Below are 60948 nucleotides of genomic sequence, written 5' to 3' on the forward strand. Positions count from 1 at the left end.
TCATAGCCCCCCCCCCATTCTTTGGGTCACTCCATTGTTCCCTTCCTCCTGGCAACGCCTCCACTGGAGTCTGAAGGAGCTCACTCTAGCCTATATCATTTCACATTTATTTTCTATGTTCTTTTGAATGTCTTGGCTGATTTTTTTGAGTGGGATTGCTCTGAGAAGGGATATTATTTTTAGAATAAATTGAATCAAGGAGATGAAATCTTTTCATAAATTCTTTATATCAAAGAAGGACAGGTTCTCTATCAGTTACAATATCTACTTGAGAGATATAACCCTGCACATCATAAATGAGGTAGAGTGCACATCTATTATTGTGTTTGAATTACTACTGGCCCCAAAAGATGGTCCAGTAAGATATTAATACCTTCTGTCTGTCTTGTTAAAGGTTTCCCATTAGCAGCGACTAAAGTCCCCAAGCTTACACAAGGGGGTTGTTATCCCAACCTGAGTGAACTTTAGGAAAGACAGACTGGTGCACAACTTTTCCCACTTGTGATCCCATTTCACCCAAGAAATTTCTGCGTATTCTCATATTTATGTGTATATAAAACAGGTATATAAATCAAGTGTTTGTTGATTTTATAATAATAAAGTGCTTTGTTTTAAAATAACTCTTTGGTATATATGTAATATTAAAAGCAATGAAACTAATGTGCTTATTTTGACATAAAAATAAAATCTCAGGTGAATACTTGATAGTACAGAATCAATCCTACACATCTTCCATATTTTTCAAAGTCGATCGGTATTTTTATTTCGTGATCAACAAAGCTAAGAATGCTGATTCACATCAGAGCATAATATATGGCACAAGTATGTTTGGAGCCATTTCAGAAATTGGTAGGAAGTCTGTCTTACTCCCTAACCAATGGTGTGACACCAAGAACCAGGGTATCAAAGCAAAGATTGGTGTGTAGGTCAGGCACATGGTGGCAAAATCAAAAAAGCAAATTTCAGTAGGAACAAAATTCTCTATTACCCATAAAGAAAATGCTCCCAAATAAACAAAGATTTTTTTACATTTGAATTTAAAATAAATTTCTTACATCTTTCAGGAAAATTCAGAGATATGAAACACACTATCTCATAAGGTAGATTGCCAATGTGTAGTTCATCACAAATACATTAAGAAATGGGGTATAGTACTTTGAACTTATTTGACCCCCATAAAATCATAGGGAGTGGCACTATTAGGAGGTGTGGCCTTGTGGGAGGAAATGTAGCCTTGATGACTGCAAGATGTAGCACTTTCCACTCGAGCACCATGTCTGCCTGCACACGGCCATGCTCCCCTTCATGATGGTAATGGACTGAACCTCTGGAACTGTAAGCGAGACACCCCCATTAAATGCTTTCTTTGTAAGAGTTGCTGCAGCTATGGCGCCTCTTCACAGCAATAGAACTGTAACTGAAGTGGTGGTTATACTGTCAATGCTTGCGCCTGTGTGTGGGGAGGCCAGAGACTCACCTCAGATGTCTCCGTGGACCACGCCCCACCTCATTTTCTGAGACAGTCTCTCTCTCTGAGTGCAAAGCTCATCAGTTCAGATAGACAGGCAGCCAGCACCCCAGGGTGTCCCTTTGTTAATCTCCCTTCTGCTTTCTGAACAACATGTCATGAAGTTATTCTTCTGAGATTAATTCAAATAGCTTAACACAATCTAAGTTTATTTGATCTTTTTACTGGCTCTTGGAAAAAATACAAGATCATACGACTACATAAATTGCTTCCTTCCCCGCTTGATATGCTATTTTGGTAGAGTGCATTGGTTCTATTTGCTTTGTATCTTCACAGATTTAAAAATCTGTAATTGGGGGCTCATGAGATGGCTCAGTCAGGGAAGTGTCTGCTGTGCAAGCATGATGACCCAAGTTTGAATCCCAGGTACTCAATGAAAGCCAGGCACCCCCAGGGCTGAGGAGGAGTGCAAACAGATAGATCCCTGAAGTTCTTTGGCCAGCCAGATGTCCCAAACCAGTGAGCTCTGGGTACAAGGAGACCCTGTCTCAAAAAATAAGCTGAAGAGAAACTGAGGGAGGTACCCAAAGTCAACCTCCATCCTCCACACACACATATATAAGCACTTGAATAAACATGTGCGCAAATACAGACAAGTGTATACACACACACACACAGACTCTTCTAAATGAAAATAAACTAAAATGACAGAACAACAAATTAAATGTGCATAACATATTTTATTGGATTATGGGTATTGGGGGGAGGCAATTAGGAATGTAAAATATAAGCCACATTGAACATCATTACAGAATTAGTTATTGCATATGAGATAATGACATTATGATTATATAGGTATCTTTAAGAGATACATACAGGAGCACTTAAGAGTAAAACTTCCTGTGTTTAAAATCTTTTAAGCAAAAAAAGAATTTTCAAACATCCTAGAAGTTTACACAGAAATGGGCTGGGGAGGGTGGCAGAAAACTGGCGACAACCACGCTTGTCCTTCAACCTTTGTGCAGGCTTGAAAATGTTTAAATTATGAAGTTTTGTGCAGCAATATAAAAGCAGAAACACAAAACCTACATAAGGGGGAACTCTAATTTCAAATTCCCAAAGAATTCTCTCCTCCACACCACAACCAAGGTGACGACAGAGTTCCCTGTGCTGCCCCCTGAGTAAAGAGCTCTCTCTTGTCACCCCTTCCATGCAAAGTGAGGCTCCCTAAGGCCCCAGCCTTCAGCTGTCTCTCCTACTAGACTCTTCACCCGAAGGAAGCTTTTACACAAATCCCATCAGAAGCAGGAACCCCAGAGTTCTCCTGGCCACCTTCGGGTGCTCATTCACCTCCAGGTCGATGCTTCCAATTTTTACCTGACCTCTACGAAGCCCCTGCTTTTTCACTAGCTAAAGGTTTATTTAATTTCTACCCAAAATGTTTCATTGCTCTTTAAAGATCTTGGATCTCCATGATCTTAAGAGAAAGGCAACAACAACCTTTCCGTTTTTAAATTTTATTGTAGCATGAATTCTTAGCAATAAAAACTCAGTCAGGTATTAGGTGGGGAGAGCTGAAAGATCAGAGAAGCAAATCAGCCAGCCACTAGCTCTTACCTCCACCTCAGATTTAAAGGACTGTCCTGTCTCCATGAATATTCTGCCTACACTATCATGAGCTCCTCCTCTCTCCTCCTGCCTTATATTCCTCTCTTGCCCAGCCATATCACTTCTGTCTCTACCTCCTTAGTGCTGGGTTTAAAGGCGTGTCACCACAAGTGCTGGGATCACCTTTGTGTGAGCTCTGTTTCTCTTTTTAGACTGAATCAGTTTCATGTAGCCCAGGGTGGTCTTGAACTAACAAAGATCTGTCTGCCTCTGTCTCCCTAGTGCTGGGATTAAAGGTGTGTGCCAACACTGCCTGTCCTCCGTGGCTAACCAGTGTGGCTAGCTTTGCACTCTGATCTTCAGGCAAGCTGTGTTTGTTAGATCATAAACAAAATATCGCCACATTTTATTTATTTTGTGTGCCTGTTGGGAGGGTATGTGAGTGCCATAATGTGCAGGTCAGAGGGTCACCTGTGTTTGTTGGTTCTCTCCTTCTACCATGTTGGTCCTGGGGGAAACAGCACTGCTGACAAGCACAGTAAGTCTCTCCTCTTCATGCTTTTACATTTGCCAGGACAGATCCCTGACTCCCATGTCTTTTATGATGCTTTAAATTATCATAAGCTTGAATGCTACCTAGAAGAACATCACACTTCCTTTAGCCAAGCATCTCCGGTAAACCCTTCCCTTGGACAGCTGTTATCAGTGCTTTCCTCCGTTGTACTATTATTCCTTGTTGACAAACAGGAACATGTGATTTTAAAAAACAGGGCTGGGGTATAACTCTACAGTAGAATACTCACCTAGCATGGGCAAAGCTCTGGAACTCATCTTCAGTACCTCAAAAATAAATACAGAAATATAAAAGAAAACAATGTCTGTTCTAGACAGCTGAACACCAGAATCATAGTATTCTGTGAAGTCCCACAGCTTCTGATCATCACAGACTGATTATTCTTAGAATGTCAATCACAGGTTGTACATGGCCATGACCTGAGCCAAGCCCTAGTCTCTGTGTTGCTCCCCTGTGTACCAGACAATGCTTCTAGCTACACATGTACACCCAGTAACTCTGGGTCGAGAGCAGTGTGTTTCTGTCTGCAGTAATGGCCTCCCCTGAGTGTGGAGCTCAGTTGTGCAGTTTTTATTCCACAAAGGCAGTCAAGGGTGATGTATATTTGTGATCGGAGCAGTAATGTTCACTCTAAACCCATGTCCTTCCCTCCTTTTTACAAGAGGGTTGGGTGTCCCTTCCCTAAGAGAACATGTCCCGCTAGGTCAAAGATTGCCCAAGTCCTCATGTTTTATGAGAGGGTTGGGTGCCCTTTCCTCAATGAACACCTTGGTGAGTTTGAAGATTGCCAAGGGAACCCACAGTGTCTCCATTTCCTCTCACTTTAGAGGACTAATTCTAGGTTAATATGATGTATGCTAGATTAGTAAACTTGATCACAAACAAAACATCTGAACCCTACAAAGTTAACAGATATAAAAGAGATAAAGTTGGATGTGATCATGTGGGTTACTCAGAGGTAGAATCTTACAGCACTCTTCCACAGAATGGGAAAAGGATGTGTATATGTTTGCACATAGACAGACATGCACGTACGTGCATGTTAAGTGTGAGCACAAATATATATATATATATATATATATGCATAGAAACCCACCTCAGACGGCTGCATGACTTTCCCTGGGGAGGAATGGACAAATGTCTAACCACCCTGGATCACCACCAACTACAAATGAAGAAGTTGTTTCATTCAAACCTAGCTTGGTGAACCAACAAGTTTACTCGGGGTCACTTATAGGAACACATGACTCCAACACAGCTGCTTTTATGAGGAATTTCACCTCTGTTGTACACTGGGAAGCTGTGTCTTTCCATGGTCAATAGCTAGGCAGGAAGAGGTTAGGTGGGACTTCCAGGCAGAGAGAGAAGAGAAGATGAACCTGGGTGTGGGAGCCACGCCACAGGACATGGAGAAGAAACAGAGGTACAGGATGAAAGAAAGGTAAAAAGTCATGAGGAAAGCATAGATTAATACAAATGGCTTAATTTAAGTTATAAGAGCTAGTGGAACAAGCCTAAGCTATAGGCTGAACTTCCATCATTAATAATAAGTCTCTGTGTGATTGTGTGTGTGTGTGTGTGAGTGTGTGTGTGTGTGTGTGTGTGTGTGTGAGCTGCTGTCTACCTGAGCCCGTGTGATGACTTCCTCAAAGTGGCATCAAAAACAAAAACAAACAAACAACCCCCCCCCTTAACCTACCTCCCACCACCTATGAACTCTAGTACCACGGGAAACGCACATGTGCATCTGGGGTGGAATTACAAACCCTCGGAGACTGAAATCACAGATGAGGGTCCAATATCACACACACACACACACACACACACACACACACACACACACACACTCCAATGCACTCCTCCCACTGGGGATGTTAACGAGTCTATCTCGTAGTGAGTTCAATGTGACAACAGCTTTCTCTGTCATGACAGAGAATATGGAGCATGTCTGCAAGGCCTGGGATTCCAGCTAGTCATGTCTCAGAGACGCACACTGTGAAATGTTCTGCAGCGGCCCTCAGGGAAGCCAGTGCCAAGCTGAAGCCCTGTGAGTGAAGTCAGGAAGCTGTGTTGGGATGAATACCCCCTCCCATCCGGGAGAGCCAAGCTGGGTATGACATGTAAGTGTGCACAGGGTGCACCTTCAGAAAGACAGCTTAAGAAAATCTGTTCTAGATTTCCCAGAAACTGGAGTGCCCCTCCCCCTCCTTCCCACGGCCTCCCTCCCCTTTGTCCCTCTCCAGGGTTCTTGCCTTCAATTATCTTGCTACAGTTTCTCACCCTGGTTGTTTTTCCACTAAAACTCATTAGATTTGCCACATGTGTTTTCCTTCCTGCTGGTCAATTTTTAAAGGCATCAACCAACATAATCACCATAACTCCTCATGATACTCACACTTAGAAGTATTGTGAGAAGGAGTGTGGCAAAACTCTATAAGGATCTCTCTCTGTTTCTGTCTCTGTCTCTGTCTCTTTCTCTGTCGATCTCTATCTCTATCTCTATCTCTATCTCTCTTCCCCTAACTCTCCCCATCTGCCTTAGGGTTTCTATTGCTATGAAAAGACACTATGACCACAGGAGCACTTATAAAGGAAACATTGGGGATTGGGGTAGCTCTCTTACAGTTTCAAGGTTCAGTCCATTATCATCATGACGGGAAGCATGGCAGGATGCAGGAAGACATGGTGCTGGAGGGATAGCTGTGAGTCCTACAACTTGCAGACAATAGGAAGTTGACTGAGGCACTGGGCAGTATCCTGAGTGTAGGAAACCTCAAAGCCCACCCTGACAATGACACACTTCTTCCAACAAGGACGCATCCACTTCAACAAAGCCACACCTCCTAATAGTACAACTCCCTATGGGATCAATTACATTTGAACTACCACACCATCCTAAGTCAAAAAGATAATTTCAACTAATATACATGATGAAATGAATGCTTTATTATTGTTTTAACTTCAGCACAGTGGCTGAACTTAATCTACTGCTATTTCAACCAGCAACTAAGAATCCAAAGTTATTGGCCTGCTTCTCTGACAGCAGCCTGGCTATTCAGGCCACAGCCTGATGGGAATTCTGTTCCTGCAGGCACTAGCTCTACCACTACCACTAAAGGTGGCCTTTTACTAAAACTCTATGATTCTATTTATAAATAAAACTTGGGATTCAAAGGCTGGAGTGAAAACCTGCTAGCTCAGAAATGTTGAGTAGCACCTAGCTAACCTTGTCTCCTTGCTGCTGTCTCCAAAGGACAGTGTCCTTCTGCTCCATCAAACAACAACAACAACAAAATCCCTCCCCACTACTTTTGGTGAATCTCTCTATCTCTTCCAGATGCCCTCTGATGCTGTATGATTACTTTCTACTAACTAGTTGCTAACTCAACCTCCTGATTCAAGGCTAATTTTATTTAAAGAACTCAAATGCAAACTCAGGGTTCACAGGGTGATCAACTATCCCCCCAGCACTTATCTCAATGAATTGTAATGTTCAAGGGAAACAATGATGTGTCATTACAGTTCACATTTCCCAAGGTCCAACAAAGAAATCACACATCAAATACATTTCTCACACTTCCCCGTTGACATGAAGCGGGCCCATTTTAACATTTGCTACCATACTTAGAGAAAAGTGAAGAATTGCAGATTTTAATGATTCATCTGTGGAGCCTGGAAGCAAGATGGTGACCTGAGCCCCATGCCCTTGGCCTGAGGAGAAATATGACAGGACACTGGAACATCAACCACAGGGTCCACTAGCTTTCGAAAAGTCCCCTCCCTCCCTCCCCACGTTCTCTGCTTGGAAATCCAGTCTAGCCTGCAAGGACTCCACAGGCAGTGACACAGCCGCTGAGGAGGTGACCAGTTCTGGCGCCAGGATTCAGGATGAGCCATCATCAGTATGAAAGAAAGATGCTGGGTTTAATTATTCAAAAACTATCACTAGCCAAGCCTGGGGGTTCTCAACTGTAATCCCCACACCCAGGAGCCTGGGCCACATAGTGAGATGTTTAATTTCTACTAAGAATTTCAAGATAGGATTAGAGAGACAGAGGAGAGAGAAAGAAAGAGAGGAGTCCAGTCTAGCATTGATAAACAAGGATTGCCTGTAGAGGAAATGTCTTGGGCTCTTGCAGGCCTACACATTCTCCTACGACTGCTCCTCTTTGTCACCGTGTCAACAAACAACTCTGTACAGAGTCACAGGACTGGGTCCAATCAAACTTTTATTGAAATTCACATAATTTTCACGGTCAGAAATATTACTCTTTTTCCAACCATTTAAAACTATAAAACCCATTCTTGGCATCCTGTCCCTAGAAAAGAAGTGATGACTGTATTTGGCCTATGGACCACACTAAACCCTCTTTAATTAAATGACAGAAATTGAAGCCATTTTTTTCTTTCTGACCTCTAGTTTCCCGTCTTATTTCCTTCTCCATGGTCTCACTCATACCTGATTGACCAGAACACTGTTTGTCTCAAGCCTCACATCTGTGTTTTATGGCACTATAAACCTCCCAGGAAAATAAAGATTCACCTGGAAGTACCCAGCAGTGGCTATGAAGGCTGGGAACCTCTGGTTGACATGTTAACACAGTCTGTTCCCTTCTCCCTTCCCGGTGGACTCCACCTCATATAACAGAGAATATAAACACAGGGGTGTCACTTTCTCCTTTTGTGGAAGGAAAGTCATGAATGTGACTATGAATCACAGCTAGAAAATAAGGCCTTTGGAGTCTGTTGGAATAGTTCTGGGAAGGGAGAGAAGAGAGGAGAGAGAGAATTGTGAGTTGGAGTTGCAGCCTCTATCTTGCAACCCTGAGGAAAGCTCAGCAGCTGATCCTCACCCATGACAATGTGGAATGACTGGAGTATTTTTGAGTCTTCCTCTGGACTTCACAATAAGGGGGATAATGAACCCCCAGTGGGGATTGCTGTAGTGTATTACAGATAATCTTCATTCATGTGAAGTTTACATTGCTAAAGGGATGGCAGGCACCATGATTTTTTTAATTATAAGAAAACAGAAAATACCAAATTTTGTAGGCCACCACATTGAACTTTTAGCACCCTTGACTAAGAGGCATCACGTGTGAGTGACCCCCTCTCTGGACGTCCTCCTCCATCTAAATCAATATCGTCATCTGTCTAGCAGTCACTGCCTGTAGCCTCCTTCCACCTCAAAGGCAAGCCTCTTGGTGGACAGTGGTCCTGGCTGTCCCCACTTCCAAGTCCTTACCCTCTTCTCACACAGCAGATCTCTGCTCCCCGCACATGCCTCACAGTACAGCATCAAACCAACAGAAAAAATAATTCAGTTTTAATTTCTATTTATTGTTTGTTTGTTTGTTTGGTGCTAGGGACAGAACCCAGTGCCTCAAGTGTATTGAGCATACCCTCTGCAACCTAGCTTTACCCCGGCCCCACCCAGAAATATGTTTACTCCATATCATGCTTAACTACTCTGCAGTCCTCCCTAACACCACTTTCCAGATTTTTCTCTCGCAGTTTTTCTCACACTTGCTGCGTCTTTTCTTGCTCTTATAATGTTTGGGGATTCTCAGCGTCCCCCATAATCCTATTCTTGTCTTACACACACATCTTAAGTGATGTCATCTGTACTTACAGCTTTAGTGGCTGACTGTAAATTATTGATGCCCAAGCCTATAGCCTCCATCCTTACTCACAGACCCATGATACTGAACACCTTGGTAGACAGCTCTGCAAAAGCATTGTAAGAATTCCTTAAACCCGACATGGCAAAGCCAAATCACCCCTTTGGCTCAGTGAATGGCACCCAGGTCAGAAACCCAGATATTTTCTGTACATCTCCCTCCATACTCTTTATGTGACAAGCTTTATGTTCTTTGCTTACAAGGGTCTCCTGGAGGATGCATTCTTCAAAGAAAAAGTCAACTCCCCAGCTACAGGTTGCCTTCTTCCTGAACCCCTCCTTGTTTCTTATGGCACACCTCCCATGTAACCTGTGGACTCATCATAACACCTAAATAGTCTGTGAGCTACAGAATGGAAACTGTATTCCATTTATCATTGTATGCTGCCTAACAGCGTCTGGCACATTCTCGAAGAATGACAACAGAAGTCGAATGAATTGCTGGATAGATGCATAGTAATTGTTTGCTGGGTAAATGATTAATAAAAATAAACTAGGATTCCATGTTCAATTGGCAAACATTCATCTGAATACAATATTTTCATCAATTACTGGACAGCAAAATGCATGCAGCTTTCGAATGTAGAATTGGAAAAACTACTTATGTCTTTTAGAGCTGCGAAGGGGTCATTTGTAGTTAGCAGTACCAATCTTTTTTTATTTTTTATTATTTATTTTAAGTTTAAATTTAGATTAGAAACAAGGTTGCTTCACAAGTAGCAGCACCAATCTTCCTGTTGACAATTAACTACCAAAATTTCTCAGGTGTTGAGTTCCTTTAGTTAGACTGAATATGTCCATAAAACTCATGCAATACAACAGGACTTCTACCTAGCTTAGTTGAACATCAACACAGATCAAAACAAATGATCCCACATTCAACTGATGCATATTCGAGCTGAGTGTGGTTACACACACCTGTAATCCCAACACTTGAGAGGTGGGGACAAGAGGACATGGAGTTTAGGAGCATCCTTAGCTACCTAGCAAGCCTGAGGCCATCCTGAGCTACATGATGCTGCTTGAAAGTTTGAGCCAACTATCATTTTATTCTCTACTTACATTAATTGCCACATTTCTTGACAAAAACATTCAGAAACCTGAACTTGGGGCTTCCCTAGTACTATTTATCGTTATCATTAGATACTGCAGAGCTCACCACATGGACAGGTTAATGACGGTCTAATGAAGGAGAGAACTAATTTAAGAAATGCTGGTTGTCAAAACTCTCTGAACTTCGAGTTCAATGAGCATATTTATTAGCTGAATAGATGTGCTCACAGTGGCATCTTAGGCTATTTTTCTAAGGCATTTTACACACAATTTAGTAAAGCATATTAAAGGAGCTTAATGACAAGCTTTTGTACAGAGTCCACAAAGACCCCCAGTGAGATTGAAAATGAGTGATTTTACACTCTTCTGTCCATGTTTCCCTAATCTTCAGTCCTTAATTGCTATAACAAAGCATCTTCTAAATTTTGGAGAAAAAAATCTGTGTTTAATTGCACACTAATCAAAAGCTCCCTCCTTCATTTACTGGACCATTATTTGTGCTAAGTATTTTCTAGAAAAGCTATTTTCTTGTCACTTCATCAAGTCCCCTCCTTTATTATTAACATTCAGCTAAATAGGAGCTTGGCATGCATGTACCCACAATGCTATGTTATAAATGTCAGCACACAGCAGAATGTAAACCATATTAGCTTTATCCATTTTGTGTTAATAACTCCAATTTATAATCCATTCAAGAACTCAAGTAGAAATCTGCATAAGCAATCATAACTTTATACATATATCCATGAGCAAATGTGTGCAAAACATCTACTAAGCTGTGTGAAATGGTGATACATAGTAATTTTCCCCACTTCTGAAGAAGTGTAGCTGTCCTACAGGAGGAGGCTGTCATCCCCATGTCCATGTCAAGGTCAATGCTGATGCCACACAGCTTTGGTTGAGATGTGTGAGGAGCAGAGGAAGTCCTGAGTGAATGCACATTATTGACGAGGACCCCAATGCCTCAGACTCACGAGAACGGGCAAAGCCTTCCTCTGGTCTGTGTTGACAGGATGTACAGAAACTGTCAACCACAGCTTCCACCTCCAGGATGTTTGCAGCCTGAGACTATGCTCCTACAGAGATCTCCTATTGAGATTACATAACCCCTCCTGTGCTGAGGTTCCCAATTGTTACATAACAGGTACCCTCCATCAGATTGATCATGGCCCACACAATCCCAGTCCCTATGCCCCACTGTGTGTGTGTGTGTGTGTGTGTGTGTGTGTGTGTGTGTGTGTGTGTGTGTGTGTGTGTGTGCCCCAGTCATGTTTTCAGGACCAAGCTGTACAGGACACAATGGAAATGTTTATTGCTTGCCTGATGAGGCTCTCAGGAAGAGTAACTTGGGTCCCTTGCTGCTCTAGAAGTTACTTAAGGGGATAGGAAATGGAGAACAGCTGTGGGTTTATTTGATGATGAGGTGAATGATCTTTAGGATGAGTTCCCCTACCAGGGCCTGCACTGTGCACACCTGGAATCTTTATCACTGAAGGGTGGATCACTTTTTTATGGATTTGCCTAGACATGGAACTAAATGAAAGGGAAGTTGTAGAATTGAAAGTTGTCAGCAAACATCAGAAGCTGAGTCATGTTGTACATTAGAACATACTGTGGGAAAGGAAAGAAGTGTACCAGTGATCCATTGCCATGATAGCCATAATATACATTGCCATGGTAGCACTGTATAACAATCTACTCACCGTCGATGGCTGACAGAGATACATGGTTCTTACTCACATGTGAGGTTGCCTAGACAGCTGTGTTGACCCAACCTGAACCCATTCACCTGTCTGAGTCAGCATTCAGCAGATCTTGGCTAGCGCAGCCTACAGTGATACCAGTCTGTGTCCCTCATCCTTTACAAGACTAGGACAGGTAAAAGTAGAGGTGTTGGAGCAAGGAAACACAATCATGACAGCACTCTTTAAACTTCCTGTTGCAGTGCTTTTGCTAACGTCCTGTCGAGCAAGGCAGTCATTTCTCTAAACTGCTGCACACACACACGGATTGCTTGCATCACCCTAGCTGTTATCCAAGGTTACAGTGTTTAGAAACAGAAATCAATGCAAGGAGCTGTCATCATTAAGTATGGGACATTGTAATTGGAACCGGTGCTTTCAAAAATAATGAGATGATCCTCAGGAGCTCAGAGCCTGATGTCGGGAAAATTAAACAAATAAATTTAGAAGCTATTAAAATAATGAGATAAAACTCAGTGTAAGTGCAACCAGAGATTTACACATACACACAATTTTAAATCTAGGTACTGCATGTAAGAGAAAACAAATACTAATTTCCTTTCTGAGTTTAGTGTCTTACATTTAACGTAATAATTTCCAGTTGTATCCATTTTCCTGAATTTCATTTTTTCCTTCTAGATGAGTAAGATCCCATTGTGTATATGTAGCCCATTTTTAAAATTCATTTATCTATTCTTGGGTGTCTAGTCTGGTTCCATTCTGGCTATTGTGAACAGTGCAGCAGCAAACACAGAGGCATAGGCATTCTCCTTCCCCACGGCCTCAGAAGCATTTGTTATCAAGTTTTCCTGATGATAGCCATTCTAGGTGAGATGGAGTCTAAAGACATTTTCATTTGTATTCCTGTGATGATTAAGAATATTAAACACTTCTTCAAGTATCTACTGTCTATTTATGCTTCTTTCAAGTTGTCTGTTCAGTTCATTGGCCCATTTATTGATTGGATGATGATGATGACAATGGTGTGTGTGAGTGAGAGGAAGAATAGGTTTAATTTTAAGAGTTCTCTTTATATCCTAAATATTAACTGCCTGCTGATGTACAGTTGCAAACATTCTCCCCATTTTGTAATCTGTTTCTTCACTCTGGTATCTGTTTCATTTGCTGGGTGGTGACTTTTGAATTCCATGCTATCCCCTCTGTCCATTCTCTGGGCTGTGCTATAGGGTCCTTTTCACTGAATCCCTGCCTGTGCCTGTATCTTGAAGACCTTCCACTGAGGTTCTTCTCTGGCAATTTCCAGCCTTACATTGAGGTCTCCGATCCACATAGGAACCACAAGTATTTTAACAAAGAGACACGGGCATGAAGCTGATTCACTCTTTTGCCTCCTTTACCACAGATTTCTTAATTTAACACGTTTTGTTATAATCAAACTTCCTTTTGATTTTGACGCCATCAAGAGAAACTTCCCAAGACCCCTCAGTGCTTAGCTTCCAGAGATTGCAGACAGGGTCTCTTAAAGCAAACATAGATAATTTTGTTAGGTTGGTCAGAAGTTCTTTCTCTTATTTCTCAATTAACCTTACTAGTCGAGTTCAATCAAAATGATTGTGTGCTCACATGTGCAAGCTATTTTCCTAGAAACTTGCTAGGAATAGATTCCTAAAAGATGGCTAAGCAAACACTTGAAAAAACGTATCAACATTCTAACAACTGACAGTTTAGTCTTACTCACATGGGAAAACAAAGTGCTCTAGATATTTCAAGTGGCACAAACTTAGTTTGTGGAAATGGTTAAGAAAGGAAGAACGGAGATGTCAAACAGGGACAATAGGGCAGTGGCTGGAGAGGAAATAGCCACAGGATACAATCTAGGTCTATGGTGGATCTGATCTCCAAGAACCACACTGGAGGTATAGTCACTGTATCAGAGAGATGGCAATACTCCTGGTTCTACCCCCCACCTTCCTATGACTTCTGCCCTGCCTGTGGAGGAATGGCATTGGATGTGAGAGGAGACAGCATTGTCTAATATGCTGAACAAAAACTCACAGGGAATCTGATCCTTGCTCCTCGTTGGCTCATTTAGGGAGTGGTCTTATTTTGTGTGAGAATAAGCTATGGTGTTGTATGGTATAATAACTGTTCCTTTTGCTTTTTCTGAGGCAGAGTATTTTTATGTAGTCCATGCTAAGCCTTGTCCAGACTGACTTCAAACTTATGATTCTCCTGTCTCAGCTCTCTGAGTCTCTGGGATTACAGGTGTGTCCCATTACAAGCTTTGCTACCTATCATTTGAGTGTCCTGTAGTCACCGTGTGTGTGTGTGTGTGTGTGTGTGTGTGTGTGTGTGTGTGTGTGTGTGTGTGTGAGAGAGAGAGAGAGAGAGAGAGAGAGAGAGAGAGAGAGTAAACCTCCTTGAAGACTCTAATACACTCAACCAGCTAAAAGCGTCCACACTTGTAAATATCCACATGCTTGCTTCTAGGAAGACTCACTCTGAATGCATTGTTTAAGCATTTAAAAACAGAACTGTTTGTTTAAAGCATGGGCTGGAGCCCTGGTTCCCCCCACACACACACAACCTTGAGACACAGTTTGGGGACCTGAAAATCAGGAACACGTGCACACCCCTTTTGTGCATCTTCAAATCTAATTGGCAGGCATAAGGTGACCCATTCCATCTAGTGCCACTAGATGATATGGCATTAAAGAAAGCCCAGATAGGCCTCTATTAGACCCCAAAGAGAAGACTACTGGAGAGCAGACCAGGTCTCCGGGTTATTAGCTGTAAACACAATCAGAAGTGGTGAGGGACTGTTCTGGGAACTTTGGGAATAGAATGGTGGGTTAATCACTCAGCTGGTGGTAGATAGCTTCTGCAAATGGAATTCTTGGAGACAAATGAACTGGGACTAGAAACGCTCTGCAGGGCCCTCTGCATTGGTGGAGATGGTTACATGGGGAATGTCTTTACCTCTGCTTTTCAGATGCGTTTCCCTTTAGTTAATCCACGCCATCCGTGGGTGGAAGAGGGGTTGCTGGACTGTCCCTTCTTTGTCGTCCTACCCCATGTCTTAAGTGGACCTTTAGGGAGTGCTGAGCCGCTGAAGGTGGGTGCAAGCACATCTGCCAACTGGCCTGAAGGAAATCACGCAGGAACCCAAAACCACCATCCTCTGCATAGCTGTCTGCACGGGTGTCTGGAGATTTGTGTATTTCCACACCCCGCCCCCAATTTCCACCTGTCACTCTCTGCGTCTCTAAACTTGATGGGGGGAAAATCCATCATTTCCCAAGTACTCAAGAAAAGCTTGTAGAAATACACAAATCCAACTGTCCCCTGGACCACAGGAAGCAGCACTGTGGGTGATTCAAGGGACAAGATCAGTTGGAAAAGCAATCAGAGACTTTAGACACAAGTCCAAGTGATGTTTCTCTAGAAAACGTAAGAAGTAAGAGAGGAAAGAGTAAAGGTGTTCCAGGCTAGGGAACCAGGGTGCTGACCTCCTCCGTTTTGGCCCTCTCTGCCCACCCGCTTCATCCCCTCCTCTCCTCATCTCTCCCTTTCTCAGCAAGCACCAGTGTCCAGCCACCCCTTCCCACAGTTCACATCACTCCAGTTCCCTCTTTCACCAGCCTTTCCTTCGGTGGCCCCCTCCCGGTCCCCGCCGCCCCCGCTCTTCCCGGCAAATGGGGGATCCTGGCCAAGGGGGCCGCCCTGACTCGTCCTCCCCCGCCCTCCTCCCCCCCTCCCCTGGTGGCTGGACCATAAAGTGAGGGCTGCGGCCAGCAGAGTCCAGCAGTCAGCGCCCCACCGACGGCTGCGTACCGCCCCAGCCGCCACCTGCGCTGCTCGCCTCCAGCCTCCCGAGGCCCACGGACAGCAGCGCCCTACCCCGGCCGAGCCAAACCGCTGTCGCCGGCACAGCCCTCGGGGAGCAGACGAGTCACCATGCCGGCCCCACGCGCGGCCGTCCTCCTCCTGCTGCACCTGGTCCTGCAGCCGTGGCAGCGGGCGAGATCCCAGGCCACCCCCCAGGGTAAGTATCCTCCCCGGATCCCCTCTGCACCTAGCTCCGCCGTCCCGAGATCGCTTAGGGGGGGCCAGTTTGGGAGCGCTGTTGTCTGCCTGAGCTCCAGCGGCATCGCCCAACACCTCTCAGTTCTTCTTGGGCCCCGAATGGAAGTATATCGTGATTGGAAGTGATGATGAAAGTCTAGAATTTTCTCCAATTCCATTACCTAACCACAGGAACAACTAGTTTGGAGGATGCAAACTTATTTTCATCATTTACAGAAGAATGATGGTCCCTGGTCCTCTGGCCGGGGTGGGGGTGGGGTGGAGGATGAGATCCCAGTTGTCTGCAGACCACTGTCTGTCCCGGCAGTCCCTTCTTTCCAGTGAGCCCTGACACTAACTGGCACTCCTGAGGAAAGCAGCACTGGTCCACGCGCCTTCCAGTGCTTATCCTAACTTACACTCAAAGCTAACTTTCCCCCGGGGGTAGTTTGATTTCTTGAGTCTCTTCAGAAATTGATCTTTTTCTATGTAGAGGTAAAAAAAAAATCAGGAATTTGATAGCGGATAGAAATAGCTTTCATGCAGAAAGCACTTAGGTTAAGCACACTTTCTGGTAAAGACCACAAGGAAGAAATTATTCCAGCCAGGAAGGATCTGGGACTCTGACCGGCTAGCCTTCCTCTTGGCACTAGGGGCCGGATTGTTTGACTATATGTGTACCGAGGAAGAGGAAAGCTGGAGGAAACACTCAGGTGTAGTAAAAAGTATCCTTCCCGAAGCAAAGCATGCCTGCGCAGGCAGTCTGCGCTCCCCTCACCCCAGCACAATGGCCACCCATCACCCAATAGTCCAACCAGGATTGTGCTACTATTTTCAGTTTGGGTTGGAATATTGGAATCCTATGGCCTCCATACACATTGTCCCCTGTTTCTAAGAAGATGGGAAAGGATGTTTTTAAAAACACTATACAAAAGTTTTATTTTGAGAAGTTATTTTCTGTTACATAATATTGTTATATAAATTCTTGACACAGGAACACACAACTTTGCATTAGGTACAGATTTTGCTTCTTAGATCTGACAGTTCTGTGGAGACTTGAGCTCAGGTGTTGTGACCTAAATTATCCGACTAACTTAGTTGCTGTAGATGATCTAAGTCAAGTTTCTGATAGATTCTTCTATAGAGTTATCAAGTCGGCAATCATCAGCTCAACTGGATAATTCACTTATCTCTGTTTCCCTCTCAGCTGGGCTGCTAGACCTAAATTAGCACGTTTTCAATTTCCATGCTCATTGGAAGTAGTAATTTCACCTCCAACACTAGAGGCTTATGCTTGCATCCTGGTACTTTTACTGAAGTGTAATCGCACTAATGGGAAATGGTAGCATCTCATTTCCTTCTCGAAACACTCTCTAAAGTCATTACTAACTAACCACAGCTCTGCCTCTGGAGAGCAGCGAAGGGATCAGATGAGCCAGTCAAATCATAGGCCTGATCAAACCGAAACCACCACGGAGCACCCCTCATCTGCTGTCTGCTTTGGGATACAGCTCTCACACTCTGGATATGTGCCTTTCTTGAAGATGCCTTATCTAGAATGGAGTTGTCAGACACAACACTTTATTTCAACCTTACCCCCCATTGGAGGGAATGGTGTTTTCAATTCTTTAGAAATTAAAAACCCTGATTTCCCTTTAGAGATATATAGTCAGCAATTGTATTCATAGTTTGGGGAAGGGGGGTACTAAAAGGACACATTAGATACTTTATTTTTCAACACTGTTATATGTGGGCATCTGGAGGAAAGAAACAGCTAGATCCATCTTGGAAACAAATTATCTATTAAAAAGAATAGACATTCTTTTTTTTTTTTTTTTTTTTTTTGGTTTTTCGAGACAGGGTTTCTCTGTGGCTTTGGAGGCTGTCCTGGAACTCGCTTGGTAGTCCAGGCTGGTCTCGAACTCACAGAGATTCGCCTGCCTCTGCCTCCCGAGTGCTGGGATTAAAGGTGTGTACCACCAAAACTTCATGACTTTTTAAACTATATCATGAACATATTTCTATATCTGCATGAATTTAGTTACATTTCAAAAATACGGACCAAAATTAATTTAGTCAGTTCCATAATATAGGACACCGACATTGTCTCTGGTATTTTGATATTATGCCACTAATTTGGCCTGAAGACCAGCACAGTGATAGCTTGTCTACCATGCATGAGTTTGTGTTTTTATGATTTAAACCTTACTGAGCAGACCATGACCTCTCTCCTACACTGTTAGGTATTACTGCATTCTTAATTTGTCCAATTTGATAGCAAAGTAGTATTGTTTAAATTAGCAATTCCTTCATCATTAAATGAGCACATAGACGCCTATCTGTACACCTGTCAGCCATTTTCAATTCTTTTTCTGTAAATTGCCTATTTCTGTTAGGATGCTTATCATCTTGCAGATTTGTAAGGGCTTTTTATAAGCCATCCATGCAACCTTTTTAGCAATCAGATTATTGCAGCCAAGCAATAGCTGCAGGTGCTGAAGTTCCAGGACAGCCAGGGAATTGTCCAAGCATTATCTGTGCAAACCAACGCGCACTCGGTATGAGTACCAGCAGTGGCCGCCATCAGCTTTGTCGCTCGACATTCAGTGGCTCTGGATATTGTCCTCTCACACTTGAGGGAGTCTTAGGAAGCTTTTCCCAGAAAGTGCTGCCTACTAATGGAAAGCAATTTACAGCTTACAAATGAAGATTTTACTTTTGCAGACCAACTCCATCTCTCTGGATACAATTGAGTCAGATAAACCACACACACACACACACACACACACACACCAGTTTGCTTTGTTTCTTCAATGAGGTTTTGTTTTTTTTTAACAGAAGTAGTAGAGAATTGTGCAGGCTCTCCCCAAAGTGGCAAGTCTACAACCTCATGCATGTGCACCTACCTCATGCATGTGCACCTACCTGCCTCTTTCCCTGCCATCTGTCATGGGCCCAGAAAATGCAGTTGTCCAGCAGGCCCATAAAGGACTCCATGAGTGCATTTCACTGCCTGAGGACATGGGGGAAACACTGGGCTGGTTGCTCTCGTCTGTCCCCTTGTGCTTTAAGCCTTCAGTACTTTTCCTCCTAGTGGGCATTTTCAGAGCCACTTGTTCAGCCAAATCCAATTCTGTGTTTGCAAATCCAGTCTTCTCTTTAGGGATATAGCAAGTCATAAATACTGCGCTACATTTCTTCTGCTCCAAATGCCCAGCCACTACTAAAGACAAGGAAGAATTGGTGAATTTGGCAGTGAGTGGAGGGGGGGGTGGGGGGAGCAGGGGCGGGGCAGCGATCCCTTCATATCATTTTGTAGCTTACTGTCAAATGCTTCCCCCACCAGTCAACATCAATGAGAAGTGTCCGTTCCAAAGTTAGCCTTTGACTGACCGCCTGCGTCCTGCCCTTCTCTCCAGTCTTTGACCTCCTGCCATCCCCCAGTCAGAGGCTGAACCCAGGTGCTCTGCAGCCGGTCCTGACAGATCCCAGCCTGCACGAGATCTACCTGATCTCCACCTTCAAGCTGCAGAGTAAAAGCTCAGCCACCATCTTTGGCCTCTACTCCTCAAGTGACAACAGCAAATACTTTGAATTCACGGTGATGGGACGCTTGAATAAAGGTAAGCTGACTTGCGGGATTTTCATGGCATGCTCCTCCTTCCTACTCCAGGGTTTCGGATCCACTTTCCTTAAGATGGCTCCCGTTTCTCGTTTTTTTTTGTTGTTGTTGTTGTTGTTGTTTTTGTTGTTGTTGTTGTTGTTTTTGATGCCATATTCTTGTGGGACACTTACCTGTATGAAAGTTGTTGAGAGAGAAAAAGGAGGACTTCTTGTGTCCAATGTAGCTCTTCTATTACCACATCACATGGACAGTAGGCCTCAGCACGGCGTTAACATACATGTATGGAGTGTGTTTTCACTGCCATCACCACAGCACGGCCCTCTGTGGTCCCCTCCCAATCCCACACTCCTTTCATCTTTCCAACAAGTCCTCCCTCTGCTTTCATGTTTTGAGAGTTGTTTGTCATTAGCCAGTGCATTTAATTAGGATTAGTTACGGGGGCACGGGTGATGGGGCTATTTAGAGCCGCGTGGGTGCCTTGCCAGTGGCACACCACTGAAGAAGCTGTCTCTCCTCCCCTAGCCACCGTTAGCTCTAACCGCCCATAGATCCTTGGGGAAGTGCTGGATCTTTGTGAAGCCTTCTCCAACCTACAGCAGAGTATTGATAGGCTCAAGCGTGTGCAGATCTCATTAAAGTAGTCACAGCTACTAAGAGTGTAAAAGTGCAGTGATAGGCCATGCCTGGGCTAGCACTCCACTGAGCCCCGCCCCTTCCTCTGACCCCTGCATTATCTATCCTCTTTTTCACTACCAAGATGCCTTCTGACGAGGTTCCATCCTCATGTTGTGCTGAATGTGGTTCAAAAACGGATGAGACCAGGCGTTCCACATGGCGTTTATCATCCCTGGCTACAATTGGTGTGTAGAAGAGATGGCTTTTAAACGTTTACTTCTCGTAGTTCTAGAGCCTGGGAAGCCTGAGGTCAAACTCCTGGCAGGTGAGCTTGTCTTACACAGTCACCTTTTCACTGTAACTTCCCAAGGTGGAGGAAGGGCAAGCCCCCCTGTGTCTCATCTTGTAACTGCGTGAATCCCATAGCGGGTGTCCCACCACCAGGACCTGATCCCACCTTACTAACTCCCCAAGTCTCCACCGCCAAACGCCACCTTATAAGAAATTTAGACCTCAGTGGATAAATGTGAGACCACCTCACTGTTCCTGAGTTCCCTAGGAGGCTGAGGTGGTGCTTTGCTGGCTTCACAGGAGCCCACATACCTCAAGCTACAGGGAAGAATGAACAGTTCTCATCCTGATTGAGCTCAGTGCACACAAGTCTCTCGCCACTGTCTGGCATGTTTAACTGTCAAAGGGAATTTCTATCAGCACTGAGAAATGGCTCCCAAAGGAAGAAGTCATGGATTTTTACCCTCTTCCTTTCCACTCATGCCCTGGGGACAACACCTGTTCCTGTTTATTAAGGAATGTGACAGGCACATATTTTGCTGCTTTGTGCATTTCTAAAACAGAATACCCTCAGCTTGCTTTATAAACTACATCCTAGTGTTTTGAGTGTTTCTTAGATGTACTCGTGTTTGAAATCTTAAACCTGCAGGCTAAGAGAGGAAAGTCTTTACTTGCACAGACTGGTAGAGTTGAAGCAGAAAGGGGTGGGCTGTAATCCTTTCTTTTAAGCCACATTTTTATTCCTCTCTTCCCTCCTCCTACACACTCTCCCAAAGGCTTTGTTGGTCTGTCCCTGGTGAGTCTCAGGGTGATGTGTGATTTCAGGTAACAGAGTCTGGGACTTGATAAGCAGATAGGTCAGCCCTTCCTACTCTTTGTCCCTGTTCCCTCCCATGCTAAGAGGTAACTTAGTGCCTCCCATGAGCCATCCCCATTTGCCTCGCATCTATTGAACTATAACTGCTGACGTTCCAGATATTTCAGGTGTGTTGGAAAGACCTTTGACCCTGCTCAATTCATCAGAATGAGAAACTGGTCCTAGCTTTCCCCCACTCACTGCATCTCTCCCTCTGTTTCTAAGATGGCTGGTCTGTGTGCATCATCATGCCAGGGGACACAAGAAGCTGTCACTCCTGAACCGACACCTCCCATCTACCCTCAAAGTCCAAGTAACACTAGATGCATGTCACACGTAGAAATGAGCAGAGGGATTGTTACTGTCTCCTCCAAAGAGACACCAGCAATGCCAGGCAGCTATAAGTTCTAAATGATCAACATTTTAGGGAAAAGATGAGGTAATTGATTAAAACCTCCTCTCAATTTGTTTTCCAGTGCTGCAGATTGAACCTAAGGTCTCATGTATGCTAAGCAAGCACTCTAACCACAAGCTCCATTTCCAACCCTCCTCTTATGCTGTGGATCTTAAGTATTCCTTAGAGGCCCAAGTAGTAAGACTTTGAGTCACTACAAGAGTATTACATGGTGCCGAGGAAGTTGGATCACTGGGGGTGTTCCCTTGCAGGGGATATGGGGACTCTGGTATTTCTTCTGTTTTGTGTGTCTCTCTTTTATGGCTGCCACAAAGGGATCTTTTTTTTTGCCCTACCTCACACTGCCCATAATAATATTCTGCCCATGGACATCTACAGCTGTGAGCCAAAATAAACTTCCTTCTTTGAAGTAGTTGACCTCAGGAATTTCGTCACAGCAATGGAAAGCTGTGACACACCTCCTCAGCCTCCAGCCTGTTAGAAAATATAAATGATTCTTAGAAAAATACAAGCAACAAAAACAGAGTACTGGGAGAACCCAGAAATGAGAACTCTCAGAAAGTAAAGAGGTATATATGAGTATTAAGGCTTGGAGAGTTGAAGAATGCATATGGAGTTGTTTCTCTAGTGCAACAGGGAAAGTACATATATGTTCCATCACTGCCAAATCCAAAGTTCTAGGAAGGAGCAACAGCCATGATAAACTGCACAGTGGAAGAGAATCAGTGAGTCCCTCCAGTCCAGGGAGAAGAGGTAGCATGTGGCTAGGAGTTCTCACTGAAGTACATAATGGTAGCCTTGCTGACATATTTAGGGATGCATGGGAGAATGGTCTCCCTGCATGGAGGTCTCCAGGCATACCTCAGCTGGCTGAGGTTCAGCTGGTCTCCATTTCTGTTGGCTTGTGAAGAAAACAGTACCACACTCAGAAGAAATCCAAATGTATTTCTACCAACTTAAAACACCGGAGCAGGAAAGAAAGCCCTTCCCTCCATCTAATGGATCCTTGTGGGTATAAGATGGGAGTGGAGGACAACTGCATGGATGGTATTGGAGAACAGGGCTAGGCCCTCTGGTCCTAGAGAAATTCCTGGAATAAATCTGAGTACGACTAACGACTACTGCAGAAGAGCTTGCCAGTGAGCTCTCTGCCTCAGTTCTCTCCCTCTCCAACTCATCCCACCCGCTACCATTTAATTAAGTCAAGGTCCACCCAACTGCGGGGACCTGTAATGTCCCCTATCCCCAAATGAATATGGTGCAATTGCCTTACCTTTCACACTGTGGAGTCCAAACATAACCCTCAACTATACTTCCAAATCTGTGCCTCACTGTGGGGTTCCCTGCAGCCTGTGCTTCAGCCAGAAAGAACAGCCATCACACTCTGGGCCCATTCATGCTGTCTTTCTCTTTCTGCCCAGTTGGCCTTGCTCTCCCCAATGCATGTCCTGCACCATCTCCCAACACCAAAAGCCTGCACACTGAAGGCCCTTCTAAACACCACCTCATAGGTTTATTTATATGACTTTCTGCTTTCTGACCAAGAGAGGTACTGATTACACTCCGCTTTGTACTTGAATTGCTTGCAAGTCTCTCTAGTAGGTTATGAGCTCTTTCTTAGCAGAGGTAAGACATCCCTTACCCTGTTTTTGTACTAACATGTCCCTTTGTATATACCATAGCAGGGCCAGGAAGATAAAACTGATTCCATATGTGCAAGTTGAATGAAATAAATGGTGACACACCATTTTGTGGATATTAAGAAATTACAGTGTCTGGTACATGTAAATTGCTTGACAAGAGTTTTTTAGTGAATGCTTCTTAGAGAACTTTTACATACAAGAAGATACAGGTAGTGTTTCTGATACAAATGATCTGTCAAATTGTTAGTAACCCGGGTGATAAGTTCTTTACATAAATGAATATTGCTTGGATGAATTTGAAGCCATTCTAGTATCTGGCATGGAGACAACTTTCTTGCTAGCATTCTAGATTTGAGTACTGGTTAAAAGTTCTGTCAACTGGTCACACTGATCACATCTGAGCACAGTTATCGTCTCTACAGCAAGGGTGATAATAGTCATCTCACAATGACCCCCCAAAAAGGAAGTGTGTACAGAACCCCATTAGCCTATGGGGCTCAATTTAAAAAACTTCAGGTCCTTAAATTGCAGTATAAGATGGATGGATGGATGGATGGATGGATGGATGGATTTAGCCAACCATCTTCCAAAGACAGCATTATCTTTCCTTGCTGATAACCTTTCCTGTGAAAGAAAGACAATGGGAATAATTGTTCCCTTGGCCTTCATTGGCTATCACTAAGAACAACTTGGTGGTGTTGAAATAAAGGGTAACCCAGGAAGTCATTACCATGACTACAGTCAGTAATGCTTTGCAGCCTAAGGATAGGAAGCATCAGTGGCTCAGGGTAGTAGTTCTGAAGCATACAGAGTTAAGACAAGTATAGCCTGAGGGGAGTAGGAGAGCCCTAGAAACCAACATTCCAGACCCAGTATTAGATAGAGGGAAATGGGAAGTCTTGAACACTAATGATAATGGCCGTGGGCTATCACAACGTGCCAGACTGGAAAAGGCCTAACACTGGTTTTCCCTTTTACATTTCAAAACATGCCTGAGCTCAATTTTAACATGGCCACATGCAAAAACCTTTAAAAAGTAAAATAATTAGAGCAGAATTGCTAAAATCTAATTGAGTTGATGCTATTGATTTGCACATTGAATAATAAAGGCAATATTTGTGCTATATTCAGAATGAAGAAGAGTAAGGAAGGAATAAGTCCACTGTTCTTCAAACAGCCCAGAATGGTTAAAGCAAACAAGCAAACAAACACTGCACAGCAACATCAAACCTGGACATGTTGGTGCATGCCAACAGTGCCAGCTATTCTGATAGCTGAGGCAGCAGAATCAAAAGTTCAAAGCCAGCATGGCTACAGAGTTAGTCCAAGGCTAGCCTGGGTGATTAAGTGAAACTCTGTCTCAAAATAAGAAGTAAAAAGAGAGGGCTGGAGATGAAGTTCATAGTGAATTATTTCCTAGCCTGGGCTGAATCCCCAGAACCAACCAATCAACAAACAAAAGATTCAGAGAGATGGGAACCATTGTCCAGTTATGTTCCTAATGTTATGTGCCCACTAGCCCCACCAGTATCCAACACATAGTTCTAATCCCATAGTTCTAATCTGATGGTCATACAGATAGCCCTGTTTAAACTAAATGAGTCACAAAACAAAACCAAAATTCAGGAATCTGGACAAGAGACTGGGGGTGATTCGGGATGTTGATAGGGATGGGATGGAGGTGTTAGGTGGGGTCCTAAGCAGAGTAACAGTCCCTCAATGGGCTTAGCCGTCCATGTCCAGGTGGAGAACATATTGGGGTACTCAGTAAAGCAAGTGATAGCCACTGTGGCTAACATTTAGAAGTCACAGGAAGCAGAGTGGTGCATGTTCTTTTTAGAGAGAAGAAGACCCTGAAAGCCTCGGACTGACGAGCTTTAGAACAGTTCATGAAGTTTTATATTATTGTTGTTATTATTATCATTAACATCGTTATTATCCATGTACTTTAGGATTGCCTGGAAAATAAATCTGGAGTTTTAAAAACACAAACACAGGCTTATAAGAGTAAGACACAGTGAGCTTTCTCTTCTTTACAACAATTTCCAAGATAAAAAGTCAAATAGGTATCATAGGGATGACATATCTTGACTTCAGAAAAAAGTCTCATGAAGTCTCTCATTTTCTTTTCCAAATGATATAAAGATGAATATACTAGAAGACAACTAGGCTTAGATAAGCCAGCTTACAGCCAAGAATCAACATAGTGCCTGAAGTGATGGTAGCATTTTACTGTGTTTACAGTTAGCACAAAGCAAGGAGGCAGCCGTGAACACATTGAATGCCATCAACATTTGCAAGATGGCACAGTGGACCATAGTCAACCATATTAAACCGAATGAGTGCAAGTGTAACTCTATTCTCTAGGAGTGAAAAGTGAGTTTCAGATGGCAGAATACGGGAGAGCTGGCCATGAGTCCTAGCCGACAGCACTGAGAACCAGTGTTGAGCAACACACTGGATGCATAGCAGAGACGCAAAAATATTTGCTGAATGAAGGATCTGTCAGATCCTGTGACTCAACTGTTTTTATTTTTTCTTATTATTTTATGCGTCTGAGTATTTTGCTTGTATGCATGTCTATGCACCATGTATGTGCATGTCTGTGTACAACATGCATGTCTGGAGTTGGATTCCTGGAACTAGAGTTGTAGATTTTTGTAAGATGCCATGTAGGTGCTGGGAATCAAACCCAGGTCCTCTGGAAGAGCAGCCAATCCCTCTGAGCTATCTCTCTAGATCTGTAACTAAATTTTAAAGGTTCTTTAAGATTTTGGTTTTCACTAATGAATATGTGTGGCTGGGCTATCTGAATTAACACATTTACATTTACATTTACACCGCTGCATCTCACCTAGGACCCTGTGCAATCAGAGCAGCCCCCAAAAAGAGAGGCATCCATTTGAGACACACCTCCAACACACACACACACACACACACTTTTAAAAATCACATCCAAGTTGGAAAGTTAAAGGAAATAGAAAAGTAAAGGAGTCAGACAAAAGACAGGAGAGGCATGAAACTGTTTGAAGAAAATTGTTTGACATAGGGATCAGACGAAACCTGTTCTGGCCCGGAAAAATAAGATTAGAACCCACTGGGCAGGACTCACTCTCTCTGTACTAGGAAAATTGCAGCGAGCTGTCCAAAAGCTACATCCGTTTCTCTGGGAAGTAATGAGTTCCCTGTGGCCAGAACTGGACCAGTGGCAGCTGCACTTTTATTGAAGGGATTTGTGAAGAGAGATATTAAGTGGATGAGTTGCCCTGTTAATATTCTAAGAGTGTGCAGAATCCAGGAAAGCCCGGGGGTGCTGAGAAATTGCTTTGTGACCTAGAGCAAGACTTTGGGTTCTATGCCCTTCACAACACTGTCACTGACAACACATCGTGTACTATGACACCTTCATAACCTTTCAGAATAACTCCACACCGTGTACTATGATGACCTTCATAAGCTTTCAGAATAACTTCACATCGTGTACTATGACACCTTCATAACCTTTCAGAATAACTCCACACCGTGTACTATGATGACCTTCATAAGCTTTCAGAATAACTTCACATCGTGTACTATGACACCTTCATAACCTTTCAGAATAACTTCACACCGTGTACTATGACACCTTCATAACCTTTCAGAATAACTTCACATCGTGTACTATGACACCTTCATAACCTTTTAGAATAACTCCACACCGTGTACTATGACATCTTCATAACCTTTCAGAATAACTCCACATCGTGTACTATGACACCTTCATAACCTTTCAGAATAACTCCACACCGTGTACTATGACACCTTCATAATCTTTCAGAATAACTCCACATCGTGTACTATGATGACCTTCATAAGCTTTCAGAATAACTCCACACCGTGTACTATGACACCTTCATAACCTTTCAGAATAACTCCACACCGTGTACTATGACACCTTCATAACCTTTCAGAATAACTCCCAGATCTGGTTCTTTGCAATTACTGTACCTCCCTTTCTCTAGTGGTTCTCTGGCTTCTCTCTTTACCCACATGTGAAAACTTTTTGAAGTAGGGCTACATTTGCCACGGTTACCCAGAGAATATTAAGAAAAAGCTACTTGGTGATTTCCTTGGTATGGAGTGCAAATGTATAAAAGTTACCATGACCTGATACATAGCCAATGAAAATAAATCAGCAAAGACAAACAAGAGTTCTACAATGGAGGACATTGATAGCAAGAAGACGTTTTTTAAATGTATAATGACTTTAAAAGATGACCCAAGTTGGCAATGACAGTTTTCATCAGGGGCCTTAAATACTGAAGAGTAAAGCCATATGCCACCTCCCTGAGCGCCTGCAGGCCGGCCAGGCTACTCTCAGCAACTCTACTGGAGCCGAAAAATCCTATCATTTCTAGGGTTTTAAAATGGGTACCTGCCTCATTACTTTAAAAGTCAGTTCGCTATAACCTTTTTTTACTGCAAGGTCCATTTCTTCAAAAGCACTGTTTTGAATACTCCTTCCCAATGTAGCAGAACGTCAATCCTTCTGCTTAGGTTTGGCTCAGTGGTTTTGTTTTCCTTAAAAGCCACCGAAATGGCATCTCATCAGGTTTGCAGTTTGGGTGCTGTGTCACAGGCAAACAAATACTGCTCTGTGCCATCAGATCAGGCCCCAGACTGTGACGGACACAAACGGGCCAAGCTTAGAATGCAAAGCCCTCCACACTTTTTAAAAGGGTCTGATTGTGGACGACAACAACAAACAGCTGTGTGGCTCCTTTCGGATAGGAAAAACATGAAGAAGAAACGGACTGGGCAGTGTGGGGAGAAATTAAGGTGATGGTCAGGCTGGGGCCTGTCCTGGGACAAGAAGTTTAGAATTAATCAGAAATCACTAGGGAGCTGGGTGGTGGGGGTGCACACTGGAGGCAGAGGCAGGCGGATCTCTGTGAGTTCGAGGCCAGCCTGATCTGCAGATCCAGTTCCAGGACAGCCTCCAAAGCTACATGGAGAAACCCCTGTCATGAAAAAAAGAAAGAAAGAAAGAAAGAAAGAAAGAAAGAAAGAAAGAAAGAAAGGAAGGAAGGAAGGAAGGAAGGAAGGAAGGAAGGAAGGAAGGAAGGAAGGAAAAGAGAAAGAAACCACTAGGGAACTACTGGAGGAGTTCATCTGCTCATCACTGTGCTTACTTTAAAAAGTCAAGAACTGGCCTGGAGAGATGATTCAGAGGCTAAGAGCACTTGTTCTCATGAAGGACCTGGATTTCGTTCTCAGCATCCAATGAGCAGCTCACAGCTCTCCCTAGCTCAAGTTCCTCAAGCTGGAGGAACTCTGGCATCCTTTTCTGACCTCTGCCTGCATTGCACAATGTACATCTGTGCAAACCCCTCGTACAAAGGTAAGTGAATCCAAACTGTTAAACGTACAAACAGGCAAGAACTGGATCAGGCAACCCTATAAAAAAAAAAAACTCAGGCTTCCAGTCCCAAAAAAGGACCACTGATGAAAGGCTGAGCCAGGGGTCTAAGGGAGGAACTCAGAAAAACAACGCATAGAGGCAGAGGCCACTTGCCACAGGGGCATATGTCCGCATCCTTCCAGGCCAGCCTGGCTGTGTTCTTTGCATCAGATCAACAGAGCACCAAGCTGGTTCGCTGAGCCTGGGAATGAACGGAACTGCAGCTGGAGAAACAGAACTATACCCGGGAGCTTTCCCCGGAGTGAGGACCTGGCAGAGGAGTGGTGTTCCAGGGTCAGGGCTGGCTTCCGGATGCTGGGAGCCCCGAAAAGAGGGAGCTTTGTGTGTTCTCTGCCTCTCGGGAGGCCAGGAGGCACCACCCAGAGGTTGCAGGTTCTCCAGGAACAAAACTCATGATCTCTTTGAGTGTCTCTGTGACTGCTGAGGACAAGTCGACTTTCCCAGCAGGCCCCTGACTGCCTTCTTGGAGTGGGCTATGGACTCAGAGAATATGATATGAAAGTATGGAGATAGTGAAGCAAGGAAAATGCCATAGAAGAGAAAAATGAAAGGCGAAAGCCATAAGAGAAACGAGAATTATTGGATCAAGGATGAAGAAGAGTAAATGTCAAGGCCCTTGATAATTTTTCTAACACACAATGAAAGTTTCAACACACACACACACACACACACACACACACACACACACTGTCCTCTCCCCCTTCATCACAAGTCCTAGGCCCTTGAGGCAATGTGTCACTTGGGAGACGGTTGCATAGGCACAAACACAAGGCAGAAATACAGCACCCTTTCAGGAGGGTCTGAGCACACAGGCAGGGATTACTGAGGGCCAGGACCCGGACCTGCCACTCTGTCGGCTTTTATTAATGTGAGACGCTTTAAGTGAAGTCATTTAATTGTTCTCTGAAAGGTCCTATTCACGGCATTTACCCCACCGGGTGATGTTTATAAAACTCGTCTCAGCTGTTCAGTTGTGAAAATGAACCCTGACCCACGTGCTCTGCAGAGGTCTGTTAAAAGTGGCCTTGTGCCTAAACGGCGTTTCCTTTGAAATCCACAGAAACCTTAGTGTGGGGAAGAAAAATCAAGAGTATGTGTTGCGACTCTGTCTTAAATGCACGTCTGTCTTCTTAAACCATGAATATAAGGAGAAGCAGTGGCTCTTACTAGAATGAAGGCGTGCTGGCTAGCGGTGTGTGTGACCAAGTATGTATGACCTAATTCAAGTTTAATAGACAAATGGTATTTTTATTGGCTTGTAAAACGTCAGGTATTTGCAAACTGGTCTAAGTAGTGAAGTAATTGAAGTTTTTAAAAAAATTCAGTGGTGCTTGTGTTTGCTCCTAATTTCTTCCTCTCCTCGTTTTGCATATGTCTCCAAATCCCAGCGATGGAGCCATTATTTTAAATCAATTTGTGATTCGGTTAATAGTAAATAAAAAGGTAAAGATTCTGTTGCATCCAAGTTTAGAAGTCAATCGCCATTCTTTTTTCAAAAGTGACTCAACACCTATAGTCTCCAAACTCGGGATGAAGGAGAGAGATGGTAGAGGGAAGGGGGGATTCTCCTCATGGGCAGTCATCATCTTATGTCTTTTCATACTGTTTGTTATTCTTACTAAGTCTTATCAATACTTCAGGAAACTTAGCGCTGTACTATCAGAGAAGGTCCCAGACCTTACAAGTTCTTCTCCGACAGGAAGCACACACTGATGACCACACAGACCTAAGAAAAGTTCTGTCAGACCCCCACCCACCCCACCACGACATCTGTATGTCACAGAGCATGATGCCAGCTCTGTGTCTCTCTCCACATGGTTGTCAAATGGAAAAGCAAAGCTAGCAGAGTTGGGAGGAGGTAAGAAGTTGAACCTACAAAGTGTAATGTGGCCAAAACCTTAAAAATAGATCACTTTCTTTGGCAACATTGCAACATAATAGTTTGTTGGCTAGCTGGCCTGCGTGACAGCTCTAAGTTGGCATTTTCAGGCTGCCTGAAAGACGCTTCAGGTTACTCTCCACAAATCACACAAATCACCAGCAACAGAGACTTAATGTGTTTGCTAGCTTCCAGTTTCCATTTTTAATATAAATGTATTGCATTTTGGTGTGTGTGTGCGTGCCTGCATGTGTGTGTGTGTGTGTGTGCGCGCGCGCGTGCATGCGCATGTGCATGTGTATGTGCTTGTTCACACCTGAAAGTGTCTTGGCAGGTTTGTCAAGACCTTGGAAACAAATCATTTTGGCCTTTCTAGCAGAATTCAGCCAGCAAGTTCCTCTCACAAAAGACTGGCTTTCAGGACCAGATTTTAGCTCAAGTCCTAACATATTCAGGACAACAGAGGAATAGAAAAGCAAAGTTCAAAGCCAGAAAATTTTAATTCCCTGGGTCTTGAGTTAGTGCATAGCAAGACAGATAGCTTTGCATTTGGGAGAACAGAAAATAAGGCTATGGCCGTAGTCTCTGTTTTCTAGCCGGTTAGGGATGAGCTGCTGAGGCTGGGTCTAAGATGGGATGTGAAATATGCTTACAAAGCCCTGGTCATGAGCTGCCACTTACCGTGACCTGCGCCAGCTCCTTCACTTGTCTAAGCTTTGCTTGCTGCCCCAGTGCTTGCTCTAGTTTCATAGAGTTGCCCGACGAAATTAAAGCAACTGAGAGCGGTGCTCACTGTCCTGAAGTGCTCAGTGGTGCTAGTGCTTGGTGAGTTAAAGGATGCACGCTTTCAGGAATGTTCGTGAATTTTATCTGACTCTGATGGGGGAAGGCTCTGTCTAGTCATTGAAGTTGTAGAGTTTGTTTTTGGAATTGCTAGCATCCTTATGTTTCTCCGTCCTCACATAACGTCCCCAGGAGAAAGGTACTGCATCGTGCCAAGGACAGTACCTGGCACACAAAAGGTCGTGAATCAATTTCTGTGACTGCCACCTACATTCTTCCCAGGGGCCCACCCTGTGACCCGGAGGTGACTTGACGCAGAACTCCTCCCTTCCTCTCACCACGTCCTTGTCCTGTTTTTGTCCCAGCCATCCTCCGTTACCTGAAGAATGATGGGAAGATCCATTTGGTGGTTTTCAACAACTTGCAGCTGGCTGATGGGAGGCGCCACAGGGTTCTCCTGAGACTGAGCAATTTGCAGAGAGGGTCTGGGTCCATAGAGCTGTACGTGGACTGTGCCCAGGTGGATTCCGCACACAGCCTCCCCAGAGCATTCTCCGGCCTCACCCAGAACCCGGGGTCCATTGAGTTGAGGACATTCCAGAGGAAGCCACAGGTAGGAACATGCAAACAGTTCTCCAAGGTGGAAAGTGGGCTTCCGGGGCCCAGGTGCTGAGGCCTATGGTAAGGAAAATGGGTCAGCTCATCATTGTTGGTCCAGTGCTGTGTCACTTGGGGAACTGTATAGCTTTGGCTAGACAGCCCCTTCCCCCAAGATGGATAATCAGAATCTGAAGCTCTGTTGCCTAGATGGCAATATTTTTTAAAACTCATGTTTAACAGGAATTCAAAATTGAGAACTTCTGTTTCTGATGAAATAAATAGGTTCTTTAGAGTTGACTTTTCAAACTATTGTAAAGTTTTTAAGGAGTAGCTAACATTAAGTATTATTATCTTTGTCTAATAGGATCATGTATTTTCATTCGGTTTTTTTGAAGTTATTATTTGCAAGTAACAAAGAATGGTTGAGAACAGCCAAGCACAAAGAATCAACATCGTTTTCCCACAGATATTGGCAAACCATTTGCTAACAAAGATGACCTTAATGATGGCTCTGTTCAATGAAGTCTCAGAGATCCCATCAACTCTGTCTTCGGTTTTGTGCCATGTTTCTAATTGTCCTACCACTGAACCTGGTATAGAAATTGTGGCCTCCTGAGACTCCATCCTCCTTTGACATTTCTATTTGGTTATTTCATTGCATGTGCTTTAGTCACAAGCCGTCTATGCCCACCCTACAAAGAGGCAGGAAGTAAACGTGGTTTCTGTTGCTAGTAGGACTGTGCTAACATTTTAGATGGTGATGTGGAAAACCCTAAAACTGACCCTGGAACTCTGTCCATGCGTGTTGGGGAACATTATTAAGCAGAAATTCCCAAAAGTGTTGAAATCTACAGGGTATTTGGGTTTTGTTTTGATTTTTAGGAACTTAGAAAGAAAATGTTTAATTCACATAGGAAAGGCAACTAATGACTAGAAAGATATGTTTGACTTCATTTCTAAGGCCCCCAAATCACCCAAGAGTGAGTGACAATAAAAAAGTTCTGCCACTGATCATTTTAGAAATTAGTGTCCATAAGCAAATTAGTTGCTGAAAGTCAGGATTCAGGCACCACAGGCCATTACAAACTATACTCAGGATTTTCTCAAGAGTTTGGCCTTCGACTATCCCTGGACCCTTAGAGCCTTGATCTTCATGGCTACATAATATTCAGTTAATCAACAAATTGACTTGTTACAGACATTTAGAACACCATAGAAATCAGAGTCCTACCTCCCACTCAGTCTGATATCCAATTCAATAGTTGTCACGGAACTGAATAAATCTTAACAAAATTTAAAACCAGAAATCCTCTGCAAATGCGTAATTTCCAATATAACGATTATCACGTCACGTTAGCAGCTAGCAAGGACTTTCTGTCATAATCCCATCCTACCACTAAGTACAAGGGGAAAGAGTCAGGAGATGGACTTTGGGACCAACAAGGAGAGACAGAAAAAGGAATGTGACAATATGGTGACGAGAACCTGATCATCACAGAATATAACATTACTCTTCCTGTAGCCCAAGAAAAGTCAAAAGCTTGTTGTGACAACGTGGAGCCAAGACACCCTAACAACACTGCTTTAAGCTGAATTGTTATTTTATCATAATCTAAACTCTATAGTAAATTCCAGACAGTCCTTGAGAGGTTCCTGCCACAGAATAGCATGTTTACTGTGATGGAAAACACCCTTTCAGAATGCCAGTGTTTCCCTAGGCAACAGGCAAACTTTCACGTTTGCTTCCGTCCAAAAGGTGGGGCACACGGGCTTAAGGAAAAATGTGCGCCTACAGAAACTGTGTGTCCAAACACACGGGGCTACTCTGTTATGCAAAGTGTGGTTCTGCAGGCACACTGGATTTTGAACAGTGGCGGTGACCTGTGGTATGCATGCCATTGGTTTCTTCTTCCTCCCCCTCCTCCTCCTCTTCCTCCTAGGACTTCTTGGAAGAGCTGAAGCTGGTGGTGCGAGGCTCGCTGTTCCAGGTGGCCAGCCTACAAGACTGTTTCCTGCAGCAGAGTGAGCCACTGGCGGCCACAAACACAGGTGTGGGCTCCTGGCAGTGTGAGCATGCTCATCAACACAGACACGTGTCAAGGCCCCTAGAGGGGCCGGGTCTTCTAACCCAGATATGTGCCTGCAGCACAGCGGCCCCGGAGGATGCAGCTGTGCAAATCAAGCTCTTGAACAAAGTGCAGGTCAAGGAATCTTTTCGGTGCCTTTTTATTTTTCATAACTTACAAATTTGGGCCGACCAACCAGCAGTGTCAGTTGCATTATTTTGTTAAATGAATTACATTACCCTAAATTGAATTCAGATACGTAAGTGTTTAATAATCTAATAACAGTGATTGTTTAGGGAGTCGTTTAATTTTGAATCACTTAGAAATGTCATCAGCCAGGGTATGCCTATATTCCCCAGCACTCAGGAGCCTGAGGCAGGAGGATTGCCAGTTTGATACCAGCCTGGCTTGTACAGTAAGACCCTGTCTCAGAAAAGCCATGGACTGGGGAATTAACTTAGTGTAGAGTGAGTGCTTGCAGAGCATGCGCCAGGCAAGCACCAGACCTTTGATCCCTAGTCCTGCAGAACCAAGGGACACTGGCTGAATGGTCCTTACCTTTGGCTGTTCCTGCAGGAGACTTCAATCGACAGTTCTTGGGTCAAATGACACAATTAAACCAACTCCTTGCAGAAGTGAAGGATCTTCTAAGGCAGCAGGTGAGAAACAGAGGCCATCACTAGTCAAGCACTATGCCAGCGACTTTTTGTGCCGTCGGGTGGAATGGGCAGTCCCACACAGGCAGGAAGGGACTTAGCTAGAGCCTGGCCTCACATAGCTCCACACAGCCCATGAGCCCAAGTGAGGGGTCATGCGTGCGGTGAGCCTCTATGGCTGAGGGGGAAGGGGAGCTATCACAAGCTCCTTGAGTGCTGTGGAAACCTTTCTTGGACAGTCATAGAAGGATGCTCTTGTTTTTGGTGTATATCAAGTATGCCTTTGCAATCTTTTCCTTCTGTTTCTAAAGGTCAAGGAAACATCATTTTTGCGAAACACTATTGCTGAATGCCAGGCTTGTGGTAAGTGCTTTTGTGGTGACCGGCTCATTTGGGTGGGGCTGTCCAGACTAACCAGGGATCTAAAGTGAAGCCCCACAATTGCGGCTTCCGGTGGTTCTGCACAAGAATTGGTGCGAAGCAGGGGGACGTTCGTGAGGAAGCCAAATTTCATTTTGTGTCCTACATGGTCCACGTGAATTAATAAACCTGTGGATTGAACTGGTCTTGTTTTCTAGGTCCCCTCAGCTTTCAGTCCCCAACCCCAAACACACTGGTGCCCATAGCGCCTCCAGCACCCCCAACTCGCCCAACGCGCCGGTGTGACTCCAGCCCCTGCTTCCGAGGCGTCCGATGCACCGACACCAGGGATGGCTTCCAGTGTGGACCCTGCCCGGATGGCTACACAGGGAACGGAATCACCTGCTCTGATGTGGATGAGGTATGCTCAGCTGACAGAGTGGGGCTCTCCACGGCTCTTCCTTGCCGCTCTGGAACAAGAAGCTATACTGTGGATTAGAGGCCACCGGAGTTGTCCTCTGGCTCCAAAGAACTGCTTCCTTGTGGATGCTTGGGGTCCCGAGATACAATGAGTGCTATCACAGCACACAGTTGTGGCCATGGTCGTCACTTTTCGCTGTGTTCCAAGCTTGTTTAGTTGACCACTTTGCTGCATTGCTGTAGTTTCTACTTCCCGCTCCAACATCTGTATTTCTTATTTCTCTGAAGCAATCTCTATTAAAAAATTTGCTCCTGAGGAGAATAAGGGCCGGTATAAGGGTCCTTGTCCCAGAAGTTGTGGTAGCTTTCTTTGTGTTTCGTAAAATAAAAGAGCAGAGAGAATGTCACCATGCAGGTGGTACAGGCAGAGCTTTAGAAAGAAACCAACCATCATTCAGTCCCAAGTCTGCTCATGTAGCAGTGTCCGTAGCTGGTAGCAAAGTTTCCAAAGTGTACCTTTCCCTGCACCAGCAAGAAGGCGGCTGGGCAGAGAAGTTGAGGGGAGACGCCTCTCATGTGGGCCCTGCAGGCTCGGATGATCACTCCTGCCCAAGTAGTGTGAAGCTAGACTGGTCTCTAGGAACTCCTGAGTTGGGGGGCTAATACTGCACATGTTCCACAGAACTGTATCTGGTTTTTATCTGTGAGCTGGAATTTTCCTCCTTCTTGAAAGGGCAGGAAATGCTCATGTTTTTTACATCAGTTTAAAAAAAGTCATCAGAACCCATCTTGTGGGCTGCATCTTTTAAGTGGTTTTGGACTGGACAGGGCAGAGAGGCAGGCCCGCCCTAAAGGATGCTATCCAGCTGTAGAAACTCCTGCCCTGCCTCAGTTCACCCAAGGTCTTTCCATGAAAGGGTCCAAGGTGTGCTAGGCATCGTTTGAAAGTCCCCTGATAACTGGTGCAGGGACACAGGCCTTTCACGGGGAATTGTTGGAATGCTGGAGACTTGTGACACCTCGAGGCAGACTGCTTAAAGACTATTTTGATGTTGACAAAGCATTGTCTGTGAACATAGTGAACAGCTCACACTGGGGGAATCAGGGATTCAACAGGTAACTACGAAATTGAAAATTTTAATTTCCAGTTGTCATGGTTTTTTGCCCCCAGCATATAAAGGAATAAATAAGCATTTGCAAATAGACTATGGAAAGTCCCAAGTTATTTTCCCCACGGAACTAAAGATTGAATGTCTTCTTTCCCCAGTGCAAATACCACCCCTGCTATCCAGGTGTGCGATGTGTGAACTTGGCTCCAGGCTACAGATGCGATGCCTGCCCAGTAGGCTTCACGGGGCCCATGGTGCAGGGCGTTGGGGTCAACTTTGCTAAGACAAACAAGCAGGTGAGCAGAAACGGTGATTTATTCATCTCTCATTCCAGGCAGTTCCCGTTTCTCAGCAGAGCGCTTTCCCACCTTGAGCAGGGCCTGGTGGCACATCCAGGTATACAGCTGGCCAACAGGGAAGGTTTCTGACTCATTTCTGGGGACACATGCCCCTAAAGTCTAGAAAGACAAAGCTGTTAAATTTGAGATAATAGAGTATTGCTAGGAAAGCAGTAAGTGTGGAATAGCAGATTGCAGTATGACTCCAAGCTTCCTTTGTTGATAGCCTTTGGACCTGCGGAATAAGCTGAGAACTGGAGAGGCAAATAAAAGCTTGGCGAAATTAGATCACTTTGCAGGGCCGTTGTTGCCAATCAGAAGCTGCTTTAAGATGAGACGGTTTGAAGAGTCGAGATAATCCCCCGAGGAAGCCTACCCTTTTTCTTACATAAGCTATAAATTGCCGGAAAGCACCTCAGTACTTTGTGACAGTCTCCATTTATCTCCAAATGTTCTACTCTATCTGGTCATTATTTAACTGACTGACTGTGAAATGCTTTTTGATGTTTTTGGCCCTTAAAAATGGTTGGTCTATAAATATATTTTACTACCTTAGGGAAATGATTAGCTTTGATGAAGGGCAGGGGGTCATTATTTCCTTGCTGCTTATCAAAGGGTTCTGCAGGGCATCATTTTTCAGACTAGAAAAAGAAAGCAAACTGGACACAGGAATGACAAGGAGCCAAAAGGATAATGAGCCAAGTTTTGCCTCTCTTCTAAGAACAAAATCTCTCAGACTAAGCCAAGGAAAATAGACAAAATTCCATATAAAATGCTTGATATAAGCTAGTAAGGGACACTTCCCAGGAGATACATGAATGTGACTATATATGTGAATCCCTAACCCTAACTATGTGTGTGTATGAAGGAGTCGCTCTGCTAAAATTTTATGACAGGTTTTAATGGATTGCCAAATTCAGTAGCAATCAAAGAAGGTGTTTCTAGGGCTATAAGGAACGTTAGTGCCACACTCACCAGCTCATGGACATGAGGACAACAGTTGTGAGGTTTAGGAGATTTAGTCTGTATGTATTTATCCTATGTAAAGCTAGGATCCCTAAAGAATGTCCCTCTGTGACGAAGAGCTAGAAAAACATCAGTAGCTCAAAGGAGCAAGGAAATTTGACTCCAGCTTTGGGACATGGTTGATAACAGGGAGAATTGCCTGAGATGAAGTACAGCACCAAGTTCTACACCATTTACAGTTAGAAACTCCAAGTCTGTGCTACCAGTAAAACAGCTATTGGCATAAAACATTGTTATTAGCATAAAACATAGCTATTAGCATAAAATCTTCCTAAAGCAGTAATAACACAGAGCTGTGGCCAATCAAAGACACACCAAAGTGTGCAGATGCCCAATATCAGGGCCAGTGGAATTTTGCCCACTGGCAAAATAGGGGCTGCTATGAAGAAACTGTGATGTGGAAACATGATAAACATAAAATGAATATAAAGGATCCGTGCTGTGATGAAAAAAAAGGGTACCGTTTGAAGAAAATAGAAAATAGTATCCAAATAAAACTAATATCAATGTGTGTATACGTGGTTTCAAGGCTGATCAGTCTACACTGGACAATCAATAATGGGGCTCATACCTGGGAGAAGCTAATTCACCTTCTCCAGAAGTCAGCAGTGGCCTGGAGTTCTCGGTCTAGGGGTAGGACCCCATGGAATTTCACCTTCTCTAGAAGTCAAACAGTGGCCTGGAGTTCTCGGTCTAGGGGTAGGACCCCATGGAATTTCACCTTCTCTAGAAGTCAAACAGTGGCCTGGAGTTCTCGGTCTAGGGGTAGGACCCCATGGAATTTCACCTTCTCTAGAAGTCAGCAGTGGCCTGGAGTTCTCGGTCTAGGGTAGGACCCCATGGAATTTCACCTTCTCTAGAAGTCAGCAGTGGCCTGGAGTTCTCGGTCTAGGGTAGGACCCCATGGAATTTCACCTTCTCTAGAAGTCAAACAGTGGCCTGGAGTTCTCGGTCTAGGGGTAGGACCCCATGGAATTTCACCTTCTCTAGAAGTCAAACAGTGGCCTGGAGTTCTCGGTCTAAGGGAGGACCCCATGGAATTTCCTCCTTCCATGTTAGTACAGACATCGGCACTGCTATAGCTTTGGTCTTGTCCATGCAGCCATTCCTAGGAGAAACTGTTTCCACAGAGGACTTCCTAGTGTTCTGGCTCTTACCATAGTTCCATTCCCTCTTCTCAAATGTCCTCTGAACCAGGTTTAGGAGTCATTTATGTAACTTACGCATACACACACACATATGTGCATATAACACATACAATCAAAGAAAAAGAGGCGATCAGTTTGCGAGTAAGGGGCAGGGGAAGAGTTCAAGGAAGGGTGCCTTACAGGGGCTAGATGAAGGAAAGGAAGGGGAAGTGATGTCATTCTATTTAAGTTAAAAACATTTAAAAAGAAATAAACAAAATGCTCACTAAAAAATCTTTTTTTTAGGAAAGGGAAAAGAGCATTACCAATTAAAAGTATAACCACTGAACTTAATAGCTCAATAGACGACACATGTATGAAAATGTCACAATGAGACACATTATTATGAGTAATTAATATATGGTTAAAAACAGTTTTTTAAAACTCAGTTAGTGGGTGAATCAGATTAGATCCCTCTAAGAAGCTGAGAGGTGATCCTGAGGACACCTCCAGAATTTAGCAGATACATAAAACAAGAGAGAGGGCAGGGGCCAAAAGAAACAATTGATCTGATGGTGGGTCCAAAGGACTAGAAGCTAAGAACTTTCCAGAACTGAAGAAAGAGGAGCCCTCAGAAGTGTGTTGGGTACCTATCAGTCAGGGAGGAGAGGAAAGGCTTTCCTGATGTGAATAGGAACACATAAGTTATGCATGTCATCTTCTCTGAATGGCTCTAACTGTGTGAGGACAATCAGCGTCTGCAACTAGATTAGATGCACAAATCCTAGAGGGCTAAAATAATTTTCAGCTAACATTCTACCTGAAATTCCGTGTCTTCATCCAAACGTGGCAGGATGGGAAAACTCAGTTGCGTCTGTTTAAGCTTCGGGTCTGAGATGTCGTCAAACTTTCATGCCTAGGTGTGCACAGATGTTGACGAGTGTCGGCATGGAAATGGAGCGTGTGTTCTGAATTCTATCTGCATCAACACTTTGGTAAGTATTTCTCATAGCTCTCCTATCAAAGCAGAACGAGGTTCAGAAGCAGGTGGGTGTGTGTGGATCCTAACTCCAAACACACATAGCATATGCACATATAACATTTGATTGGCAGAATGAGGACACAAGTCTGTGCGGAAAGCCTGTTTACTGTATTAGTTATTTCATAATTCACTTTTGTATTAAAAAGCCAAGTTCTCTGTTCTTTGTCAAAGCATTCTGTTCGTTGACAGTTCCCATTTTCATCACTGGTCGAAAGTGCAGTTAAGGAAGGAAAAGCTCCTTTGGGCTCCTAGTCCACTGTGGCAGGGAAGGCATGTTGGTGATAAAGGGTCTTCTGGAGTGTGGCGTCACTATGTTCCCATAGGCAGGAGGCAAAGCTGGAAGAATGTTGTCCTCTCGCCACAATCCCCTGAAGCTCAGATGGGGGCTTCCTTCCTTAGACACTTCTGGAAACTCTTCACACTATTCACCAAGACCTGGGTTCTTAGGGAATCCCAAAGCCAGTGACACTGATGGTGAAGAGCATCGTGGTCCCCAACTGAAGAGTCTATTAGGTTCTGTTAATGGCTCAGTGTTTTACTGGTGACTGTGGGAATGTCAAACAGTCGTTTTTACTTTTTTTTAAGAAAACTTTTCAGAAAGCCATTTGCATTTCATTTAAATGCTAGCACTTAGGGAAGTCTGTAATTTAAATACTCCGACATGGTCTTTATTTTGGGAGTTCCTACTAACTGTGTGAAGATAAAAGATGGGGCAGAGTGGAATAATAGCAAAAGCTCTGATGCCTCTCAGTCACCATAGCTTTTACGCAAAGACTTGTTTCAAGCCCACCATAGTTCTATGGGAAAGCTGTTTACCTCCCATCTCATTTCCTTGCAAATGAAAGTCCTTTATAAATATCATCATATCCTTTAGTTCTCAGAGGAGTAGGCAGTAGTATGTGATGCCCAGTTTATGGATTAAAAGACTGCAGTGCAGGGACATTGTGTAATTAGGCTGAGACCACACATCTCCTTAGGACTCTTCCCAGTCTTGCTGCCTGCCGAGCCTGAGGCTTTCACCATTATGCATTATGCTATGACCGCTCGGGAACATAACAGCACTTATGCTTTTTAGCCTTTTCAAGGACAAATAGATTTGGGAAACCTTGGTATAAAGGTAATTACAGAAGCCACCCAGAGAGAGGAAAACCAGGCAATGGATAGAACTCCAGGGAGCCCCAAGATGAAGGAGTAGGCAAGAGAAAAAGAGCGGAAGCTGTGAAAAGGAAGGAGTTGACAGTGGATAGCCAACGAACTGACAGATGATCTTAAAAATCACTGGCAAAGAACATTGGCATTGGCAGGCAAGAGGTCCACAGTTACGAAAATCATCCGACTGTAACTTAAGTCAATCAGTATTGCTCTGTGAATGAATACTCTCTGCCATGCAAACGTGGCGAGCATACTTAACAAGTGATGTACTACATCTGTAAAAACACTGGAAACAAAAGGGGGCCGTCACTCCACCCGTAATACCAGCACTCAGGTGGCTGAGGCAGCAAGTTCACCCCAAATCCAAGACAGGTCTGTGACACCTAGTGAGTTCCAGGCAAGCCTGGGCTATGAAGTGATACTTTACCTAAAAACAAAACAAAGAAAGGTCATTACAACGAGGTGGTAGCTGTGTTACGTGAATTATCTGTGGTAATCATGTCACAATTTAGGTATCATCACGCTGAATAGTTTAAGAATGTCCAATTTCTGGGCCAGTGACATGGCTTGGCAGGTAAAGGGGCTTGCTGCCAAGCCTGACATCCTGTGTTCAATTCCTGGTCAAAGGAGAAAACTGACCCCCACGAGTTGTCCTTTGACTTCCACACACGATTCACACACCTATACCCATCCTAAACCCCTCCCCAAAAAAACCCACAAATATACATATAATTTTCTGGGTGAATCTAATAATGAAAACATCTAATTAAAATAAAACACTCTGAGGGGCTGAAAAATGTCTCAGCAGTTAAGAGCACTGCTGCTCCTGCAGAGGACTGGGGTTCATTCCCAGCCCCCACATGGAGGCTCACCATCTGTAACTCCAGTTCCAGAGGACCCGACACCCTCTTCTGGCCTCCAGAGGCGCCAGGCATGCGTGTGGTGCACGTACAAATATGCAGGCAAAATGTCCATACGCAGGAGACAAATCAGTGAATGTTAAAGACAACTCTAAGAACCCTCTGCATGGATACTTTAACTTTCAGAAAAGTTAAAGTCCTCCCTAGCCTGGGAAGAGCTCTGAGGAGTCACAGCTTCTCTGTTTCTTCCCAGGGTAACGGTCAGAGCTTCTCAGGGAGTGCAGTCACCGTGCCTCCGTGTGTATAAAAGCCAAAGGAACTGTTATTTCAACCCAACTGTTTAAGCAGGCCATTTCCCAATCCCCAGAATAATCTTCGTTCTACCTCCCAGGACCTCGCTGAGCTAACCCCCTTACCCGCACGCGCGGTGGAGCTGGTTCATGAGAACACCGCGGATACCATCCGGCCTTCCCCAGCTTCAGTCCTAGTTCTCTAATGGCCGCGTCCAGTTGCAGCTTCCCGCCCGCGTGCAGGTTCACCAGCGTGCGCAGGAGGCTGTGAGACGCGCATGCGAGCGAGCGGAGAGCTGCGGGTCACTGTGCTCATCCTCGTTGCCCAACTCTGGCTTATCATCCCATCTCTGTCCCTTGTAGGGATCTTATCGCTGTGGACCTTGCAAACCAGGGTACACTGGGGACCAGACGAGGGGGTGCAAGACCGAAAGAAACTGCAGGAACCCGGAGCTGAACCCGTGCAGTGTGAATGCACAGTGCGTTGAAGAGAGACAGGGGGACGTGACGTGTGTGGTAAGCTCGCCATTCACTTGACTGGTTTCCTCTTCCTTTTAAGCACAACCCTCCCCAGTTTCTACTCGCTTCCGGGTCAACGCGTGCCAAAACTTAGAAGCCGTAACCCATATCAGCGCAGAATATATAATTCAGTTAGGTTTCTGAGTGACAGTCGGAGGCCCATCCGACCTTGATCTCCCCCTTCTCTACCTCTTAGCTGAGGAGCAACCAGCAGCTTGGGCACCTGGATGGTGGGACCTCTATGCGACACCACGCCCTATGGCCTTCTGTGGAAAATTTTGCCTAAAATGCCGACAGCCAAGAGGCGAGAGTCCCCTTCCCTCTCCTCCTGCTCCCCCCCCCTCCCCCGTATTTATACTTTAGGGCATACTTACTGTCATTCATAGCTGTCCTCACCCTTTAGATGTCCAGTGTTACTGTGACCTCATACTCTGGGGGAGTGCAAAGGCAAATGAGAGGACAAGTAGAAACTGGGACATCCATCACCCACGGGTGGGCGGCACCTTACCTGGGCCCTCTCCGCCCTGCTGTAGGCACAGCTCCGTGAGTGGTCAGCCTTTCTCTGGGTTCCCAGCTCTGGTGCCCTGCTCTTAGCTCAGTCCTCAGGGACCTCAGGCGCTAGCATCTCGGCTGCTGCTTGCTCTTTCTCTGCTGTGGAGCTCCGCTCCAGGCTCTCAGTAGGAGAGCTTCTGCCTGGAGTCCCGCATCCATGGTGAGCCCATCTAAGGAGCATGAAAATCTCCCCTCCAGGGACAGGGGCAGATGTGGTGGCACACGTCTGTAATGCCAGCACTCGGGAGGCAGAGGCAGGCAGATCTCTGCCAATTTAACACCAGCCTGGTCTACACAGACTCCTATGTCATAGAGAGTTAGTTCCAGGCCAGCCAGAGCTGCACAGTGAGTCCCTGTTTAAAAAATAATAATAATTTTTTAAATTCCTCTTCACATTCCTCAAATTTACACTTCTTTATCTTTCTGACTGGAAACTTTCCTCAGCCGTCCTATTACTTTTCAAATCAGAAAATAAGATTGGAAAGTTAAAAAAAAAGGTATAATAAAGTCAGCCTTTCATTGCCGTACGAGTGTTCCAGAGCAAGGTCCAGAGAATGGGCTGTGTCAGAGAAAGAAAAAGAGCCAAGCTTTCCCCTAATCCTGATGGCTGGGCACAATATTGCACATATGTACTTTGTTTTAAAGTCATTGAAAAGCAAGTGTATATCTGTGCTTAAATTCTCATTTTCTATGAGCAAATTGATGGCCCCTCCGGGATGGTGGGTGATGGGGCTCTTAATATGTTTTTGAATTTGTAATAAGGCACAACGACAGATGGTAAAGGATTAATAAACTCGGTGTGACTGCTAAAATAATTTAATCTGCCAGAAAATGGCTCATTAAAAATGTATTTGTTCCTAGAGGAAATTTTTTCCTCATTAAAATGAGTGGAGGACGGGACCCACAGCTCAACTTTCCGGGCCTTACAAAGGCAATGCGGAAGCCCTTGAGTGGGATGGGGCTCTGGGAAGAGGCCTTTGGTATCGGGGGTGGGGCTGACTCAGGCTGTGCAGGGGGAGCAGAGGAGGGGGACAGGTAGGGGCTGCCAGCACCAGGAATGTTATTGGAGGGGAAACGCCTCATTGCCGGGACATTTCCCAGAGACTTGTCCCCTGCTGCTGGTCTTGACTCCTGAGCTTTGTCTCCTCTGCTGTCAGTTCTGGTCCCAGGAACACTTTTCCTTCCCTGCACTGGTGGCTTCCAGGCTTTCTGCACTCAGTCTGCTCTCTTCCTCTTCCTGCCCCCTCCACCCTGCACCTTCACCCCCACCCCCACTCCCCACACAGGAGCTGATTCTCGGGCCGCCTCACACCCGACAGCTTTTAGGAAGGGTTCCCTCAGTCTCGGTGAGTCAGACATCCTGTCTCTGGGGCACCTTGGATATATGAGGGAGAGCTTAAAAATGTACATTAACCAAACACAGGGGTAGAAGTTGGAAGGGGACAGGCTTGAGGTTAATGCTCCCGACTCTGAGAGCCTGGACAAGGCCAGCACTGGCCCAGGTTGAGCTCGTGTGACTCTTGCATAAAAGGGACAATCATGACCTTGCAGTGTCTTCTTAAGGACTGGAGAAAATGACTGGGAAAATCCACTTTAGAAAAATGGTTGGCAGATAGGCTAGAGCAATGACTCAGCAGATAAAGGTACGTTCCACCAACCACACACACACACACACCACACAGACACACACATACACACACACCACACACACACTCACACACTCTCTCACACACACACACTCACACACAAACACACAAACACACACACACACACACACACACACATACACACACTTGTAATTTTCTGTCCCTTTCAGGCAACACTGTAAATGTAACTTTAAAAACTGAAACAAAATTATTGTTGCTTCCCTCCTGATCTGCTGGTGGTGAGGGTTACTGTTGGCCTTCTGCACCCCAACGATGTTCAAGGGGACATGTCAGAGGGGAAGGTACACAGAGCCAGCACTGACCACACCAGTGGGAACCATCTGTGTTCTGAGAAAGGGACATGAACAGAGATAAAGCACCTTAAAGTTTCCCTCTTGGGGTGGAAACTGGCCCAAAAGCACTAACTCAGATACAAGCCTGTGGCTCACAAGTGATAAACACTGCAGTCGCCCGCCCGCTTGGCCTTGACTTCAGGGGAGAGGAGATGATTTGGACAGTCGTGGGAAGAACACTTTGATCACAAACCCAAATTAGGGACACCTTCAGAACAGGAAGGATGGCTCAGTCCTTCAGAGTCCCCTCGCTGTTTCAGAAGACCTGAGTTTCAGCACCTGCGTGTGGCTCACCTCCCCGTAACTACAGTTCCAAGTGATCCAATGCGCTCCTCTAGCTCTAAAGGCGCCTGTACATACTCTCAGGTGCACACCTGCACCCATTAAATTACTAAATAAATGATTGCACCCAGTACTCCATAAGCTAAACTAGTACATTCTCAGAAGGACAAATGTACCAAAATGATCTGAGGCACCACTGTCAGCCGTAGCAAAAGTGTTAGAAACCTGACACCCCAGTAGAAAACCAATTGAGGCAATATAGGCATGCTCAGTGCAGCCTTATCTGTAATAGATCTGTGGCCACTAAAAGGATACCATGAATGTGCATGGAGAGATACAGAGAAACCACCGAAATAAAATGTCACCTTATTTTTTAAGATGCATTAGAGTATATACACCTAACGGTATACAGACAGCTGAATGGGAGGACAAAAGAGGACTGTGCATCTGCTTGTCTGTCCACAGACGGTCTCTGAGCGTGTACACGAGAGTGGATGCCTTTGTTTGTTTGAGCCACAGAAGCTGGAATGAAGGCTCCCCATCTATCTCCCTTTAAGCTTTGGAGTTTAGAATCATTAAGTTTATTATTATACAACTGAAGATGGAGGTTTCTGTCCTACCTGGTCCCACAGCCATTCGATCCCAAATAAACACACAGAGGCTTATATTAATTGTAAGCTGATTGGCCAATGGCTTGGGCTTCTTATTTACTAGCTCTATCTTAATTATTAACCAATTTCTATTAATACTATGTATTGCCATGAGGCTGTGGCTTAATCATGTTACTCCTTCAGTGACTACTCCAGCATGTTACTCCTTCAGTGACTACATGGCATCTCCCTCTAGTGACTCACTCTCTCCTTCCTCTTCCCAGCATTCTCCTGTCTGGTAGCCCCACCTATACTTCCTGCCTGGCTACTGGCCATTCAGCGTTTTATTAAACCAATAAGAGAAATATATATTCACAGCATACCGAAGGACATCCCCCATCATACAACTATAAATTGTTTTTGTATTTTTCTTGTTTTGTTAGTTTGTATGTGTGTGGGGGGGAATGGTTCACGTGCACACAAATGAGGCTAGAAGTTTCCCTCTGTTGCTCTCCACCATATCTTTTTGAAGCAGAGTGTCTGCTGAATCTTGGGCTCACTGATTACGTAGGACTATCTGGTCAACAGGCTCTAGGGAGGTTCTGGGTGCCACCTCTACAGCACTGGAATTACAGACATGAGCCTAGCCTTTCCATGGGTGCCGGGGACCCAAAATCAGGTCCTTGTGTTTGTACAAACACCTTACTGAGACTGAGGCATCTTCCTGCCATTGTTTGGTTTGTGGGAGACAGAACCTCAAATAGCCCAGGCTGACTTTTAACTCTTTCACTGTTTATGGAGGATGACCTTGAACAGAGTCTAATCCCCCTGCCTCTATCTCCCAGTTACAGGCCTGGTCCAGCATGCTTAGCACAACTGAATTGTCAAATCACATCCACACTGGATGTGAGGCTCCTGGACCTTCCCCCTGGGGAATGGTCACAGGGGCAGGGACCAAGTTGGTCACCTGTGTCCTTGGGGGCTGTTTTCCCAGGCCTTTAACAGACTCTCTCTTTGCAGTGTGGTGTTGGTTGGGCTGGTGACGGCTACGTCTGTGGAAAGGATATAGACATTGACAGTTACCCTGATGAAGAACTGCCATGTTCTGCCAGGAATTGCAAGAAGGTAAGTAGAACAAGCATGGAAAAAATACCCTGTGGACTTCCAAGGCCATGTCTTATATGCTTTGGGAAGGTCCCGCTGCTTCAACCTAAAAATTCTGAAGTAGCTGCATCTCAAATGAAGCAAACAAAACAGCCACTGGCCAAGCAAGGCAGCCACACTGAGTCTTGAGGTCAGAAATACTTTTTGACATGAGACAAGGAGATAGTACATGACTCTGAGCTACTTCCCCTATCAGGATAACTGCAAGTATGTGCCAAACTCTGGCCAGGAAGATGCAGATGGAGACGGCATTGGAGATGCGTGTGATGAGGATGCTGATGGAGACGGGATCCTGAATGAGCAGGTACCAGCTTTGTGGGGAGGGCGTACACACTGCAGCACACCGGGGATTGTGGAAGTGAGACTGTGAAATCAGTCACTGACATCACTCACCTCAAACCTTTTGTCTCCGTGACCACGTTCCCACAGCACTGCAGCTTGTCCTCTGAGAGTCACAAGTGTTTAAAATATAAAACATGCAGGCTTGGGAAGCCACAACAGTGAGGCAGGTATGAGTAAGTGCCTAAACGCTTTCTCCCCATTTAGGACAACTGTGTCCTGACTCACAATATAGACCAAAGGAACAGTGATAAAGATATCTTTGGGGATGCCTGTGACAACTGCCAGACTGTCCTGAATAATGACCAGAAGGATACTGACGGGGACGGAACGGGAGACGCATGTGATGACGACATGGATGGAGATGGTAGGTTTGTTTTGTGCGGTCTTTTATTTGGAGTTCCTTTTGACCTCACCATAGTGGGAACAGATGTGCTGACTCAGTGATCACTCTGACCTATGTCTGGTAGCCCAGTAACCCTGGATGTTTCTGGTGCCTTATACCATTAGCAGGAACCCTGAGAGAGCACTTTCTACTAGTGTCTTGTCAGAGCTATCTATAGGGCATCTGCCTTCATGGCTCCTCCCTGACTCCCTGACTTCCCCACACCTCTACTTCCCTATTCCCCCACTCCTAAACATAGAAGTGAACTGGGAATGGAGAACTCAGTAGGGTCTGTTACGGAATATTACTTTAACTGAGTAAAGGTGCGTTACATTTGTTTAACTATGTAAAGATGTGCTGCTTTTGTTCCATACCGCCTGCCTAAGAACCTGATTGGTCTAATGAAAAGTCAAATGGCCAGTAGCTGAGCAGTAGAGGGATAGGTGGGGCTGGTGGGCAGAGAGAACAAGTAGGAGGAGGAGTCTAGGCTCCAGAGAGAAAAGTGGATGAGGGAGAGACAGAGAGAGAGAGGGGGGAGGGAGGGAGGGAGAGAGAGAGACAGAGACAGAGACAGAGAGGGAGGGAGGGAGGGAGGGAGGGAGGGAGGGAGGGAGGGAGGGAGGGAGGGAGGGAGGGAGGGAGGGAGAAGCCCCAGGTCAGCCAGCCAGGCAGCTGCCAGACTGACAGACAAGGAGGAAGCAGGAAAGTAGGACATACAGAATGAAAGAAAGGTAAAATGCCCCGAGGCAAAATGTAGATGAAAAGACACAGGTTAGTGTAAGTTATAAGAGCTAGTGGGACAAGCTTAAACTAAGATGGAGTGTTCACAACTAATAATAAACCTCTGTGTCATGATTTGGGGCCTGGGGGTTCCAGAAAGCAGGCTACAAGGGTCAGACACTATACCCTGGGGACAGGCTTCTCCTGAATGCAGACCAGGAAGATGTAGCCAGCCCCTGCCTGCTCTGGGCAGGGCTGGGATGTCACGGTGGCTGCACTGCCCAGCTCTGGGACTCTACCATGAGGACTCTGTGAGGTTCATGTCATGGGCAGCTCTGAAGCCTCATAGAGCTTGAGGAAGGACATTGTATTCAATATGGTGTCCATAGCATATGAAACTATCATTTAAAGGGAGCCTATGATCTGAGTTTCTGCAAACATACCACACCACTGGAGGAACCTCCTTTTAAAAATGCTACTCCCTCAAACACACACAAAAATTCACTCCTCCAGAATATACACACCTCCCCTAAAGCACAGTGAGCTAAAGTGTCAACCTCACACAGTGATATGCTGATAAACCCATTCAACAAAGTACCCTAACCTGTGGCATTTGTTCATAGCTACAATATAACTCCCTTCACTGAAATTGGGAAACAGGGATTCAATAGGCCGCGGCCCAACTCCTGTACCTCACTGCCCAGAGGCCTTTTGTCTCCTTTCAAATTTAGGCCCCCTTCTGTGGGTCAGCCCACCCAGTCACGGCCTCCATCTCTGCTGCCACAGCCCTTAACATCTTAGACAGGTTAGAGTTCGTCGGATGGCTGCCTTGGAGAGCTGTTCATGTCTGAGTCTCACAGAGCCTTTCTTTGACGTCACCTCCAGATACTACTAAAGACGGCAATGTAACAATGGCCCAGCAGGAGCATGTGACCATAACTGGCTTCTCAGCCGCTAGAAGTCTCTATGTTCTGCCCTTTTGTATGGCAGTCTCCTGACCCACGGAGGCATTCTTTTCTTGCAGGAATAAGAAACATCTTGGACAACTGCCCCAGAGTTCCCAACCGTGACCAGCGGGATCGGGATGGTGATGGTGTCGGAGATGCTTGTGACAGCTGTCCTGATGTCAGTAACCCTAACCAGGTTAGTAAGACAGGGTTCACACTGTAGACTGAGTTCCCTTATGGAAAGATTCACTAAAGATCAACATCTGGAAAAACCCAGCCAAGCTGTTGGCCAGTTCTTTGCTTTTGAATCAAGAGGAGAAATGATGCACATTAGGCCTGGGAATGATGGGACTGAAATGACCCACGTGAGATAGTTATTGACAATCGCACTGATTATGCCAATGGAAAAGGTTTAAGTCATTTTCATTGATGGCCAGACCAAGAGCAGGCTTGTGCCTCTGAAAAGTCTTTTGGTGTCCAGACTTAGGGATACAGAGTTTTAAAGACAAAACCACCAAGACCATAATTTCCATAAAAGTTAGGTGAGGGTCAGTGTAACCTTGAACTGTTCATTCCTGACTGAGCATGGTAGTTATTTTAAACATAACTTGTCAGTTATTTTTTTACTCATATTTTTCTCGTTATTTTAGTTTAATTATTTTGGTTAATATGTCTGGACCATGGCCAAGGATGTAGAAGCCCCAAATGTGTTGCCAAGGCAGATGTGCCTGTTGAGAGAAGGGAGGTAGAGGGCTGAGAACTGTCTAAGCACACACAGTGGGGTCAGAACAAGATGGCATTCCCTGAGTCAGGACAGAAACAAGTGACACCCATGGGAATCACCTCACAACCACACAACACTGATGGCATTAATAGCATGGCCTTAATGTTGTCCAAACAGGTTTCTACTGTCGAGAAAATAGAAACACGGACACCAGCCTAATCACATGCCCCTGTAGTTTCTAAGTCTGTGTATGGACATTGCACACTAAGTGGCAGATTAAGATGTGTTTTTCCCCCTTCCCATACACCTGCTGCTTGGATCTCTGGGCATGCTGAGCAGTCTGTTTCTGAAGCCCTGAAAAAGAAAGAGAGTCCTTGCTACCCACTGTGCCTCACTCCTCATCCTGTCTCAACTCCAAAGTGCAGACGCAACATAGAGTCAATGTGCTTTGACCCATGCCTGTGTCTGGCTCCCTTCAGCTGAGCCAGAGCATCCTGTCTCTGCTCGCCACTGTGCTACCCAGAGCCCTTCCCAAGCAGCTCAGCTGGTGTGTGGGCAGCCCCTCCACGAAGCTTGATATTTTAGAAGGCTCTTTTGAAAATTCAGCATTGTGCCTACACCAATATGGTGTTGTCCTTTTGCAGTTTTATAGCACCCTGGTACCCAAGAAACAATTCCTGAAACCCAGTGATGATGGGCCCGGCCTGCCCCCTCAGAAATAGTTCATACATGCAGGCCCAGTGGTAAATGACATGTTCTGTTCTCTTTGCAGTCGGATGTGGATAATGATCTGGTTGGGGACTCCTGTGACACCAACCAGGACAGGTATGGCATGCCTCGCAGCCGCAAGGGAGCCGGGGGGGGGATCCGAGAGTGGGAATTGTCAGTTTTTTGCTGGCATTTGCTCTAGGATCTCTGGACGCATCGGGTTGCTGGGAGACAGAGGCTCCTCCTTTGCTCCAGGTCACTGTATCTCCCTGAAAGTACACTGTAGGGAGCAGGGGTTTCAACCAGATGCCATTCATGACCTAACCTCTCTCTATGTCTCCCTTTCCTTTCCTATAAAACCGGGAGTGACTGTAGACATAGAGCCCATAGGCTGCTATGGAAATGAGTTAACCTGAGAAAGCTGCCCTTTGTGGTTTCTGTTATAAAGGTAGCACTCAACAGATTTTAGCCCTTCCATTATCACTTCCGGACAAGTGCGTCACCACCCCAAACAGAGGGGCCTGCTGAGACATCGTTGTTGTTTATTGTCCTTGGTGTCTCTTCTGTCTCATTGAGAGGAATCATTATTCTATGGGGAGTATTTTTCCATTCTTCATAGCCCAACATGGAGTCCTACATGAAGACCAGGGGGAGCAGGGGACAGTGCTTAGTGATAAAACGTTTGCCTGGCGTGTGCAAGGCCAGGAGTGCACTTCTCAGAACCTCAGAGAAGACAGAAAAGGAGGCTGAGCGGAGCCGGTGCTGTGGGAGGGAAAAGCGCAGCTAAGTGCCACTCAGCTGTAGGTGTCTGCACCCCCAGGTGCTGGCCCCTCCTCTCCGTGGGACCTGGGGGAATTTGCATTCCGTTACTGGGGGTTTAACCAGGGTCTTGCCCCTGCTAGCAAAGGGCTCTACCACCTAGCTGCATGCCACCCCCTCCCTCCTGGGGTGATTCCTGGAAAGACGGTCAGGACAAGTCTGAACGGGTCAGGATTCCCCAACGGCAAAGCAGGGCAGCATGGGCTTCTTCTAGTAGCTGGACCACAGACTGGCTGGTCGTGGAGAGTCGGTTCCGTCCCTCAGGACGGCTTCCGTGAGGCCCCATCTTCCTCATGCTGCGTCCTCACTGCCGCATGCATCCCTGTCAAGTGAACTCAGGTGTTTCCTCGATCCCTCAGATGTTTGTCACTTCATCGGAACAGTGAATACCCAAAACAATACAGGGGAAGCCCCAGCATAGGACCATCCCTAGGGCAACTTGCAGAAGATGGTGGCTGTTTCTGCAGCACGGGAGGGGTGGCCAGTGACACAGTCGACATTGTCGGTCTGTCTCTCAGAGTAGAAGCTGGGGCTGGCACCCTGACAGCTGCCCTAAATGATGTGCTGTGTGCATCAAGAATGTTCCCAGTGGCGGGTCACCATGTACTCTGATTACCGTCTATAGAAATGTCTAAAATAGCCTATCCCGCCAGCCTCTAGTTACTCGCCTGAAACAAATGACTCATTCTCCCATGTTTTAATTCCCATGAACTTGAGGCACACCGGGAGGGGCTAGGAGCTGCTTGTGTCTCCACAGAGGTAGCAGGGCTCTGTGGATTGTTCTGACCCATCCACGGTGCTCTAGTGCTATGAGTGCAGAAACCCAGCTTCCTCAGCCGCAGTAGTCCAGTGTGCATGGTGAACTCAGCCTCTCTGGGGTCCTTCCACCCTCTGTGTGAAAAGAGGGCAGAGTCCCTCTGTGTCCTCTCCTAAAGGCTGTAAGAGCAGTTTCTAGGCCAAGACAGGCCTTGAGTGGAGCAGAGTGAAGGGAGTCCATTCTGATCCCTCGTAGCCACAGAAGGTCCCAGAAGACTCGGAGGGTCCCCCCAGAGACAGAGCAGTTGTACCATCCCCCACACTGCCACCCACCACCCCTCCCACCCACCCTCACCCCATGGCCCTTCATCCTAGAAAGAGGAAAAGTCGGGTGACAGAGAGTGAGCTTCCTGGGATGTCCTTTAGACCAGCCCCGGGATACACTCGCTTCTGGGGAAAGAGTGACCCTCTCCTCCACCACCCTCCCCAGGCACTCAAGTCTGAGTCCTCTCTGGGTTACCAGATGGGAATCATGAAAATCAACGCAACAGAAAACACCAGAGGGTTTGGTGCCTAGAGCCAGGTGCCTAGGGTGGGCCTTTTACAGGTGTTACAATTGAGTCATTGGGTCTCCAAGTTGCACCCCGGCCCTGTGCTTCCCGCTGTCTTATAGATGAAGACTGTGGATCTCTCAGGTCTAGCATGCCTGAGGTCACTGCTCACCAATGCCTGAGCAAGAGCTCACACGTGTCTCCACGTCTCTTGCCTTCACACTTCCTTGGAGTGAGGTGTCATCGAGCAGCCCTTAGAGACGACAGCAGGCCGAGTCACATATCACAGAAATAGACTCTTATCTTCAAACAGGAAGTGGCTGGCTTCTTTCAGGAGACTGGGGAAGCAGGGAAGTTGTTTCTGAGGCTGCCTTATCAGAGAAAGGTCTGATAGGGTCTGATTAACCCAGCCTCTGAGAGCTCATCCAGACTCCTCCCTGGGAAGAGAGGCTCCAATCTCTACTAAATATAATCTTCCTCTGCAGTGACGGGGATGGCCACCAGGACAGCACGGACAACTGCCCCACCGTCATTAACAGTGCCCAGCTGGACACCGATAAGGATGGAATTGGCGATGAATGTGATGATGACGATGACAATGATGGCATCCCAGACCTGGTGCCCCCTGGCCCAGACAACTGCCGGCTGGTTCCCAACCCAGCCCAGGAAGATAGCAACAGTAAGCATGAGCAGCCCAGGGCTGCCTGGGCCACACGCACCTCTAGACTCCCTGCAGCCACAGGAAGGAATGCACACTTCCCCGGGGCATCCTCAGCTTTCCCACTGCCCACCAGTTCCACTTCAAATCCGGCTCGTGTAGACAGCAGTCTGCGCCTGGGTCAGAGCTCACCAGCCTTGCTGCTTCCTGAGCAGTCCTGGGAGGAGGTCCCATAGAACACGGCACAGCCACGTGCTACAGCTCGGTCCCCAAAGACCCTCAGCACAGCTCTGGTCTTGCTTGCCTCTGTCCCTGGGAGCCAGGAAAGGAGTCATACAGAGAGAAACACACAAGCTCACACGCCCATGAGGACGGGGCAGCTAAGGACCCGTGTGCAGCAGGCAAGCTGGGAAATGAGACAGGTAGAGGGGACTCATCCTAGCAAAGCAAATGCAATGTCTCCACGGTTGTGCCAGCTGAGCAGAAGGCACCTGTGGGTCGCATTCAGCTTAGGGGACACCAAAGTTAGTCTTATAGGTATTCCGGTGGTAATAATTCCTCGGTTTGTGCACCTGTTAGACATTTGTCCCATGTAAGGTCCGGCTTAAGATCTACCAGGTGGTGAACCTAGCTGTATGGAAGCTTTCTGGGAAAGAGCAGGGGCAGCCTTCTAGACTGATGTTACAGGAAACTCCGGGTGGTTTCTGAGTGGCCTAACTGGCTGTCACGAGGGCTCCACAAATGCACTCCCTCTCCTGACTCTCAAAAAAAACCCTGGCCTGGACGTGGGATCTCGGGTTTGTCTGTCACCTGCCCAGGCCCCTTCTCCACCGAGGAGGTAGGTCTCAGTATCATTGCACTCCTGCCTCCTCCCTCCCTCCCTCCACTCAGGTGATGGAGTAGGGGATATCTGTGAAGCTGACTTCGACCAGGACCAGGTCATCGATCGCATTGACGTCTGCCCTGAGAATGCAGAGATCACCCTGACTGACTTCAGGGCTTACCAGACTGTGGTCCTGGACCCTGAAGGGGATGCGCAGATCGACCCCAACTGGGTGGTCCTGAACCAGGTACATAGCACGTTACAGGTTGGTGGCGGTTCTACTCAGCCTTTCTGCCAGGGCCATCCTGAGAGTGGTGAGCAGCATGTGGAGGGCACCGACGGCCAAGTGGCTCTGTGGTTTTGGCGTCCTGTCGGCCTGTGGCACTCTACTTTTGTGGGATACAGAATTGACTCTCCCCAAGACTTTTGTGGCTGCTCATGGTGGCACCTCAGCAAGTGGCTGAGATGGCTGGAGTTAGAGTCTCCTCAGCAATGTGACCCATAAGCTAGGCTCCCCATCTGTCCGACAGACTGCCTCCTGCATGTGCCACCAACTGTGCCACTGAAGTTGGCACGGGGGCTAATAGAGTTTGCAGAGTCTCAAAGCACATCTCATTGGTCCTCGTTTCATTCGGACCAAAGAAACCTAGGGGAGAAAGAGTTTCTTTTCGATCACAATTCCAAGTTATAGTCCATTGCTGTAGGGAAGTTGAGGCAGGAACTTGAAGTAGCTAGTTGGATCACATCCAAAGTCAAGCGCTGAGAGGAATGTCCCCATGCCTGGTCTCAGCTCCCTTTCTCCACCCACATAGTCCTAGACCAAGGCCAGCAAGTGGTGCTACCCACAGAGGATTGAGTCACCCACATCAACTAACCAAGACAATTTCCCCCATGGGTATGACACAGGACACCCTAACCTAGGTGGTCCATTGCTGGGTGGCTCTTCCAGGTGATTCTACGTTGTGTTAAGTACAACAAAAGCACAAACGTCCATCAGAGTGTATGTTACATGTCCCCTACCTAGCTCAGCAATTATTACATCAACTTATGTGACAGTATGAGCACTGAGCTTTCTTTAAACCTTCTTGCACCCCTTCAAGTTGATATCAAACAGAACAGGGTGTCAGATACTGGCTACACACAGACACTATACACAGCCTGTGGGCCCTCCCGGGTTGCCCCCAGTTCTGTCAGCCCCCTCAAGGTTGTCTGAATGCCCTGTCCTCTCTCCACAGGGCATGGAAATTGTACAGACCATGAACAGTGACCCTGGCCTAGCAGTGGGTACGTCCTGGCCTCTGCCTGTGTGGGTAGCACTCTGCCAGCTGTTCGCGTGGCCTTTTCTAATTGCATCTGAACTCCACAGGGTACACGGCGTTTAACGGTGTTGACTTTGAAGGGACCTTCCACGTAAATACCCAGACAGATGACGATTATGCTGGATTTATTTTTGGTTACCAAGACAGCTCCAGCTTCTACGTGGTCATGTGGAAGCAGACGGAGCAGACATACTGGCAGGCAACACCGTTCCGTGCAGTAGCAGAACCTGGAATTCAGCTCAAGGTATTGGCGGTTCTGATTCCCAAGTCTGCATTTCTTCTAGGCCCTTCACCTTCCTTTCAATTTAGAGTTCTCCAAAAAGGCACTAAGTTAATCTGAGAAATGGACATAATCGTGCTGATGCTGAGCTCAGGGAGCCTAAGGAGTCTTTTGTTCCTTCCATTGAACCAGCTACCTTCCAACCTGTGTGACCCTCATGCTGGAAGTGTCAGACTGAGGTCAAGGAGAGGGAGGGTTAGTGTGGTTCTCAACCTTCCTAATGCTGAGACCCTTGAATACAGTCCCACATGCTTTGGTGACCCCTAACCGTAAAATTATTTTTGTTGCTACTTCCTAACTGTGATTTTGCTACTGTTATGAATTGTAATGTAAATATTTTTGGAGATAGAGGTTTACTGAGGGGGTCACAACCCACAGGTTGAGAACATACTTCTGGAAGAGCACGTTAGAAGCTAGCCAATGTATTTAATCAAAGGGATGGACTATATAGGAACGACAGGCTACGTCTGACACTTCAGCCAGGACAGATGGCGTGATTTCACAGTCAGACATTCAGTGGGAGCCCTCAGTGGGCGAACACACAGAGCCTTAGACTTGTATCAAGAACAATATGTAGTTAATAGCACAGTATTACCCACTGCTGAATTCCACAGGCCTAGGGCCAGGTCAGTAGAGGTGACATTTAAAGTTTATGCTTTTGCCAGTGTAAAACTGCGGTCTGGCAGTGGGCATGGACTCACCTCCATGTTGGCCTCAGACCTGAAACATCTCACTCATGTCTTCATCCAGGCTGTAAAGTCTAAAACTGGCCCAGGGGAACATCTCCGCAACTCCCTGTGGCACACGGGGGACACCAGCGACCAGGTCAGGCTGCTGTGGAAGGACTCCAGGAATGTGGGCTGGAAGGACAAGGTGTCCTACCGCTGGTTCCTGCAGCACAGGCCCCAGGTGGGCTACATCAGGTAAGCTGAGGGCCCTCCTGCCATGGATGGAGAGGGAGGCACTCAGGCCGCTCTACAAGCCAGAGCCTCTTCTAGGAGCCCTGCCCTGTGGACTATCAGAGGCTGGGACTGCTTGGGGAGGGGTAGGGTGAAGACACTGGGCTTAACGGCTCCCTGGGACAGGAGAGCCAAGCTGCAGAGAAGAGGGTGCTTCAGGGGGACGTTGTGGCCGTGGATGTGCTCTTCGGAAAGTGTGGGAGAAGCTCTGATGAGTGGGACAGGAAAGAGGACATGTAACTGAGATGGTACCCAGATGCTCCCAAGACCCCTCTGGGCCTCAGGCAATCCCTCATGCATAGTCCCCACCGACTGCAGAGCTCTCACAGTCTGTCCCCTCTCCTGGGTCATATGTTCCAAAGGGCAGCACCTATGGTTTGCCCGGCATACATTGTGCACAGCGTGAACTGCCCATCACGTACGTCATGTCACTGATGTGATGACCCCATTTCTTTATAGGATTATTTTTTTAAACTAGTCTTGGGAGTTACAGAGGCTTAGAGCTGCATCTGTGAAATGCAGTCAGTCTCCACGCCCTAGACTTGCAAAGCTGGTGTGTTGTGTTTAGGGGAATATGGACTGCTGCTTCCCAGCCCGGGCAGGCAGGTTCTGGGTGGTCTGAGCACCCAGTGAGAACAAAGTGGGGAGAGGTAATCCATCTTCTGTCCTTTGTGGTCGTGTGTCACATGTCTCTGCTTGTGTCACAGGAGGACCGGGCTTGATCATGTTGTCATCTGACTGAGCTCAGTGTGCCTCTTCTGTCCCAAACTGAGACCGTAGAAAATATGACCTATCTATGTATATAATCTTAGAAAAATCCACCTGAACCCTAAAACTGCAAGGAAATGAGAATTGATTACTATACAACAAAATAGGAAATGTCTGGGCACGGCTACCCCAGAGGACAAAGGAAGCAGCCAATTGGAACCACGCCTAGCACATGAATGTGGCGTTCAAACACAGAGTAATGAGTAGGAGAATTAAATATTACAATGGTGTTGCCAATGCTGATATGTGAACCAGTTCTTAATTTCTGAACAAGACAATGCTCGGGCAATTCTCGGTTTACCCTGGGAAATTGAGTGTAACTTTAAGTAGAAGAGCCTGATGCTCGGAGGTAAACCACAGTTCCCTCCCCCAGACCCAGCTCAGCGGCAGGCTCCGCACCTCCCCACGTGCCAGGGGGTACCCTACAAGGGTATGGAGTGCAGGACAAGCTTTGGCTACCCACTCCGGGATATCGTAAGACACAGAGGGGCTTCTGTCACTCATTGCTACTATGACAACTGAAATCACCCCCACAGCTGCCTAAAGCTGCTTATGGGGTGCTGTCTCAGTGAGAATTGAGGCTCTGAGGGTCAACCCAGTGAAATCGGCTAGACCTGCGGAGGAGCAGACTTAAGTCACAAAACAGTGAAGCCACAAAACCTCTTGTTCGTGATGTCAGCGTTTTCTTTTTAATGCACCAGGAAGCACCTATCAAGGTTACTGTGCCCCTGGCATTATGCTGGGCCTGTTGGAGACAAGTTAGGGAGACATGGACACTTGGTTCCTGTCCTGGGGGCTTCTCATCTCAGTAGGGGGAACCAGCAAGAGTCAGTGGAAAACGACATGTCTAAGTAAGAGGCAAGTATGTAAGTGAGCAGTGGAACCCCGTCCTCACCACGGGCGTCTGTGCTGTCTGCAGGGTGCGGTTTTATGAAGGCTCGGAGTTGGTGGCTGACTCTGGGGTCACCATAGACACCACCATGCGTGGAGGTCGGCTCGGTGTGTTCTGCTTCTCTCAAGAAAACATCATCTGGTCCAACCTCAAGTACCGCTGCAATGGTAACCTTCACGCTTATTTCCTCCCAGCACCACCGGGAGTGACCAAGAGAGACCCGCACCTTAATTCTGTAGCAACATCCTTCCCCCACAGCTCACCCCAAGGGCTCCTTGAAACCTGATGCTCCTTGCATAGTTTAAGCTAAAGGCAGAGCCAGGCTTTCCTGTTTCCCAAATGTGAAAATTGAAACCCATAGAGTTTAACTGCATGGTTTAGAGTTAGGGGTTCGGTGCGAAATTTATTCAGTTTAATTTACAGGCAGCCTTTCTTTTCATAAAGCTCAAACATAATCATAGACTGAAAAGGCACTCTGCCGGCTAATTTTCCTCAGGCCTATGAATAAGCACTGCTGGGCCGTAAGCCAGCAGTATACAACAAAGGCAGCCTGAAGGAGAAAATGCCTGCAAGCCTGTGGGATTCTTGGGCGAGCTGACAGTGCCCCCTGCAGGAGGCCTGTGTAGCATGTAGTGAGCCGTGATTGAGGGGTGGAAGGCTGCTCATTGACCACCGCCCTTACTCTTGTTGCAGACACCATACCCGAGGACTTCCAGGAGTTCCAGACCCAGAGTTTCGACCGCTTGGATAATTAAGCGAGTTTCGACCGCTTGGATAATTAAGCCGAAGAAGGAATCTCACAACTGCTTTGTCAAACGCTAAAAGCATTACCTTTTTAAACTCCCATCATCCTCTTTATATTGCGGTGCCTTTTCTAATACCAGCCCCAAAACATCAAAACTTTTTATACAGATGTGGAAATAAAGAAGAGAAGATTTCTAGTAACCACGAAACTCACTGGTCCCTGATGTGAGCGCAGGCTTTGATGGCGTGTGCTGTGGTCAGGGAGCCCCGGTAAACTGGTGGAGCTTTTCTCGTTGCTACTTCCCTCTTGCTCACCTGAGTACGTAGTGTGCGTCTCTGAGCGTGTGTGTGATTGGGACGACTGGGCAGAAAGGTCTTTCCTGGGGTGACTCTGTGTAGTGCCACTAAAACCTCTTTTCTGCTCAGCTAGGGACTTCCTCATTCTGGGAAAGAGCACCCTCCCTAGTCATCCAGAGGGGGTCACATTCTGAGAAACCAGAGATTTGCTCTGATGTATGTATGTATGTGTGTATGTATGTATTATGTATGTAGGTACATATGTATGTACGTACGTATGTATATACCCTCCCCTCACCCTTTCTTTCTGTCACCACCTCCCACAGACACTAACTCACATATTTGGCTCCCTCTAGTGTCCTGTGAGTCCAATGGAGGGGGAAAAAAA

The 60948-nt window shown here is 45.9% G+C and overlaps 1 protein-coding gene across 1 annotated transcript; it reads left to right on the plus strand.

The window, feature by feature from the left end:
• The first annotated feature begins 15892 nt into the window (after window positions 1-15892).
• Window positions 15893-60464, plus strand: Thbs4 (thrombospondin 4). Its single transcript, XM_040729030.1, has 22 exons — window positions 15893-16131; window positions 19571-19774; window positions 32085-32332; window positions 34260-34368; window positions 34962-35044; window positions 35353-35404; window positions 35620-35822; window positions 37089-37226; window positions 40342-40416; window positions 43129-43281; window positions 47728-47832; window positions 48068-48175; window positions 48418-48577; window positions 50340-50458; window positions 51759-51811; window positions 54306-54499; window positions 55370-55548; window positions 56537-56585; window positions 56668-56864; window positions 57651-57823; window positions 59547-59686; window positions 60213-60464. Exons 1-22 carry the CDS (start codon window positions 16044-16046, stop codon window positions 60272-60274), a joined length of 2892 nt encoding a protein of 963 aa, XP_040584964.1. The 5' UTR covers window positions 15893-16043; the 3' UTR covers window positions 60275-60464.
• Window positions 60465-60948: the final 484 nt, after the last annotated feature.

This window comes from Mesocricetus auratus, unplaced genomic scaffold (assembly GCF_017639785.1).
Source record: "Mesocricetus auratus isolate SY011 unplaced genomic scaffold, BCM_Maur_2.0 Super-Scaffold_100020, whole genome shotgun sequence".
Classification (NCBI taxonomy): domain Eukaryota; kingdom Metazoa; phylum Chordata; class Mammalia; order Rodentia; family Cricetidae; genus Mesocricetus; species Mesocricetus auratus.

Coding starts and splice junctions, on each gene's coding strand:
- Thbs4 (XM_040729030.1), top strand. CDS start 16,044: ATGCCGGCCCCACGCGCGGCCGTCCTCCTCCTGCTGCACCTGGTCCTG. Junction 35,405..35,619: donor TGCTGAATGCCAGGCTTGTG/GTAAGTGCTTTT, acceptor CTTGTTTTCTAG/GTCCCCTCAGCTTTCAGTCC. Junction 51,812..54,305: donor TGTGACACCAACCAGGACAG/GTATGGCATGCC, acceptor CTTCCTCTGCAG/TGACGGGGATGGCCACCAGG.